The sequence below is a fragment of the Heptranchias perlo genome, chromosome 14 (assembly GCF_035084215.1).
Source record: "Heptranchias perlo isolate sHepPer1 chromosome 14, sHepPer1.hap1, whole genome shotgun sequence".
Lineage (NCBI taxonomy): Eukaryota > Metazoa > Chordata > Chondrichthyes > Hexanchiformes > Hexanchidae > Heptranchias > Heptranchias perlo.
The window spans coordinates 68,963,475-69,035,563 of NC_090338.1; positions in this window are offsets into that span (position 1 = coordinate 68,963,475).

Consider the following 72,089-nt stretch of genomic DNA (forward strand, 5'->3'; position numbering starts at 1 on the left):
CGCACTAGTCACCTCTCTTTATTTCTTCAGCCAGACTGTGTAACATAGTGTTCACAAGAGGGGGTAACAAAGGGCTAACTCTATTCATAATATAGAAACAACAGCCATAAAACTAAGGATTTGGATTTTTCAATTTAACATTACTTTCCAAACATGCGAGTTTGTGTGTGCGGGTTGAGTGTCTGTGGCGTGTGCGTGTCTGTGTGCGGGGTGCGTACGTGTGTGCGGGGTGCGTACGTGTGTGCGGGGTGCGTACGTGTGTGCGGGGTGCGTACGTGTGTGCGGGGTGCGTACGTGTGTGCGGGGTGCGTACGTGTGTGCGGGGTGCGTACGTGTGTGCGGGGTGCGTACGTGTGTGCGGGGTGCGTACGTGTGTGCGGGGTGCGCACGTGTGCGTGTGGGTGTGCGGGTGCGTGTCGGTATGCAGCATGTGCCTGCTTACCACCAATTCAAATAAGCTGTTTGCAGCAGGGACACCCAGACTTCTGCACCCACCAGAAATCCAGAAAATACTCAGCAAGTCAGGCAGCCATCTGCGGAGAAAGAAACAGTTAACATTTCAGGTCAAAGACCTTTCCTCAGAACTGGAAAATGTTAAAGAGTTAAAGTTTTTAAGCAAGTACAGAATCAGGGAAAGGCTGGGGGGGGGGAAGGGGAGGGGAGAAAAGAACAAAAGAAAAGGTCTATGGTAGGGTGGAGGGCAGGAGTGATTAAATGACAAAAGGGATGATGGTGCAAGGCAAGGAGGGTGGTAATGAGACAAGTAAAGAAACAAAAGATGGGTCTAGAGGAGCTGTAAATGGCAACAGCAGAACCACAACCAGCGCCTGCTGTCCGAAAAAATGGGAGCAGTGTTTGTGATCTGAAGTTATTGAAATCAATGTTGAGTCCAGAAGATTGTAAAGTGTCTAAACAAAAAGATGAGGTGCTGTTCCTCGAGCTTCCGTTGATCTTCAGTAGCACAGTGTAAGAGGCCGAGGATAGAGGGGTCAGAGTGGGAATGGGACAGAGAATTAAAATGGTAAGCGACCGGAAGGTTGGGGTCACACTTGAGGACAAAGCGGAGGTGTTCAGCAAAGCGATCGGCCATTCTGCATTTGGTCTCCCCAGTGCAGAGGAGACCGCGTCGTGAAGCAGTGAATACAGTATACTAAATTAAAAGAAGTACAAGTAAACCACTGTTTCACTTGGAAGGAGTGTTTGGGGCCCTGGACGGTGGGAAGGGAGGAGGTGAAGGAGCAGGTGTTGCATCTCCTGCGCTCGCAAGGGAAGGTGCTGTGGGGAGGAGAGCGGGTGTTGGAAGAGTGGACCAGGGAGTCGCAGAGGGAGCAATCCGTTCGGAATGCTCAAAGGGGAGGGGAAGGGAAGTTGTGTTTGGTGGTGGGATCGTGCTGGAGGTGGCGGAAATGGCAGAGGATGATACGTTGAATGTGGAGGCTGGTGGGGTGGAAGGTGAGGACAAGGGGGACCCTATCATGGTTCTGGGAAGGAGGGGAAGGGGTGAGGGCAGAAGTGCGGGAAATGGGACAGACACGGTCAAGGGCCCCGTCAACTACAGTGGAGGGGAATCATATCGGAAGCACTGGGGTGGAAGTTGGCAACCTTCTGGACTCAATATTGATTTCAATAACATCAGATCGTAACCATTGCTCCTATTTTTTCAGACAGCAGGTGCTGGTAATGGCTCTGTTCTTACCATTTACAGCCCCTCTCGACCCATCTTTTGTTTCTTCACTTGTCCCATTTCCACCCTCCTTGCCTTGCACCATCATCCCTTTTGTCATTTAATCACTCCTGCCCTCCACGCTATCACAGACCTTCCCTTTTTGTTCTTTTCTCCCCTCCCTCCTCCCCACCCTCTCTTTTCCCTGGCTCTGTATTTGCTGAAAAACTGTTAAATCTTCAACCTCTTCCAGTTCTGACGAAAGGTCATCGACCTGAAATGTTAACTCTCTTTCTTTCTCCACAGATGCTACCTCACTTGCTGAGCTTCTCCAGCATTTTCTGCTTTTATTTCAGATTTCCAGCATTCGTAGTGTTTTGCTTTTGATTTAGTGTTTAATTCACGGGCCTCTTCTCTTCCAGCAATGCCCACCTTGAAGAAGTTCTGCTCTTCTCTCCGACAGGATTTCCATTTGTCTCTTTTACTTTGTTCACCTTCATTGCTTTCTGGTTCCCTTCTCGTGTTTGATCAGGAATCTACTAAAACTTGCTTTCACAGCCACATCTCTTGCCTCAGCAAATGTCTCTGGCTACAACTTATTTCACGTGGATTCCAAACTTAAATTCCACCCGTGATTAAGGCATCAAGGGGTATGGGGAGAGAGCAGGAATATGGTATTGAGATAGAGGATCATCCATGATCATATTGAATGGCGGAGCAGGCTCGAAGTGCCGAATGGCCTACGCCTGCTCCTATTTTCTATTAGAGATATCTCCCTGATATTCAGCGTTCCTCGAACCACTACTCTCACTGCTTCCTGAGATCCACGCTCAACACCATGCGCCATTACATGCACACTGTAGTCGCCACATGCTCATTGAAGTCAATGGGAATCAGGGGGAAAATTCTCCATTGACTAGTCATAAATAGCACAAAGGAAGTTGGTAGTGGTTGTTGGAGGCCAATCATCTCAGCCCCAGGACATCGCTGCAGGGGTTCCTCAGGGCAGTGTTCTAGGCCCAAACATCTTCAGCTGCTTCATCAATGACCTTCCCTCCATCATAAGGTCAGAAATGGGGATGTTCGCTGATTGCACAGTGTTCAGCTCCATTCGTATCCCCTCAGATAATGAAGCAGTCCGTGCCCGCATGCAGCAAGACCTGGACAACATCCAGGCTTGGGCTGATAAGTGGCAAGTAAGATTCGTGCCACACAAGTGCCAGGCAATGACCATCTCCAATAAGAGAGAGTCTAACCAACTCCCCTTGACATTCAACGGCATTACCATCACCGAATCCCCCACCATCAACATCCTGGGGGTCACCACTGACCAGAAACTTAACTGGACCAGCCACATAAATATTGTGGCTACAAAAGCAAGTCAGAGGCTGGGTATTCTGTGGCAAGTGACTCACCTCCCGACTCCCCAAAGCCTTTCCACCATCTACAAGGCACAAGTCAGGAGTGTGATCTCCACTTGCTTGGATGAGTGCAGCTCCAGCAACACTCAAGAAGCTCGACACCATCCAGGACAAAGCAGCCCGCTTGATTGGCACCCCATCCACCACCCTAAACATTCACTCCCTTCAACACTGGCGCACAGTGGCTGCAGTGTGCACCATCCACAGGATGCACTGCAGCAACTTGCCAAGGCTTCTTCGACAGCACCTCCCAAACCCGCGACCTCTACCACCTAGAAGGACAAGAGCAGCAGGCACATGGGAATAACACCACCTGCACGTTCCCCTCCAAGTCACACACCATCCCGACTTGGAAATATATCGTCGTTCCTTCATCGTCGCTGGGTCAAAATCCTGGAACTCCCTTCCTAACAGCACTGTGGGAGAACCTTCACCACACAGACTGCAGCGGTTCAAGAAGGCGGCTCACCACCACCTTCTCAAGGGCAATTCGGAATGGGCAATAAATGCTGGCCTTGCCAGCGACGCCCACATCCCATGAATGAATAAAAAAAACACTCTCGACCTCTCTCTTCAGCAGCACCGACTCATTCTACTCAGGGTTGTCCTGGTCCAAAGTTCTATTTCATCCTTCGCCTCATCCGGCGCTTAATCAAAAAACTTTTCTTCTTCCTTTCAGGGGTCAAGGACCGCAAGCTTCAACAACTCTTAGATACCAACACCCCTCCTGATCCTTCTTCCCCTTCACTTTCCTCTGACCTAATCCCTCCCTCTCATCTCACCCTTTGTAGTGTTTTCACTATCCCCTCTGACCTTCCCCTCTCTAACCTTGAACAATCAGTCCTCAGCAAAGGCCTCAGCTTCATCCCTTTACGCCCCCACCTCATTGAATTTCGAGCTCAACACGATGCTGAGCTCTTCTTCCTTCGCCTTCGCACCCACTTCTTTGGCCACGAGTCATCCCCCCCTCCCACCCCCCGCACAGCGGACCCTTTCTCCCGCCTTCAGAATTCTCGTTCCACCTGGACCCCTCCCTCTGGCCTCTTACCCTCTCTCGATCTTTTCATTGCAGACTGCCGGCGTGACATCAGCCGTCTCAATTTCTCTGCTCCCCTCACTCACTGTAACCTCCCTCCCTCTGAACTCGCAGCACTCCGCTCTCTCAACCCTGACATTGTCATTAAACCTGCTGACAAGGGCGGTGCTGTTGTTGTGCGGCGAACAGAACTCTACCTTGCGGAGGCTGAACACCAACTCTCCGAAACTGGACCATGACCCCACCACCGAACATCCCCAGCCATAGTTTCCCAGACCATCATCTCCTCTGGAGATCTTTCCCTCCACGAACTCCAATCTCATGGTCCCCCAATCCCACACAGCCCACTTCTACCTCCTTCCCACGATCCATAAACAGGACTGCCCTGGGAAACTCATCGTTTCAGCCTGTTCTTGCCCCACGGAACTTATTTCCTCGTATCTCGACTCTTTTTTCTCCCCTTGTCCAGTCTCTTCCGACCTACATCTGCGACTTTTCCGATGCCCTCCGCCACTTTAACAGTTTCCAGTTCCCCGGCCCTAACTGTCTCCTTTTCACCACGGATGTCCAGTCTCTCTACACCACCATCCCCCACCAGGACGGCCTGTGGTCCCTCCGCTTCTTCCTTGAACGGAGGCCCAACCAATCCCCATCCACCACCACCCTCCTCCGCCTGGCTGAACTTGTTCTTACTTTGAACTTCTCCTTTGACTCCACTCACTTCCTCCAAAATAAAAGGTGTCGCTATGGGAACCCGTATGTTTCCTAGCTATGCTTGCCCTTTTGTGGGATACGTGGAACATTCTTTGTTCCAGTCCTACTCAGGTTTCCTCCCTCCATGCCTTTTTCCGGTACATTGATGACTGTATTGGTGCCGTTTCCTGCTCTCACCCCAAACTGGAAAATTTCATCAACTTTGCTTCCAATTTCCACCCTTCCCTCTCCTTCACATGGTCCATCTCCAATTCCTCCCTTCCCTTCCTCGACTTCTCTATCTCCATTTCTGGGGCTAGGCTGTCAACCAATATCGATTATAAGCCCACCAACTTCCACAGCTACCTTGATTACACTTCCTCCCACCCCACTTCCTGTAAGGACTCTTCCCTTCTCCCAGTTTCTCCGTCTCCGTCGCATCTGTTCTGACGACGCTACCTTCCGCACCAGTGCTTCCGATATGTCTTCCTTTTTCCTCAACCGAGGATTCCCCTCCACTGTAGTTGACAAGGCCCTCAACCGTGTCCGTCCTATTTCCCGTACTTCTGCTCTCACCCTTTCCCCTCCCTCCCGGAACCATGATAGGGTCCCCCTTGTCCTCACCTTCCACCCCACCAGCCTCCACATTCAACGTATCATCCTCTGCCATTTCCACCACCTCCAGCGCGATCCCACCACCAAACACAACTTCCCCTCACCTCCCCTTTCAGCATTCCGAACGGATTGCTCCCTCTGAGACTCCCTGGTCCACTCTTCCATCACCCCCAACACCCGCTCTCCTCCCCACAGCACCTTCCCATGCGAGCACAGGAGATGTAACACCTGCCCCTTCACCTCCTCCCTTCCCACCGTCCAGGGCCCCAAACACTCCTTCCAGGTGAAACAGTGGTTTACTTGAACTTCTTTTAATTTAGTATACTGTATCCGCTGCTCACAATGCGGTCTCCTCTACACTGGGGAGACCAAACGCAGATTGGGTGATCGCTTTGCTGAACACCTCTGCTCAGTCCGCCAGTCGCTTGCCATTTTAATTCCCCGTCCCACTCCCACTCTGACCTCGGCCTCTTACACTGTTCCAATGAAGCTCAGCGGAAGCTCAAGGAACAGCACCTCATCTTTCGATTAGACACTTTATAACCTTCCGGACTCAACATTGATTTCAATAACTTCAGATCATAACCACTGCTCCCATTTTTTCAGTCAGCAGGTGCTGGTAATGGTTCTGCTGTTGCCATTTACAGCTCCTCCAGACCCATCTTTTGTTTCTTTATTTGTCCCATTCCCACCCTCCTTGCCTTGCACCATCATCCCTTTTGTCATTTAATCACTCCTGCCCTCCACCCTTTCACAGACCTTCCCTTTTGTTCTTTCCTCCCCTCCCCTTCCTCTGGCTCTGTATTTGCTTAAAAATGTTTAATCTTCAACTTCTTCCAGTTCTGAGAAAAGGTCATCGACCTGAAACGTTAACTATTTCTTTCTCCGGAGATACTGTCTGACTTGCTGAGTATTTCCGGCATTTTACGTTTTTATTTCAAATTTCCAGCATCTGCAGCATTTTGCTTTTGACGAATTAATAAATGTAGCCCGGAGAGGGGGACAAGATGGAAGGAGGTCATCCCATTCAAATCTCTCCATGGCCTCGCCCCTCCCTATCTCTCTAACCTCCCCCAAACCTACAACCCTCCGAGATCTCTGCGCTCCTCCAATTCTGGTCTCTTGCCCATCCCCGATATTGATCGCACCACCTTTGTCGGCCGTGCCTTCAGCTGCCTCGGCCCCAAACTATGGAATTCCCTCCCTAAACCTCTTCGCCCCTCTACCTCTCTCCTCCTTTAAGATGCTCCTTAAGACCTACCCCTTTCCTGTCCTAATATCTCCTCATGTGGCTCGGTGTCAAATTTTGTTTGATAATCGCTCCTGTGAAGCGCGGTGGAACATTTTACGACGTAAAAGTTGTTTTAAGCAAAGGTCACGGCCTTCACTGCTTTTTGCACCTTGTCGCACGTCCGTTCCTTTCTCACTAATTCTATGGAAATACGGTATAGAAACGGCCTTATCTGTTGAACTAACAGAATACGGACAGAATGCAAACGGGTCACTGCAGGGACTGGGGCCATCACATTTGTGGGAAAAGCAATAGGAAACACCATCAGAAGATTTGGGAAAGGAATGAATGTCGTGTGCACAGTACACAGTATTCCACACAAATGTTTCTCCAGATTCTCTCTCTCAATCCTGCAGTGTTAAAAGTCTTCACTGAATGATGCGAGAAACATGAAATGAATATTCAGGTTGGGCAATTTCCTTTGGCCTCCCCAGGTGTCGGTGGCTAATTTTGATTTCCTCGCGCAGAAATTAAGTCAACATATCCTTCCCCTCGCAAGTTTTCTCCTCTCCCGAAGGTGGTGATGTCTCATGCTGGATACAGTTCAATGCCACCAATCTACCAGTTGTTAGGGTCAGGCTGTCTACGCAGAGAGACTGAATAGGAACGCAAGGCTGGAATTCCATACCTCAATCAGGCATGTGTTTGTGCGGACTCCATTCATTAACGAGGGCAGATATTAGGCAAATATTACACTGCTTCTAATAAGGCTTATAAATTCAAGTAGTAAAATCACGAGAGGAACAGAGAGAGACAGAAAGTAAGCACAAGGTGGGGGGGGGGGTGAAGAGATAGAAAGAGAAAGCAAAAGAGGGACAAAAAAAAGAGAAAGGGGGAACTTGTAGAAAGAGAGAGAAAGCGCACGCAGGGGAGAGAGAAAGAAAGAATATTAAAGCAAAAGAAAGACAGAAAGTAAGAGAGATAAAAGAAAAAGGAGAGAGAAAATGGGGGCATGTGGAGAAAAAGAGAGAGTGCACACACAAGTACAATAAATAATGAAAGAACGGCAGACGCAAATCATGCTAAACCATATTTTCCTAACAGGCGAGCAAGAGAGCCAACACTACGAGTTCTAGCTACAAGTTTTGGAAAGCTGTTTTAGTACTTTGTCTCATTTATTTTCAGGTGCCAAGAATGACTGATCTGGGAAAATGCTATTATACCCACAGGCACCAGACGCCGTATGTCTTTAAAGCCACAATGGTTCAGATTATTTTCTACCATTTTTCAAAAGTTTCAGGGGACCCGATCTTTTGCCCCTTTCACAACCTCTCTCATTCATCTGGCCACAGACAGAATTGCCCATTCTTCCATTGTTCCTCTCAAGTGCTCGCAATCTGTAAGCCCGTGACAGCTGGAGCTTGTACAGTTTAAAGGTCAGACATTGTGCTATTGTACCAGCAGTGGCTATCACACTTCAATTATCCGTGGTTTGACCTTGCTTTGATTTTACTATGCTGGTCCAATTTTCTACCCCCTTCTCCCGAAGGTGCTGACTCATGCTGTCATATGGTTCACGGGCGCAAGGGGCAATCCAATGGCCTTCCCTAGTGGCCATTCTCCATGTGTGAGCCGAGACAGTGACTGTCTGCAGCTGTATTACCATGGGGGGCATCACAGCTGAGCCTTATCCTGTCCTCACTCAATATTCTCACATATTCCAAAAGGCATCAGATAGTGACCAGCGATGGGAACCTTAAGCTGTTATTTCCCTTCCCTAGCTCAGGGGCACTGTGGGATTAACTAGCTCTGCACGGACTTGGGACTGAACCTGGCACCTCGAGATCAGGATTGGGTAGCGGAGGGCAGTGCCTTTACCTGCTGGGTCATGGAGTGGGGTGGGAATCGACCCTTTCGTTATTAAAACTATTGAAATGAGGAAAATCATTACTGCTCATTTTTTTTTAAAAAAGAAATCTCTTGCAAAAAAGGCACGGAAAAGAGGATTTTTGGGAATGATTTTTTTACCAGTGGCTCACACTCATGCTGCGAACACGGTAACAGACACCAGTTATGTCACCTTCTTATGAGCAAAAGGGCTGGAAAATAAACAGACCACTTAATCCCTCTTTTGAGTTAAATTTAGCTCCTACTCATACCAGGCCTTTAAGAAATATTCCGCGAGAGTTTCCATTCATGGATTCCAATTGAAGTGTGCTGCAGCCAATTTCTATCCTATCGACAGTGATTTAAAACGAGGCAGGGCGAGATTTATTTAGCTTATTAGTTTCCTGGTGTTACTGAGGGCAGCATGAAGGAATGTCAAGTTTGGAATTATTGTGTGTTAAAACCCAACCGCCCAGTGTGACAGTGAACCATGCGGAGCAGGAGGATCCCAAGGTCAATCTCTGACCTATGCTGAGTGACCTAACCTCAGCTAGGATGACAGAACGAATGCCCAACCGGCCCTTGGGTGAGAGTAGGGGATGGGGAGAGGGAGTTAAAAATGAATAAGCTAGCAGGGTTCCTGCTCCTGATCGCTACCTGGTGACCCAGGTGGAAAGCGAGTGCACGTATGAACACCAGGCGAGGACAGGATCAGCCTCGGTAGCAATGCCTCCACATTCAACATGCCAATACTGATCACTTAGGTTTGACAATTGGCAGGGTACTAGAGGCCACTTGTCGAACCTGAAAACTCAGTGCCTTCAGAAAAAAAACCAGGAGGAATTACAAAGATAAATCACCCCATTTAAAAAAAAAAGCTGCGATATATATATATCTTAGATGTTACAGTACACGGCACTTAATCTCCCTTGGCCTTCTCCTGAGATCAAGGCCACGACAGATGCCAGCATTCAGCCAATTTGGTTAACACCATGTGACATGAAGAAGCGGCCGAGTACACTGGATGCAGCAAAGTCTATGGGCGCAGCTAACGTGCTGGCTTAGCGCTGAAGAACGTGTAACAGAGCTAGCCGGCCCCCTGGCCAAACCATTCCAGTGCCGCTCCGATACGGATATCCAGCTCGACCATGTGGAGCATTGCGCACACGTGTCTGATCCACGAAGAAAAAGCAGGACAAATCCATCCCAGCCAATAAATACCCTATCGTGTTCAAGAAAGCCCACCACCGCCTTCTCAGGGCAACCAGAGATGGGCAATAAATGCAGCCTTACCAGCAACGCCCACACACCAAGAGTGAATAAAGTCCTCACCCAGTGAAAGAAAGTTGCCCAGGCTGACTGGCCCCCTTCCTGTCACATGAGCACAAAGAGTAAAGGACAACTATATTTTATACACTCATGCATAAACACTGTCCATGAAGGTCATAGTATTTTAAAAAAGGGGGAAATTTATACCACCAGCTAATCTGCAAACTTGTCTCCAATTAGCCTCCAATTGACAGGTGCCTAACTATATCAATTAGACTTTGTTGCTTCGAAGGAACAGGTCACAAATACAGCTCCACCATGGTATATGCTGTTTTATGACAGGAGTATTATGCCATGTAACGTGCTCCACATACTCTGACCTACTGTTACATAGAATGTATAGCACAGGAACAGGCCATTCGGCCCAACTAGTCCATGCCAGTGTTTATGCTGCACACGAGCCTCCTCCCATCATCTCACCCCATCAGCATAACCTGCTATTCCTTTCTCCCTCAAGCGCTTATCTAGCTTCCCCTTAAATGCATCGAATTATGAGCAACACCATGACAGATCCGTTAGCGTGGATACGTATATGTAATAAAATAGTTGAGCTGCATGGATAATGTTTTGTAATATAGCTTGGGGATTACGTATTACATACTATATTCTCTTGGAGCAGGACATCATTGGAGCAGTTTATAAATCTTCCCCAGACCAACTACAAAGCAGGTTGGGCTGAGATTTGTATTTAATTAGTGGCATTAATACACTGTGTTCATTTCATTTGAGTGAGGGAGAAGTCCGAAAGTGACTGAATATATTCATATTATCACAGGCTAAACAGACCACTAAATATTAATCAATCTGTCTGCGGCTGTGATATCAGCTCCTGATTCTATCACTAGCACTGGTGGTCCTCATTCAGTGACTTGATCCTCAATGTCCTCGAAGAAGAGCAGGGGATTTCTCCCCGGTGTCCTGGAAAATATTTATCCCTCAACCAACATGACTAAAACAGATTATCTGATTATTTATCTCACTGCTGTTTGTGGGACCTCGCTAATTAGCAGCCACGTTTCCTACGTTACAAAAATACTTCATTGGCTGCAAATGCTTTGGGACGTCGCGAGGTCGTGAAAGGCATTATATAAATGCAAGTCCTTTTTATCATGCCTTACACGCTCATGGCTTTCGCTATTTCTTAACTTTCCAGTTTGGCCAGTCCTCTAGAGGTCGAATGGGATCACAGCTCTGATGTAAATATCAAATTAATAATGACGCAAATTTGCTTTTGTTTGCAATTAGAAACTGTGAAATGTTTTATAATTAAGTTAACCCAGCTCCCCAATTACTCACCAGATAAATACCCCATATGGTGTGGTGCCAAGCCATGCAGACCAGGAACGTCCCAGGTTTGATCCATGGTCTGTGCTGATCTCAGTCCGTGTGGAAATGCAGACTAAGATTGGGCTTAATGCCCCGCTGTGGGCAGTGGCAGTATGGGGCAATAGTTGGGTTTCCAGTCCTGATCACTACTAACCCACCTGTGCTGGAAATAAAAGGGCCTTTGTGGGCACATTGGGTGCGGAGTGGACTTGGCGGAGTGTGTTGCCCCTCCAATCGAATAGCCTGCTGACACTCACTGTTTAGGTTCGCATATGGAGAATTCAGTGTCGCTGAAGTACTAGAGTGTATCTGTGAAACCAAATCCCTGCAAGTACTCAATGCCTTCATGAAGGGAAGGGAAAGAATTGGCAGAGAAAAACAGCAAAGGAGGGGAAATCAGTAATTCACAATTAAAAGTGCAAAGTAAATTTGAATAGAGGACGACAAAGGAGCAGTGGTGGAGGAACTATTAGTCAACAAGTGACGTCAGACTGTATAACTCCCAACCCCTCCCCCCCAAGCACTTCAACCTATGATTGGTACTGGATCCTTGATTTATGCAGCCTGTCATTTATTATTGTACAATTTAAATGTGCAAGCCAACAGCTTCAGGTCACAACTGGAAGCTTAAAGATAACAAAAAAAAAAAATTAAGTCCAGTCAGTCTGATCTGCAAAGTTTGGGTCAGCTTGTAATATAGGTGTTGGACAGTCAGAATCACCACCCGTACAGCTTGGAGCAGAACACGATGGGTCCAATACATAACTGACCTGCATCCTGCCAGTCCTGAGTGTGTCGCATTAAAATCAAACAGAGAGAAGCTTTCAACTCCTTCCAAGCATTTTAGAAACTGTACATCAATAATGTTGTCCACTTTTCTCGCTCTCTTCTCCCCTCCGCCATCTCCTCGTGCCCCCAACCACACCAGAGAAAACAAATTGCTTGGGTCAGATTTCTGAAGTATACAGACCTGATTCTAGGCAAGAGAGGTACTTTTTAACATCCAGTACGTTGGTTAAAATGCTCGTGTAATTTGTAAGATAAAGATTGCGGATTAATCGAGGTCTCAATAAAGTTTATTTTTTCAAAATCCAGTTTTCCAGAAGGTTCTGTGATTTGCCAAATTCATTACAAATTAGAACATAAGAATTTTCACCAAAGAAAAAAAAAGCTTAGGCCCAACTAGTATAGACCATAAGAGATAGGAGCAGGAGTAGGCCATTCGGCCCCTCGAGCCTGCTCCGCCATTTAGTGAGATCACGGCTGATCTGATTTGTAGTATGCCCCTTTTTGGCAGATGTCCCCACCCCTCCCACACTCCCCTCAACGGTTTCTCTCCTTAAAAACACATCTAAATTGCCTTTTGAAATCATTTACACTGTCATGACCTCTCTGGTAACTTATTTCACAACTCTATCGCTCTTCGAGTGGAAAATCTCAGCCGGGCTTCTTTCTTACCCCCAACTTCCTAATCGTTGACTTATCCGGCCTAAAACTGGAACTCTTTGCCTAAACGAGCAGTACCTGGATTGCCTTTGTTAAAACAGCAGCCAGTGGCAATTCATGCAACCATGTTGGTGTTAACATGTTGACTACTAAAGCCGTACAGCTCAATTTCAACCCCCAAGACCCAAAACCACAATTTCAACAACTGCCAAGCGCCCTATTGCCAGGACTCACCCAATGGTAGCCAAACACTACAAGCTGAGCAAGGGCATCGTGGGGCAACTTATCTGTCAATCATCCATCCCTCCCTCCACACTCACCCGCCACCCCCACTGTACCCAAAACCCACGCTGAAAAGTCAATGTGTAGTTACCAGAACTGAGAGGTTATACCTATCAGGAAAGATTGAACAGGCTGGGGCTCTTTTCTCTAGAAAAGAGAAGACTGAGGGGTGACCTGATAGAGGTCTTTAAGATTATGAAAGGGTTTGATAGGGTAGATGTAGAGAAAATGTTTCCACTTGCGGGGAGACCAGAACTAGGGGCCATAAATATAAGGCAGTCACTAATAAAACCAATAGGGAATTCAGGAGAAACTTTTTAGCCCAGAGAGTGATTAGAATGTGGAACTCGCTACCCCAAGGAGTAGTTGAGGCAAATAGATAGATGTATTTAAGGGGAAGCTGAATAAACTCATGAGGGAGAAAGGAATAGAAGGATATGATGATAGGGTTAGATGAAGAGAGATGTGAGGAGGCTCATGAGAAATGTAAATGCTACCGCATTGTAAACTCTTGGCTAAGGTGGAGTCAGGGGACAGGTAGCAGAATGGATAACAAGTTGGCTACAAAACAGAAAACAAGAGAGTGGGGGTTAAGGGTAGCTACTCAGATGGCAAAAAGTGAGAAGTGGCATTCCACAGGGATTGGTGCTGGGACCACGGTTGTTCACAATTTACATTAACTATTTGGATTCGGGAATCGAAAGTACAATTTCAAAATTTGCAGACACCACCAAATTGTGGGGGGGGGGGGGCGTAGTTAGTACAAAGGAAGAATGTGTCAAAATGCAAGAGGACATTAATAAACATGCAGAATGGGCGTGCAATTGGCAAATAAATTTCAATATAGACAAGTGTGAGGTGGTGCATTTTGGTAGGAAGACTAAGGAGGCCACATATTGCTTGGATAATAAGAGTCTAAATGGGATAGAGGATCAAAGGGATCTAGGGGTACAGATACACAAATCACTAAAAGTAGGGACGCAGGTTAATAAGGCCATAAAAAAGGCAAATCTAGCACTGGGGATCATTTCTAGAGGGATAGAATTGAAAAGCAGAGAAATGATGTTAAACCATAAACTTGCACAGTTCTGGTCTCCACATGATAGAAGGGATATAGAGGCATTGGAGAGGGTGCTAAGAAGATTCACAAAGATGATACCAGAACTGAGGATATACTTATCAGGAAAGACTGAACAGGATGGGGTTCTTTTCTCTAGAAAAGAGAAGACTGAGGGGTGACCCGATAGAGGTCTTTAAGATAATAAAAGGGTTTGATAGGGTAGACATAGAGAAAATGTTTTCATTTGTGGGGGAGTCCAAAACTAGAGGTCATAAATATAAAATCGTTGCTAGTAAATCCAATAGGGAATTCAGGAGAAACTTCTTTGTCCAGAGAGTGGTAAGAATGTGGAACTCGCTACCACAAGGAGTAGTTGAGGCGAATAGTATAGATGCATTTATGGGGAAGCTAGATAAACACATGAGGGAGAAAGGAATGGAAAGGTATGCTGATAGGGTGAGATGAAGTAGGGAGGGAGGAGGCTCTTGTGGAGCATAAACGTCGGCATAGACCAGTTGGGCCAAATGGTCTGTTTCCGTGCTGTACATTCTCTCATTTTTTTTAAAAAACTCTTTCATGAAACAATATTGGCTTGCAAAGTTTAAACTACCAAGTGATGAAAGTGACAGAAAATGTTTTGAAACACACGGCAGGTCCCTCAGCACTCGAAGAGAGACAGGTGAACATCTCGTGCGGAGTCCCTTCGACAGAACTCCACCCAAAATGCTCGTCCTTGCTTCTCTCTTGCAGATGCTGACTGACCTGATGTGTATTTCCAGCGTTTCACGATTTTTATTTCAGATATCCAGCGTTCCCGTTTCTCTCTAATGAAAGCAGCATCTCTGCTAATCAATACAGAAGTCTGGGCCCCATCGATCACCCGCTGTGGTAGCACAGTTTTTTTTTTGCAATCAAGTGTAGCTTCTCCTCCCCCTCTCCCTAAATCAGCAAACCATTAATATGACCTTTCTGGACATGGTTACTGATGTTGATGTTTTTTTTTTTTAACCCTTCCTCTCTCCCCTCTATCTCGCCCACATTGATTTATCACAGGAGATAACCCTGTATCAACACTTCATTTCAAACCTATGAGAAAAGGTTTCGATTGCTGGAATTATAACCACCAGCAGAGCTGCAACTGAAGTAAATGGCAAAATCAATTCAAAGCTATTGGCCTCTATCCTTTGACAGTCGAGTTAATTGGAACATGAAATGTTCCTGCGTTATCATCCTATCAATTAAAGTTAGTATCTCTCTCTCCACACTTCAAAATTACAGGGAGACGACAATACCGCTGTGGCTGATATCTCCCCCTGCTGACTGACCCAGGTTTTAACCACGGCACCTATCTTTTAAGAAAAGGTGTGCTTCGTTTCCCCGCTATCTCAGCTGAACCATGCAGAAGCTCCCAATCTCCAGTCCGCGCTGAGTTGGCCGATATCAGCTGGAGCAGCGGTTCAGGGGGGGGCCACAATTGGCCTCAGTGCCCCAAGGTGGCGGGGGGGGAGAGAAAAGAGAGGAAATGGGGAAAATCATCCAGGATTCCCACCTCTGATCATTATGAAATGACTGCATGAATGTGGTCATTATAAAGACAGGCTTAGACTTCCTCCCAGGGCAATATATTGAAAGAAAGACTTGCATTTCTATAGCCCCCTATCACAACCTCAGCATGTCCCAAAGCGCTTTACAGCCAATTAAATATTTTTGATGTGCAGTCACTGTTGTAATGTAGGGAACGTAGCAGCCAATTTGCGCACAGCAAGGTCCCTCAAACAGCAATGTGATAATGACCAGATAATCTGTTTTAGTGATGTTGGTTGAGGGATAAATACTGGCCAGTACACCAATGAGAGCTTCCCTGCTCTTCTTTGAAATAGTTCCATGGGATCTTTTACGTCCACCTGAGAGGGTAGACGGGGCCCTCGGTTTATCAATTAATTCGAGAAACGGCACCTCCGACAGTCCAGCACTCCCTCAGTACCGCACTGGAGTGTCACAATTGTGCCAACACTCTTTTGTTCAGGCTCATTTATAAAGGATGGGGGGGGAGTTGGGTGAGGTATTGAAAGATATCTGTGGAGCCGGATCTCATCGTAAAGCAGCGCTTTTTTAGGAAGAGAGAAGAAATGGAGCAAGGGGAGAAAAAAAAAAGCAGGTGTAAGTCAGGTAATATCAGTCTTGTAAATAGCAAGAATCATCTCACTTTAGCAAAAATGTAAAAAAAAAACATGAAAAGAAACATTCACAGAATGGACACATTGGATGTCTGTCTTCCCCCTTCAATTTCGCAAGTAAATCTCACACAGGATCTTACTCAAATTGTGGAAGAACCAGGTATGCCAGCAGAAACAGACTAACCTCTCCCTAAATACTTAGTGGAGTGTGTGTAAAAGCAGCAGGTGGCGAGCAGCCTGCAGGCAGCTCACTCAGGCGTGCCAATAATAGTCATTACATGGCAACTGGGCTACATGTAAATACACGGTGGAGAAAACTTGGTTTCCGGGCTACTGGGTCAGATAATTGTGCTGCATTTTAAATTTAGCACATCCAGGACATGGTGCTGAAACTATGCCAGTCGATTTCTAAGTCTGCAGCTAGCGTTGGCTTCGCAATTGCACATTAGAGTTGCCAACTCTGGTTGGATGTATTCCTGTAGGTTTCATCACGTGACCTCCTGTGTCCAACCATCCAGCAGTCTTTTTTTTTCCGATCTCCAGTAATTTTATAACTAATAAACAAAAGGTGTCCAAAGAAAATGAAAAAAAAACACAATTTGTGTTCAACGCCTCTATGATTTTTCTCTTGGGATTGCTCGCAGCAGTGCCCAGGAGACTAATCTTTAAATCCTTAATGGGGAGGGTGCGGGGGACATCATCGGACCCTATCTGCACATTTAAAACAGTATCCTGCTTCCTTCCTGCGGGGGTCCTGCGCGCCTGCTCAAAAGAGCAGATTAATATGTGGACGCAGAGGGAAGGACAGGGGATCGGCGGGGGGTAAGTGACTCCCGTTATTTTAACTGCCCCCCACCCCCGGCCGCCCGCCCAGTTTCTGCCAGGTGGGGGCAGTTAAAATCGGGGCCATTATATTGTGTAGAACTCTTCTGCTAAAGAATTGTGTGTCCCTGTAAGGTTATAATTGATGTTAAGTAAATACTGGGTAAGTTCATTCACATGTCAATTAAGAGGGTGCAGACATTGTGGCTCCAGGAGGTGTGCGGCTGGAGGTTTGGAACATCCCAAATGACTATCTTAGTTTCTTTATACCTTCTCTCAAATGCAACACAGAAATTTGCATTAGAGGGTATGAGACATCTGAAGTGTGATGGCTAGGAAGTACTTACATACGAAAATCTCTATATTGACTCACCTCATCATCTTCCACGAAAAGTATATCTAGTACGTGAAGGGAGATGGAAGGAGCTGGAAAGAGCGAGAGAGAGAGAAAGGAAAGAATGAGAGAGAGAGAGAGAGAGAGAGAGAGAGAGAGAATGAGAGAGAGAGAATGAGAATGAGAGAGCGAGCCATCACCATAGCTCTCTTTTGCAGGAAGAGATGAGACTTCCATTCAAGTACTACGTAGCTGAGCAACATAGACCAAGAAACTCTCATGTTCAATGCTTGATGTGTAATAAATTTGCCCAGCCAAGACAGCAGTAGGGATGGTGCAATCACCCTCAGCATTCCTAGATTAGTAAAGGGGAGGAAAAAAAGATTGGATTGCTATTTAATGATCCTTGCTGGCATTGCACATGTGTGTACATTGGGTGAGGATAAGGCAGTCTGGATAACCCCACAGTCAACAGCTTGCTAACACAGGCTATCTCGGCTCACACAGGAGAGACACCAGAGAGTCGCATGAAACCATACCCCAGCAATGGAGTCAGCACCTTCTGGAGAGATGTAGAAGGAGGGCAGAAAATCAAGAGAAAAACAACTATAGCCTTATTCCTGGAGATAAATTGTTTTGGGACAGGAAAAGGTGAGATCAACTGAAAAATAATGCAGTGTTACCTCAGGATATCCATTCTTCACTTAAAGTACATTCCAAAAATGATTCTAATAAAAGTCATGCAACACTTTACATCACACACAAGTGATGCAGTGTCATCTATTTAACTATTTTCTATATCTGATAATAACAGTATGTCCTAGAATGCATTCCCTGTCACTAACACTTAAGAACATAAGCACATAAGAAATAGGAGCAGGAGTAGGCCAATCGGCCCCTCAAGCCTGCTCCGCCATTTAATAAGATCATGGCTGATCTGATCCTAACCTCAAATCTAAATTCATGTCCAATTTCCTGCCCGCTCCCCGTAACCCCTAATTCCCTTTACTTCTAGGAAACTGTCTATTTCTGTTTTAAATTTATTCAATGATGTAGCTTCCACAGCTTCCTGGGGCAGCAAATTCCACAGACCTACCACCCTCTGAGTGAAGAAGTTTCCCCTCATCTCAGTTTTGAAGGAGCAGCCCCTTATTCTAAGATTATGCCCCCTAGTTCTATTTTCACCCATCCTTGGGAACATCCTCACCGCATCCACCCGATCAAGCCCATTCACAATCTTATATGTTTCAATAAGATCGCCTCTCATTCTTCTGAACTCCAATGAGTAGAGTCCCAATCTACTCAACCTCTCCTCATATGTCCGCCCCCTCCTCCCCGGGATTAACCGAGTGAACCTTCTTTGTACTGCCTAGAGAGCAAGTATGTCTTAAGTATGGAGACCAAAACTGTATGCAGTATTCCAGGTGCGGTCTCACCAATACCTTATATAACTGCAGCAATACCTCCTTGTTTTTATATTCTATCCCCCTAGCAATAAACGCCAACATTCCGTTGGCCTTCTTGATCACCTGCTGCACCTGCATACTAACTTTTTGATTTTCTTGCACTAGGACCCCCAGATCCCTTTGTACTGTAGTACTTTCCAGTCTCTTGCCATCAAGATAATAACTTGCTCTCTGATTTTTTCCTGCCAAAGTGCATAACCTCACATTTTCCAATATTGTATTGCATCTGCCAAATCTCCACCCACTCACCCAGCCTGTCTATATCCCCTTGTAGGTTTTTTATGTCCTCCTCACTCTCCACTTTCCCTCCCATCTTTGTGTCATCTGCAAACTTTGATATGTTACACTCAGTCCCCTCCTCCAAATCGTTAATATAGATCGTAAAGAATTGGGGACCCAGCACCGACCCCTGCGGAACACCACTGGCTACTGGTTGCCAGTCCGAGAATGAGCCATTTATCCCAACTCTCTGCTTCCTGTTAGATAACCAATCCTCCACCCATGCCAGAATATTACCCCCAATCCAGTGATTCTTTATCTTGAGCAATAATCTTTTATGTGGCACCTTGTCGAATGCCTTCTGGAAGTCTAAATACACTACGTCCACTGGTTCCCCTTTATCTACCCTGTACGTTATGTCCTCAAAGAACTCAAGCAAATTTGTCAGACATGACTTCCCCTTCGTAAAGCCATGCTGACTTTGTCCTATTAAATTATGTTTATCCAAATGTTCTGCTACTGTCTCCTTAATAATAGACTCCAAAATTTTACCCACCACAGATGTTAGGCTAACTGGTCTATAATTTCCAGCCTTCTGCCTACTACCCTTTTTAAATAAGGGTGTTACATTAGCAGTTTTCCAATCTTCCGGGACCTTTGCCGAGTCCAGAGAATTTTGGAAAATTATTACCAAAGCATCCACAATCCCCACTGCCACTTCCCTCAAGACCCTAGGATGGAAGCCATCAGGTCCAGGGGATTTATCCGCCTTGAGTCCCATTAATTTACTAAGTACCAATTCCTTAGTGATTTTAATCGTATTTAGCTCCTCCCTCCCCCCCCTCAGAGCCCCCTGTTTGTCCAGTGTTGGGATATTCTTAGTGTCCTCTATCGTAAAGACTGAAACAAAATATTTGTTCAGCATTTTTGCCATCTCCATGTTTCCCACCATTAATTTCCCGGTCTCATCCTCTAAGGGACCTACGTTTGCCTTAGCCACCCTTTTTCTTTTTATATAACTATAGAATCTCTTGCTATCTTTTTATATATTTTGCTAATTTATTTTCATAATCTATCTTCCCTTTCTTAATCAATCCTTTAGTTACTTTTTGCTGTCTTTTGAAGACTTCCCAATCTTCTATCCTCCCACTAAGTTTGGCTACCTTATATGTCCTTGGTTTTTAATCGGATACTATCCTTAATTTCTTTACTTAGCCACGGATGGCTGTCATTTCTTTTACACCCTTTTTTCCTCAGTGGAATATATATTTTTTGAAAGTTGTAAAATAACTCCTTAAATGAACACTACTGCTCATGTACCGTCTTACCCTTTAATCTATTTTCCCAGTCCACGTTAATCAATTCCACTTTCATACCATCATAGTCTCCTTTATTCAAGCTCAGTACGCTTGTTTGAGAACCAACCTTCTCACCCTCTAATTGGATATGGAATGTAACCATGTTATGGTCACTCATTCCAAGGGGATCCTTAACTAGGACCTTATTAATTAATCCTGGCTCATTACACAGGACCAGGTCCAAGGTTACTTGCCCCCTTGTAGGATCAGTTACATACTGCTCAAGAAATCCATCCCTAATACACTCAATAAACTCTTCCTCAAGGCTGCCCTGCCCAATTTGATTTGTCCAGTTAATATGATGGTTAAAATCCCCCATAATTATAGCTGTTCCCTTATTACATGCCCCGACTATTTCCTGATTAATGCTTCTTCCAGCAGAGTTGCAACTATTAGGAGGCCTATATACTACGCCCACTAGTGTTTTTTTCCCCTTATTATTCCTTATCTCTACCCAAACTGTTTCATTATCCTGATCCTTTGTCCCAATATCATTTCTCTGTATTACAGTGATTCCTTCCTTTATTAACATAGCCACCCCACCCCACCTCCCCTTCCTTCCTGCCTGTCCTTCCTGATTGTTAAATACCCTGGCATATTTAATTCCCAGTCGTTGTCACCCTGCAGCCATGTTTCTGTAATGGCCACGAGATCATACCCATACGTAGTTATTTGTGCCGTTGTTGTGCCCATAACATTGTTGCTCTTGTCCTTCTCGGTGTAAGAGGTCACAGATAGGGAGGTCCTGTTGGGAGTAAGCTTGGAGAGTTGATGCAGTGTATCCTGTACATAGTACACATTGCAGCTACAGAGTGCTGATGATGGAGGGAATCGATATTGAGTCCAGTGGAAGGGGTACAGATCAATCAAACTGCTCCATCCTGGATGCATAAACCTGTGTCCTCTCGTTACCGACCCTCCTGCCAGTGAAAACAGTTTCTCCTTATTTACTCTATCAAAACCCCTCATAATTTTGAACACCTATTAAATCTCCTCTTAACCTTCTCTGCTGTAAGGAGAACAATCCCAGCTTCTCTCGTCTCTCCACATAACTGAAGTCCCTCATCCTTGTCGTGAGCTCGGTGGATGGTGGATAAGTTTGAGGGTTCAGGAGATGACCCACTCGTCACAAAGCACCCAATCTCTGTCCTGTTCTTGTAGCCACAGTGTTGATATAGCTGATCCAGTAATGCTTCTGGTCAATGGTGACCTCTTAACATGTTGACCGTGGGGGCACTCAGCAGTAGTGGTGTTGTTGAAGGTCTGGAGGAGATGACTGGGCTTTCTCTTGTTTGAAATGGTCGTGACACAGCACTTAGTTGGCAGGTAACATTCGCGCCGCATATCAGCCCAAGCCTGGATATTGTCCTGGTCCTGCTGTACAGAGGTACAAAGAGAGTCGGCCATTCAGCCGCTCGAGCCTGTTCTGCCATTCGACTCCATTTACTCGCCTTTGATCCTGTAGGCTGGCGTGGGCCGCTTCATTATCGGAGGAGTCGTGAATGCGGCTGAATGTTGTGGCATTGTCTGGAATTGTTAGCTAGTTTTTTTCCCTATCCACGGGTTCTTCATGTGGGGAGGCTCAGATCAAAACACGCATCACACAGAAATGGCTTCCCCTCGCCCTCTCAGCTGGTGAGCATGTCCATTACATTACTTGCTGTAACAGCCTCCAAACACTGGACAGTAACAACAGGCATATGCAAATTTTAGGCTGTTTTAACACCAATTGTAAAAGGTGCAAGAAGAGGACAGAGCAAGAATTGGGAATCAGAGATTAAAATCCAAATGCTGGAACGGTAGACAGAGTGCACTGGACATGCACCTCATGCTGACCAGCATTACGGACAGAACAGGGTTAACGTTTCTGGTGGAATTAAATGTCACACCAGAACTACTAACCTCACTTTGAGATGCATCTAGAGCATTCTCTGCTTTGATTTCATAAGTAGAAATCATTCAGGTCTTCCCCTAGCCCATCAGCAACAGGGCAAGTGATTTTTCATTCAGAAACCGCTGTTTTATTGCCTTCAGGATTTTTTTTTTTAATTCAAAAATTGGCATATTCTTGTTGCCAAACTTCACTGTCGAAATTCAGGGGCTGTCGTGCTGTGCAAAAATCACTTGCCGGAATGATCAGGTGGAATCTATTTCAGCACCATGAACAGCTCCATTAACTAAATATTCATAAGTAACATGACTACCATCACCCACACTCTGAGCTCAGCAAATATTAACCCAGCCTTAAACTTACATTTTTTTTAAAACTGAACAAAAGAGACTACTTGAGGAGGTGTACGAGTCCTTGAATGACAAAGATCAATCTAACAAAGCAATTGTCGACTTTCGTTTTGGATCAAGATTCTTTTGCTTTCAAAAAAGGTACCGCTGGAGGGTTTAACTCTTTCGTGGCATTTTCCAGCAAGAATATAATTTTTTTTTAAAACATAATAAAATTATAATTTGAGGCATTCCTGGCTTAGTTGGCAATGCCACAATCCGATGTGATACAGGGCCATTGATCAGAAGGTCCCAGTTTCCATTCCCAGTTTGTTGTCAGAGCAGACGACCATCTAGGCTCACACAAAAAGAAAGGACCTGCATTTATATAGCACCTTTCACATCCACAGGATGCCCCAAAGCGCTTCACAGCCATGTAATTACCTTCCAAGTGTAGTCACTGCTAAGTGGGCAAAACACGGCAGCCAATTTACACAAATTGCAATGAGATAGATGACCAATTAAACTGTTGTAGTGATGCTGATTGAGGGATAAATATTGGCAGGAACATCAGGGCAAACTCCCCCCCCCACTGCTCTTCTTCCAATAGTGCCACGGGATTTAACATTTTTTTTAATAAAACATCCCTGTGAACCATCAGACGGGACCTCGGTTTAACATCTCAGATGGAAGACGGCACCTCCAACAGCGCAGCACTCCCTCAGTACTGCACTGACGGGTCAGTCTAGATGCTGTGCTAAAGTCCTGGAGTAGGGCTTGAACCCACGACCTTCTGGCTCAGAGGTGAGAATGAGCCAAGTTGACACAAAGAATCGTTTGTCGACCGAGGTGACAGAGGGCTGTAGCACCCTAGAACCACACCATACATATATATACTGTATATAACTAACACACACACACACACACACACACACAAACACACACACACACACCCCCATCCCCCCTTTAGGAACTTGATATCCAGACCTGCCGGAACATATAACTGAAGTTTTAGTGATTCAGTTATGTTATGGAGTTTCTTCAGAATTGGCACTGTGAGGAAATGGTTAATTATGTGAACTTTAGCTTTAAGTGAGTTTCTGTTCGAAGGCTGAATATATCAGTTTTGTGTCCAGTGAAATGTACAGTGGGAATTAAAAGTTGCCAGACATAGACTTCAGCTGATAAGCATTCAGCTACAAGCTTTCATTGTCTGAGCAGTTGTCCTCCTAGGGATTAACTCCTCCAAGGACACATCTGCCAAGGCAAGTGATAGCTCGCCTGTAGGAGTGTCTTGGGCCCCTGTAACTGTCTCCAGTTGAATGACTTGATTGACAGTTCATGGGGAGTTATTCTTGTTAAAACTGAAGTCCAGCTAATTGGATGAGGTAATACTTTGAAACATGCGGATTCTCACGTAGTCAGAGTGAAAGAAAGGTATAAAAAGAGGGCTGTTAGAATAGATACTTCAGAATTCGACGAGGCTTGGCCAGCCGATCCCCTCGAGCTCAAAACCATGACACGGTGAATTCTCCGGTAACTTGTACCGTAACTGTGACTCTAAGTAAATGTGTAATTATTATTAAGTTATCATTGTATATGTGCAATTATTGGTAATAATAGTTATCATTGTCTATGTGTGATTATTGGTGATAATAATCATCATTTTATGCTTAATTCCTATGAAAGCCAATAAATGCCTTTGAACCCTCTTATCTTGCGGAATAACTTATAAACTTAAAAGAAAGAACATCCATTCCCTAACAGCACCATGAAGAGTTACAGCAGCACTACACCAGTACTGGGCACATCAATTTAAAACACTTTACATCTCGGCAAGTGAACAAAATAGATTTTTTTTTAAATTGATGTACAGTTTCTTGCTTTTTAAAAAAAAAGTATTAACAATACTGTGTTTGTCAAACCTTCCTAAACTAGTTTCTTATATCCCTAAACAACCCAGGATTTATATTTTCCGACAATTTTTTCAACAACTCTACGTCCAAACACGCCGACTCTTCCTGGTATCTTGTCCATTTGCCTATTGTGAGCCTAGCCAGCGAGAGCTCGAGAGCCAATGGTTTACCAATCCGTAGCCCGCAGCACTGAGGCCAATTCAAACACCTGAACTACCCGCCCTGACAGACACGAGCTAATTCATCACAGACTCCAAGTCAAACCTGGGGCCCTCCTTCTCTGCGTGACAGGCTTCACTTTTGATTAGACACTCATTTATTCATGATTAGTTGTCATCATCTCTTCAAGAGCTCAACATTTCTTTATGATTTTGTCCTTTGATGCGGAAAACATACGAGAGAATTATCATATTCAGCAGAAGTGCGAAGAGGTTTTCTGATCCCAGGCAGGGCTAAAGTGCCACTTGTCCTTCATATCACTGTGTGCATCTGTTCAGCACTGGTTATAGAGCAGTGCTGATGTTGTCAGCTTTGATAAACACATTTGCATTGAGTTAGCGTTTGTAATTTGTGAGGGAAAAAAAAGTAACTTTCATCAGTGAATATTAAGTGATACTGTGGACCCCCCCACCCCCCTCACATATTTGAATATCAAAGGAAACTGCTTCAGCCGACTGCATAGTTAACCGTATGCCTGCAAAATATATTAAACTGAAAGCCTCGGACTATTTGACTTTTGTCGGGTGCTGCACATTAACAGTAAAATCAATCGCGCCCACCCACTGATGTTGTATCATTTTGTAAACTCTCCCTTGCCCCACTTCCCGAAAGCGCAGACTGTTGCTGGCGTGCAGTTCCGCAGGTGTCAGCACCCACCCCGGTACCTCAAGTCGAGTGACCATATTCTGTGCGTGCGCAGCTGCGGGCCATTCGACCGTGGGAGGCAGGGGCATCGCAGTCGAGCCTAAACCGGTTCTTGCCAGCTGCCGTGCCGCTCTCCAGAAGGAGTTGCCGGATAGTGATCAGGAGCAGTAAACCCTAACTGATCATTTTTCTTCCAAACCCTTTCTCTAGGTCAGTAACACTAAAGCTAACCGCAGGTCACAGCATGGGCCAGGAATGGAACCAGAGATCTTTCCTGGCCTGAATGGCTCACTAACACATTAGGCGGCGTGTTTAATAACTGAGCCGCCACTTAAAGGGGGAAGGTGGATGATGCATCACGTCAAGGTAGCAGGAATACTCTGAAATGTATCTGCTTACTATCGCCAGTGATAGTAAGCAGATAAATGCACATTTAATGTGTTTGTAATTATCATTCAATACTAATTTAACAGAATCACTCATCATCACGTTAAAGTTTAATGATTACAGCAATTTAAAATCTTTGCAGTACTGGTTACATTTTTCTTCCCCCAAGAAATTTGAACAACAGCCAATTTCATTGACTTCTTTGAAATACTCCCCTGCAGCTCAAACATTTGTACAGTGACCTCCTGCTGCACTTTGCACCCACCAAATCTAGTTGCATAAAGTTTACTCTTACACCAACTCCTTTAGTGTCCGTCTTTACTGTTCAGCTGCAACAGAGTCAAACGTTGGAAATTAGTATCGACCCCTCACCCTATGTAGGAAGTGAGTCACTGTATTTATGTAAAGAGACACTGTAAGTCACTTTTATGGGGATTGTTGTACACACAGCTCGTTCAAAGAGACATACATTACCATGTGCACCATTTGTTTTTGCTGGAGACTAGTACCTGACGATTCTCATTCTCACCAGCAGGGGCCACTGCTGTTCACATCTTCAGTCTGGGCTACCCGTCTATTAGCTGCAGCTGAGCATCCAGATTAGAAACATCACTTACCTGCGAGGAAGAAAGAGGGAGAGAAAAAAGAAAAACACACATTTTAAAACATTCACAGTTACACGGAATCATCACTAACCACCTTTGGATTGCCTGTTGAGAGCAGCGATATCTTAAAAGAAGGAATCGAGCATGTGATCCCCATCACCAATTTTCTCCCTGCTCGGTCTGCTTCTTGCTGGCCTGCTCTCTTGATACCTCGTCCACTGACCTCAGTTGCCCTTTGATACATTAACCAAGGGGCCATCTTTCATCAGTGAGACAGTAAATGCTCGCAAGCTGTTTGACTGCAAGGGGCATCACAGCCTATCCCAACGCTGCCCTCCGCACACTTCCACTTGCAGAAGGGGGGATCACTGGAAAGTGATTGAGACTGGGGACCCGGCTGGTTTTCCTTCATCTAATCCAGAGGCAATGGGGGCAATTTTAACCTAACCCTAACCTTGTCGGGAAACTGACAGAATCGTGCACAATGGTGGTTTTAACACCCCACCTGATTTTACTCTCTGTTGAGATTAATGTCACGATCTGCAACGCGCTGCCTGAAAGGGCGGTGGAAGCAGATTCAATAGTAACTTTCGAAAGGGAATCGGATATTTACTTGGAGGGAAAAATATTGTAGGGGTACGGGGAAAGGGCAGGGGAGTGGGGCTAATTGGATAGCTCTTTCAAAGAGCCGGTACGATGGGCCAAATGGACACCTTCTGTGCCGTACGATTCTATTCTATGATTCGATGGAGAGCAATATCAGGCGGGATGTAAAACTGGTGTTCCATCCGACCCTGTGGGTTTTTCGCCCAGTAAGTTAGGTTAAAATGACCCCCCCCCCCCCCGTGAGGCGGATTGTCACGTCCCAGCACAGATAGGGGATCAAACTCGAGACTGTTGGTGCAACTGCTCACCAAATAACCCCGCTGAGACATCGGGGAGCTCTCTCAAGGAGCAATCGGCTTCTTGGTCATCTATTACTCACCGCAGACTAGCGCCATTTCTAAAGCGGAGTCCATTAGCAGCCCCTCCCCTTCACCTCTGCCGCTGCGTCTCAACAAACGAGCTGATCCGTGAGCCTCCAGGCCCCCCATCCGTAGTCTGCCCGGCTGAGGAACGTAGGATCTGGTGCATTGCTCTCAGATTCCTTGCTCCTCAGCAAAAGCAGGGAATCGTGATGGGAGGCAGTGTTATCCCAACTTCCTTGCAGCAAGCGAACGGGATCTATTAAATAGGACAATTGGTCCTATAGCTTTCTTTCCCTGCCCATGGGAAGCGACTTTCCCTCACTTAGCGACTGCCCACAGTGGCTTGATTAAAATCCCATCGCTCCACAGCCTTTGAGCAAGAGATTGGTTAGATCTTTAAATCATTAATAAAAAGGTAGTGAATAACTCCACTACAGACAGGTGGCCGTGAAAACTGGTTTCTCTTCGTAAAACAGAAGACAATTTATGTACGCTATGATCTTGATAATCCGATATTTTACTTCCGAAATTGCCTCGTGAATCGTGTTACATTGCAGATAGATCACAATAGGTGATGGTAGTCTTTACTCAATTTCGGCTTTCTGTTGAATTGTTAGGCTGGTGCTGCGAGGTGCTATTATGGGGCTCAGCATCTCTGGGCCAGATACTGGGATAAAAATAAAATCAGTCAGTGCACCCAATCCTATGCAAATTACATATATAGATAATTGCAACTGGCAATTGTGCATTGCTGCCATAATACAATCCTGAACAAATTTGTATCATCATTTACAGGAGCTCACTGAATGGGTAATAGTGACAGCTCATCAAGCAGCATACAAGTGAATTGAACTGCAATCAGGCTATGTGCAAGTGAATCTGTATAGTAGACAATAGCACTGAGTCTTTTGTTTAACAATATCTCCTATTTTTTTTTTGAGATTCTCAGCCTCTCTTCTTCCTACCAACTCTCGCCTCTTTCGGATGGGACGTTGAACCGAGGCCCCGTCCGCCCGCTCAGGTGGACGTAAAAGATCCCATGGCACTATTTCGAAGAGGAGCAGGGGAGTTTTCCCCCATTGTCCTGACCAATATTTATCCTTTACCCAACATCACTAAAAACAAATTATCTGGTCATGATCACATTGCTGTTTGTGGGACCTTGCTGTGCATAAATTGGCTGTCATGTTTCCTACATTACAACAATGACTACACTTCAAAAGTACTTAATTGGCTGTAAAGCTCTTTGGGACGTCCTGAGGTTGTGAAAGGTGCTGTATAAATGCAAGTCATTTTTTCTCTTCTCTCCTGAGGACTGACTCCTGCTGGGCTACAATTCGACTGGTGCTGGCAGTTCTTCCAGTGCCTTGGCCAAGTGGCAATTTTTTATGCCTGCAGACTATTCAACCCAGTCCTGTGCTCACCTGATGTTCACGGGTGTGCCCTTTCCAGCAGCGATCAGTTCCCAATAGCAATCAGAGGTGGGAGTCCTGTTTAATTTTCCCTCTTACCTAGCCCGGGGCAGCAAGGCTAATTGTCATGCCTTTACCATCACCTTAGCTAAGATCAGCTAGCTCTGCACTGGGGCAAAATTGAACCTGGGACCTTCCTGGTCTGAGTGGCTCACAGTGGCACTGAAGACCCCGCATGGCAAAACTAGCCGTTCCCCGAGATAGCTGTTCCCTAGCCAGCTATGACAATGGCATCTACCCAACAATGTGGAAGATTGTCCAGGTATGACCTGTCCACAAAAATACAGGGTAAATCTTCAGACTATCAGCCTCCTTCCGATCAGTGAAATGCTGGAAGGAGTCATCAATATTGCCATCAAGCGAAAGCTACTCGCCAATATCCTGCTCAGCGATACTCTGTTCGGGTTCTGCCGGAACCAGTCTGCTCCAGACCTCAGCACAGCCTTGATCCAGACAAGGTCACAAGGGTAAATTGTAAACAATTTTACAACACCAAGTTATAGTCCAACGATTTTTATTTGAAATCTACAAGCTTTCGGAGGCTTCCTCCTTCCTCAGGTAAATGTTCAGGAGCTCCTTGAAGCCTACGCATTTATACATCACAGAACAATACATGGTGTTTACAGACTGCCCCTGCAACTGCCCTGAAGGAGCTCCTGAACATTTACCTGAGGAAGGAGGAAGCCTCCGAAAGCTTGTAGATTTCAAATAAAAATCGTTGGACGAGAACTTGGTGTTGTAAAATTGTTTACAATTGTCAACCCCAGTCCATCACCGGCATCTCCACAACAAGGGTAAATGACAGACAAGAGGTGAAAGTAGCTGTTCTCGACATCAAGGCAATATTCGACAGTGTGCGTCACCAGGGAGCTCGAGCAAAACCAAGGCCAATGGGAGTCAAAGGGAAAACCCTCTATGGGCCAGAGTCACACCTAACACAAAGGAAGATGCTCGTGTTGATGGAGGCCAGTAGCGCAGTCCCAAGGCATGCCTCAGGAGTCCCTCAGGGCAGTGTCGTTGGCCCAAATATTTTCAGCTGCTTCATCAATGGTCGACTTTCCATCATAAGATCAGGAGTGGGGCTGCTCCCTGACAATGCCACAACATTCAGCCGCATTCACGACTCCTCCGATAATGAAGCGGCCCACGCCAGCCTACAGGATCAAAGGCGAGTAAATGGAGTCGAATGGCAGAACAGGCTCGAGCGGCTGAATGGCCTACTCTCTTTGTACCTCTGTACAGCAGGACCAGGACAATATCCAGGCTTGGGCTGATATGCGGCGCGAATGTTACCTGCCAACTAAGTGCTGTGTCACGACCATTTCAAACAAGAGAAAGCCCAGTCATCTCCTCCAGACCTTCAACAACACCACTACTGCTGAGTGCCCCCACGGTCAACATGTTAAGAGGTCACCATTGACCAGAAACATTACTGGATCAGCTAGATCAACACTGTGGCTACAAGAACAGGACAGAGATTGGGTGCTTTGTGACGAGTGGGTCATCTCCTGAACCCTCAAACTTATCCACCATCCACCGAGCTCACGACAAGGATGAGGGACTTCAGTTATGTGGAGAGACGAGAGAAGCTGGGATTGTTCTCCTTACAGCAGAGAAGGTTAAGAGGAGATTTAATAGGTGTTCCAAATTATGAGGGGTTTTGATAGAGTAAATAAGGAGAAACTGTTTTCACTGGCAGGAGGGTCGGTAACGAGAGGACACAGGTTTATGCATCCAGGATGGAGCAGTTTGATTGATCTGTACCCCTTCCACTGGACTCAATATCGATTCCCTCCATCATCAGCACTCTGTAGCTGCAATGTGTACTATGTACAGGATACACTGCATCAACTCTCCAAGCTTACTCCCAACAGGACCTCCCTATCTATGACCTCTTACACCGAGAAGGACAAGAGCAACAATGTTATGGGCACAACAACGGCACAAATAACTACGTATGGGTATGATCTCGTGGCCATTACAGAAACATGGCTGCAGGGTGACAACGACTGGGAATTAAATATGCCAGGGTATTTAACAATCAGGAAGGACAGGCAGGAAGGAAGGGGAGGTGGGGTGGCTATGTTAATAAAGGAAGGAATCACTGTAATACAGAGAAATGATATTGGGACAAAGGATCAGGATAATGAAACAGTTTGGGTAGAGATAAGGAATAATAAGGGGAAAAAAACACTAGTGGGCGTAGTATATAGGCCTCCTAATAGTTGCAACTCTGCTGGAAGAAGCATTAATCAGGAAATAGTCGGGGCATGTAATAAGGGAACAGCTATAATTATGGGGGATTTTAACCATCATATTAACTGGACAAATCAAATTGGGCAGGGCAGCCTTGAGGAAGAGTTTATTGAGTGTATTAGGGATGGATTTCTTGAGCAGTATGTAACTGATCCTACAAGGGGGCAAGTAACCTTGGACCTGGTCCTGTGTAATGAGCCAGGATTAATTAATAAGGTCCTAGTTAAGGATCCCCTTGGAATGAGTGACCATAACATGGTTACATTCCATATCCAATTAGAGGGTGAGAAGGTTGGTTCTCAAACAAGCGTACTGAGCTTGAATAAAGGAGACTATGATGGTATGAAAGTGGAATTGATTAACGTGGACTGGGAAAATAGATTAAAGGGTAAGACGGTACATGAGCAGTAGTGTTCATTTAAGGAGTTATTTTACAACTTTCAAAAAATATATATTCCACTGAGGAAAAAAGGGTGTAAAAGAAATGACAGCCATCCATGGCTAAGTAAAGAAATTAAGGATAGTATCCGATTAAAAACCAAGGACATATAAGGTAGCCAAACTTAGTGGGAGGATAGAAGATTGGGAAGTCTTCAAAAGACAGCAAAAAGTAACTAAAGGATTGATTAAGAAAGGGAAGATAGATTATGAAAATAAATTAGCAAAATATATAAAAAGATAGCAAGAGATTCTATAGTTATATAAAAAGAAAAAGGGTGGCTAAGGCAAACGTAGGTCCCTTAGAGGATGAGACCGGGAAATTAATGGTGGGAAACATGGAGATGGCAAAAATGCTGAACAAATATTTTGTTTCAGTCTTTACGATAGAGGACACTAAGAATATCCCAACACTGGACAAACAGGGGGCTCTGAGGGGGGGGAGGGAGGAGCTAAATACGATTAAAATCACTAAGGAATTGGTACTTAGTAAATTAATGGGACTCAAGGCGGATAAATCCCCTGGACCTGATGGCTTCCATCCCAGGGTCTTGAGGGAAGTGGCAGTGGGGATTGTGGATGCTTTGGTAATAATTTTCCAAAATTCTCTGGACTCGGCAAAGGTCCCGGAAGATTGGAAAACTGCTAATGTAACACCCTTATTTAAAAAGGGTAGTAGGCAGAAGGCTGGAAATTATAGACCAGTTAGCCTAACATCTGTGGTGGGTAAAATTTTGGAGTCTATTATTAAGGAGACAGTAGCAGAACATTTGGATAAACATAATTTAATAGGACAAAGTCAGCATGGCTTTACGAAGGGGAAGTCATGTCTGACAAATTTGCTTGAGTTCTTTGAGGACATAACGTACAGGGTAGATAAAGGGGAACCAGTGGACGTAGTGTATTTAGACTTCCAGAAGGCATTCGACAAGGTGCCACATAAAAGATTATTGCTCAAGATAAAGAATCACTGGATTGGGGGTAATATTCTGGCATGGGTGGAGGATTGGTTATCTAACAGGAAGCAGAGAGTTGGGATAAATGGCTCATTCTCGGACTGGCAACCAGTAGCCAGTGGTGTTCCGCAGGGGTCGGTGCTGGGTCCCCAATTCTTTACGATCTATATTAACGATTTGGAGGAGGGGACTGAGTGTAACATATCAAAGTTTGCAGATGACACAAAGATGGGAGGGAAAGTGGAGAGTGAGGAGGACATAAAAAACCTACAAGGGGATATAGACAGGCTGGGTGAGTGGGTGGAGATTTGGCAGATGCAATACAATATTGGAAAATGTGAGGTTATGCACTTTGGCAGGAAAAAATCAGAGAGCAAGTTATTATCTTGATGGCAAGAGACTGGAAAGTACTACAGTACAAAGGGATCTGGGGGTCCTAGTGCAAGAAAATCAAAAAGTTAGTATGCAGGTGCAGCAGGTGATCAAGAAGGCCAACGGAATGTTGGCGTTTATTGCTAGGGGGATAGAATATAAAAACAGGGAGGTATTGCTGCAGTTATATAAGGTATTGGTGAGACCGCACCTGGAATACTGCATACAGTTTTGGTCTCCATACTTAAGACATACTTGCTCTCTAGGCAGTACAAAGAAGGTTCACTCGGTTAATCCCGGGGATGAGGGGGCGGACATATGAGGAGAGGTTGAGTAGATTGGGACTCTACTCATTGGAGTTCAGAAGAATGAGAGGCGATCTTATTGAAACACATAAGATTGTGAAGGGGCTTGATCGGGTGGATGCGGTGAGGATGTTCCCAAGGATGGGTGAAACTAGAACTAGGGGGCATAATCTTAGAATAAGGGGCTGCTCTTTCAAAACTGAGATGAGGGGAAACTTCTTCACTCAGAGGGTAGTAGGTCTGTGGAATTTGCTGCCCCAGGAAGCTGTGGAAGCTACATCATTGAATAAATTTAAAACAGAAATAGACAGTTTCCTAGAAGTAAAGGGAATTAGGGGTTACGGGGAGCGGGCAGGAAATTGGACATAGATTTGAGGTTAGGATCAGATCAGCCATGATCTTATTAAATGGCGGAGCAGGCTCGAAGGGCCGATTGGCCTACTCCTGCTCCTATTTCTTATGTTCTTATGTTTTAACATTACCTCAGAGTTCTTCGCCAAGTCATACTTTGTTCAAACGGAAATAAAAGTTGTGCGGTTTCTATAACGGGTGGCCGATTTGCCACGGCTGGTTTACACCCGGGTGGGGAGTTGAAAATGTCCCCCAATGAATAATGCTTAACGTAGAAAAGCTGAACAGAAGCAAAGCTACTCAATGGCCTTCAGCATGCTGACCCAGCATCTGCTTACCATCAATTACCTTTCCCACCTCTGAAAGGCAGAAAAATATTGCAATAAAAGTAGCTGTTCACAAGGGGCTGCTTCACTACTGATAGAAAACAAAAGGCACATACGAACAAGATTCTCAATCAAACAACAATCCTCTGTGGCATACTGGTGCTCATTACTTTCAGGGAACATTTAGAACTTTAATCACTGCAAGCAACCAAAACAAGGTCTCGGTTTCATTTTAACACCTTCAGGGCATAAGCCGTAATATTTCTGCAGCTTTAGTCAAGCTGCAGGTGAAAAGATCGAGAGTTTCTTTCATGGCAACAACCGGTATCTCCGAAGAGGCAGGGCTTTCATTGCGTTCCTCCAATTCTGGCCTCTTGTGCATCCCCGGCATCCATCACCCCACCATTGGCGGCCATGTCTTCAGCTCTCGACGTCTGAGCTCTGGAATTCCCTCCCTAAACCTCTCCACCTCGCTCTCCTCCTTTAAGACGCTCCTTAAAACCTACCGCTTTGACCAAGCCTTTGGTCACCTGTCCTAATATCTCTTTCTTTGGCTCGGTGTCAATTTTTTAAAAATTCGTTCATGGGATGTGGGCGTCGCTGGTGAGGCCGGCATTTATTGCCCATCTCCAATTACCTGATAACGCTCCTATGGATACTAGTCTGAAAACGCCTGATCTTGGAAGCTAAGTAGAGTCAGGCCTGGTTAGTACTTGGATGGGAGACCGCCTGGGAATACCAGGTGCAGTAGGTTTAAAACTGAGATGAGGAGAAACTTCTTCACTCAGAGGGTAGTATGTCTGTGGAATTTGCTGCCCGTGGAAGCTACGTCATTAAATAAATTTAAAACAGAAATAGACAGTTTCCTAGAAGTAAAGGGAATTAGGGGTTATGGGGAGCAGGCAGGAAATTGGACATGAATTTAAATTTGAGGTTAGGATCAGATCAGCCATGATCTTATTGAATGGCGGAGCAGGCTCGAGGGGCCGATTGGCCTACTCCTGCTCCTATTTCTTATGTTCTATGAAGCGCCCGGGGATGTTCCACTACGTTAAAGGCACTTTATAAATCCAAGTTGTTATTTTGAAGGAGGTCTCAGAATAGTAAGAGGCCTGTCACACTCGTAACAAATGGCAGCTGGGCAGTAATAGCAGAGGTTTGAACCCATCTCCAACCTATCCACTGGGGGAGTGGGAGAAAAATATATCAATTAAAAAAAAATGGAACAAAAGCCTCCCAAATCCAACAAACCTTCTCATATTTCTCCTCCCTTGATCCTAGCTGTATTGAAATCTAGAGTTGGCTCATGTTTCCTACTTAAGCCATTCTTTCCCAGGACCTCAGAACTGTAGAGCTCCTCGCCATTCTCAAGTCCTTCCTTTCTCCTACAGTCGACGGTATTTTAAAACCCAAACCTGGCATCGCTCAGCCTGTTTCCTGATTTATTTTGTCTTCTCTTTTGCTCTTTACAGTCTTGGGGGGTGGAATGCCTGGGCCCTTCAGCTGCATCTCGAAGCCCAGTGGCCGTTCTTCATGTGTCAGCCTAGACAGCGTGCATCAGCAGGCTATTCTAGCATGGCAGCCTACAGTTCCAGCGCAACTGACTACAATGCCCACCTCCTCCAATGTCCAAACATAGAATGTACAGCTCAGAATCAGGGCATTCGGCCCAACTGGTCCATGCCGGGGTTTATGCTCTACACGAGCCTCCTCCGACCCCTCTTCATCTCACCCTATCAGCATATCCTGCTATTCCTTTCTCTCTCTCATGTGTTTATCTAATTTCCCCTTAAATGCATCAACTACTTCTTGTGATAGTGAGTTCTACATTCTCACCACTCTTTGGGTAAAGAAGTTTCTCCTAAATTCCCTATTGAATTTATTAATGACTATCTTATATTTAGGGCCACTAGTTTTGGTCTCCCCGCAAGAGGAAACTCTACCCTATCAAAGCCTTTCACAATCTTAAAGACCCCTATCAGGTCACCCCTCAGTCTTCACTTTTCTAGAGAAAAGAGCCCCAGCCTGTTCAATCTTTCCTGCTAGTTATAACCATCCTTGTAAATCTTTTTTGCACCATCTTCTGTGCCTCCATCACCTTTTTATAATATGGAGTCCAGAACTGTGCACAGCGCTCTAAGTGCACTTCCAGAATGATTTGCTGGATGAACAAGAGTGGAAAACCCTGGGCATCTTCTTCATGCCTCACCTGAAGGCACTGAGGTTAACTGTGGAACTGCTACTGCCATCGCCACCATGCGACTGAGTCTGGCTAACTCAGCACAGACGTGGCAGAATCCATACCGCCCTAATTGTGGTTGAGAGTTACACCTTAAACATCTAACCTTTAGTTTAACCACATTACTACAGTTACATATCCAACTTTATACTTTTCCCAAATGCATAGCCAGATGGGGGCATAAAGACTAGGCGAGGCAGGATGAGATTGCCACTCAAGCTCTGATGTCTGCTTTGGTGCTGATCAAAATTCACTGAAACCCCTAATATCGCCACATCGTCGTAAGAAGGAAGTGGAAAAAACAAATTCTATTTTCTTTTTTTTTTAAAAAAAAGAGATTTTTCGTCTCCCGTTTAAATATTAGGACATTTCTGGATAGCTCACTCTGTCGATTTCACAAAGTCAGGCGATGGCCAACCATGCTTCAAGCTGAAAGTCAAGGCTGTAACTGGAGGTTCATTGACCAACAAACCTTAGTCAGTCCAATTTTCTCCCTTCCACTCCTGAAGATGCTGATTCAATAACAACAACAACAACTTGCATTTATATAGCGCCTTCTTGCTGAAGTCCAGGTCCACAGACACAGGTTATACTCTGGTACCACACCCAAGTGGTCATTCTTCAGGCATCGAGTGAAAAGGGATGTTCAACCCTGGGGAACATCACAGCTGAGCCCAATCCCGTCCTCACTAGATATATCCACATGTGCACAGTGAGAGAATGTGAAAAAAAGCTACAGGTGGGGTTAGCCCGTTATGGGGCGGTGAACCGACAATTGGGAGATGCAGCTTACTGTAGCAAAGTGCAAAGTCACGTACCTAGAGATGCAGCGTTAGCCGTGGCTCAGTCAGTAACACACTCATCTCAGTCAGAAGGTTGTGGGTTCGACTGCCACTCCAGGGACTTGAGCACAAAATCTGAGTTGACACTCCAGTGCAGTACAGGGGGAGTCCTGCACTGTTGGAGTTGCCATCTTTTGGAAGAGACGGAGACCCCCATCTGCCCTCTTAGGTGGACGTAAAAGATCCCATGGCACTATTTCAAAGAGCAGGGTGCGCTCTCCCCAGTGTCCTGGCCAATATTCATCCCTCAACCAACTTCACTAAATCAGATTAACGTTGCAGGTCGATGAAACTTCATCAACCTGAACCATTATCTGTTTCTCTCTCCACAGATGCTGCCTGACCTGGAGTGTTATCCAGCATTTTCAGTTTTTATTTCAGATTTCCAGCATCCGTAGTATTTCGCTTCTGTTTCACCAAAACAGATTACCTCGTCTTTAATCTCATTGCTGTTTGTGTGCAAATTGGCTCATCCAAAACAGACTCTGCTAAACGTCTCTAACTCAGAGGCGAGAGTGCTACCAACTGAACCACGGCTGACACTGCATTCCCTGGGTACATGACTTTGCATATTGCTACAGTAGGCTGCACCTTCAACAGTGCAGCCCTCCCTCAGTACTGCACTGAAGGTCAGGCCTAGATTATATGTTCAAGTTGCTGGAGTGGGATTTGAACCCACAACCTTCCAACTCAGAGAAGGTTACCAACTGAGCCACAGTTAATACACACAAGGGCTACGGGGAGAGTGCAGGGCAGTGGGATTAATTTTGGATTGGTACAGGGCTCTGGGGAAGATAGCGGGGCAGTGGGATTAGTATTGGATTGAAACAAGGCTGTGGAGAGAGAGCGGGGCCGTGGGTTTAGTTTTGGATTGATACAGGACTATGGGGAGAGAGAGGGGCATTGGGATTAGTTTTGGATTGATACAGGACTATGGGGAGAGAGCGGGGCAGTGGGATTAGTTTCGGATTGATACAGGACTATGGGGAGAGAGAGCGGGGCCGTGGGTTTAGTTTTGGATTGATACAGGACTATGGGGAGAGAGTGGGGCAGTGGGATTAGTTTCGGATTGATACAGGACTATGGGGAGAGAGTGGGGCAGTGGGATTAGTTTCGGATTGATACAAGGCTGTGGAGAGAGAGCGGGGCAGTGGGATTAGTTTCGGATTGATACAGGACTATGGGGAGAGACAGCGGGGCAGTGTGATTAGTTTCGGATTGATACAGGACTATGGGGAGAGAGTGGGGCAGTGGGATTAGTTTGAGATTGATACAGGACTATGGGGAGAGAGTGGGGCAGTGGGATTAGTTTGAGATTGATACAGGACTATGGGGAGAGAGTGGGGCAGTGGGATTAGTTTGAGATTGATACAGGACTATGGGGAGAGAGTGGGGCAGTGGGATTAGTTTGAGATTGATACAGGACCGTGGGGAGAGAGTGGGGCAGTGGGATTAGTTTGAGATTGATACAGGACTATGGGGAGAGAGTAGGGGCAGTGGGATTAGTTTTGGATTGAAACAAGGCTGTGGAGAGAGAGCGGGGCAGTGGGATTAGTTTCGGATTGATACAGGACTATGGGGAGAGACAGCGGGGCAGTGGGATTAGTTTCGGATTGATACAGGACTATGGGGAGAGACAGCGGGGCAGTGTGATTAGTTTCGGATTGATACAGGACTATGGGGAGAGAGTGGGGCAGTGGGATTAGTTTGAGATTGATACAGGACTATGGGGAGAGAGTGGGGCAGTGGGATTAGTTTGAGATTGATACAGGACTATGGGGAGAGAGTGGGGCAGTGGGATTAGTTTGAGATTGATACAGGACTATGGGGAGAGAGTGGGGCAGTGGGATTAGTTTGAGATTGATACAGGACCGTGGGGAGAGAGTGGGGCAGTGGGATTAGTTTGAGATTGATACAGGGCTATGGGGAGAGAGTGGGGCAGTGGGATTAGTTTGAGATTGATACAGGACTATGGGGAGAGAGTGGGGCAGTGGGATTAGTTTGAGATTGATACAGGACTATGGGGAGAGAGTGGGGCAGTGGGATTAGTTTGAGATTGATACAGGACTATGGGGAGAGAGAGCAGGGCAGTGGGATTAGTTTGAGATTGATACAGGACTATGGGGAGAGAGAGCAGGGCAGTGGGATTAGTTTCGGATTGATACAGGACTATGGGGGGAGAGAGCAGGGCAGTGGGATTAGTTTCGGATTGATACAGGACTATGGGGAGAGAGAGCAGGGCAGTGGGATTAGTTTCGGATTGATACAGGACTATGGGGAGAGAGAGCGGGGCAGTGGGATTAGTTTGAGATTGCTCTACCAACAAGCCAGCACAGACACAACGGACCAAAATGCTTCATTCTGTGCTGTAAATTTCTATGCTTCCATCGTTTCTAAACCCGAGGAGTATTATTAGAGTGATATGCGAGGAGGTGCTGCTACAAGGATTAAACCACCTTTGTCTTTAAACTAAACAGGAGCTGTGCCGCAGAGTGGGCTTTGATTGCTGATTGGAAAAGGTTGCTCGAGGTTAACGAGGCACATCAACACCTTTCTCTTTTCATCGGAGCAAAGAATTTTTGAAAAACACAATCGCTCTGTTGCTAAGGAAAGGTCAGAGAGTTGTCTTGGCGCAGGGCATTGACAGATGCTGTTGCTAAGGGTGGGAGCTGAGATTAGTCATGTGCACAAGTAAAACTTCCAATCCACTGGGCTTTCAGTGTCTCCAAAGTATTCTCGGCCATCACCAGCTCAGACGGAAGACACAGAGCTTCTGGCCTCCCACTCAGAGAAACTGTGACGAGTCTGCAAAATGTAAATTTTAATATAGCCAGTGTTAGTGTTCTCAGGAATATCTGCCCTTCACATGACATGCTGATGTGTAAGGTGAAGTTCAATCTGCCCAACAGTACCCCACCTATGGCTGCCCCCAGTTTAGGCAATTCAGGTACTGATGGCAGCTGCTCCTCTCCCACCCCAGACACTCTCTCAGGCAACTATTGCAAATGCCCATTTGTTTCTTCGCACAGAATTGTCCTCCTCAGCCCTGAATACTCGTTCTGGTTGAACACTCCTTGCATGTACTTCTTCCGATATACTGCATTCCTCCATAGTGCAGCCCTCTCAATATTGGGGGTGACCAATCGTAGATTGGATGGCTGCTTTGCCAAACACCCTCGATCCTATCCACATGCATGATTCTGACCTCCCTGTGACTTTCTATCTTTAGCCTCCTACCTTGTTCCAACCAAGCTGAACTGAACTGTACATCATCTTCCTCCTGGATACCCTGCAGACCTCTGGACTTATGGCCAACAGCTTCAGACCACAATGGCCTCCTCCATTTTCCTGCCAGTTTCTACCATTTACATTCCACTTTATTCCCATCTGCTTTGAAGCCATTAACTCACCTTTTGTCTTTCCAATGAGTTTTCACAGGCAGAATTATCTCAGGCTATCAAACTGCACTTCTCACCTCTTCCCAGGTTTTAAAAAAAATCCATTCCCAGATTATTAAACCAACTCACTGCTTCTTTGTGCCAGTATTTAAAGAAAGACTTGCATTTATAAGAACATAAGAACATAAGAAATAGGAGCAGGAGTAGGCCAATCGGCCCCTCGAGCCTGCTCCGCCATTCAATAAGATCATGGCTGATCTGATCCTAACCTCAAATCTAAATTCATGTCCAATTTCCTGCCCGCTCTCCGTAACCCCTAATTCCCTTTACTTCTAGGAAACTGTCTATTTCTGTTTTAAATTTATTTAATGATGTAGCTTCCACAGCTTCCTGGGGCAGCAAATTCCACAGACCTACTACCCTCTGAGTGAAGAAGTTTCTCCTCATCTCAGTTTTGAAAGAGCAGCTCCTTATTCTAAGATTATGCCCCCTAGTTCTAGTTTCACCCATCCTTGGGAACATCCTTACCGCATCCACCCGATCAAGCCCCTTCACAATCTTATATGTTTCAATAAGATCGCCTCTCATTCTTCTGAACTCCAATGAGTAGAGTCCCAATCTACTCAACCTCTCCTCATATGTCCGCCCCCTCATCCCCGGGATTAACCGAGTGAACCTTCTTTGTACTGCCTCGAGAGCAAGTATGTCTTTTCTTAAGTATGTATTTATATAAACGCCATTCATGAGCTCAGGACATCCCAAAGCTCCTTACAGTTAATGAAGTAATTTTGAAGTGTAGTCATTGTTTAGTGTAGGAAATAAGGCAGCCAATTTGTGCACAGCAAGATTCCACAAACAGCAATGAGATAAATCACCAGATAATCTGCTTTTGGTGATATTGCTTGAGGGATAAATATTGGCTAAGGCAAGGGGGAAAACTTCCCTGCTTCCTAGAAATAGTCCACAGGATCTTATAGATCCATCTGAGAGGGCAGACTTGGCCACCGTTTAATGTTTCATCCAAAAGTAGGCACCTCTGACAGTGTAGCACTCCTTCAGTACTGCACTGGAGTGTCAGCCTAGATCTTTGTGCTCAAGTCTCTGGAGTGGGACTTGAACCCATGACTTTCTGACTCACTCAGAGGAGAGAATACTACCACATTAGCCAAGGCTGACACTTTTAGCATATGCGACCCATGACTTTTACCTGTTGGCCTTGCTCTCCTCTTTCTTTTGGTCAGTCCTATAAAGAGGGTCAGTCGCTCTTCTTCAGTTCTGACAAAGAATGTCGACCCAAAACGTTAATATGTTTTTCTCTATTTTCAGACACTGATGAATTTGCTGTTTAGTCCAGCATTTTCTGCTTCCATATCAGGAAGGCTGCTGACACAGGCATCATGAGAAACAGAATTATTACGGTGCCATTTCATTGGGCACAGCCTTAACCCCCCCCAATGCTCTGCCCTGCTACTATGTCCTAGGTCTCAGCCATGCCACCACAGGGCAGCAGCAGAGGCCCTATCTGGCAGAGGGTGGAAAGAAAGACTTGCGCTTATATAGCACCTTTCACAACCTCAGGATGTCCCAAAGCGCTTTACAGCCAATGAAGTACTTCTAAATTGTTGTAATGTAGGAAACACGGCATTCAATTTGCACACAGCAAGTTCCCACAAACAGCAATGAAATAATGACCAAGTAATCTGTTTCAGTGATGTTGGTTGAGGAATGCCCCTGCTTTTCTTTGAAATAGTGCCATGGGATCTTTTACTTCCACTTAAACTGAGGCACTGTCTGCCCCCTCAACATCTTATCTGAAAGAAGGCACCTCCGACAGAGCAGCACTCCCTCATGTGCTGCACTGGAGTGTCAGCCTAGGTATTGTACTGAAGTTTACGGAGTGGGATCTGAACCCACAACCTTTTGACTCAGAGGCAAGAGTGCTGCCCACTGAGCCACGGCTGACGAGGATTGATACCAGAGCAGTGGGATTAGTTATAGATTGCTCTAGCAAAGAGCCAACACAGACATTGAGCCAAATGGCCTCCTTCTATCCTGCAAACATCTATAATTCTACGGACTAACCCTCAAGAGCTCTCCAATGCCCTGATAACTGGAGCGTTTCTATCAGGACAAGCAATGGGAATCTTAGTGGGTCTCTTGCTGGTAAGCCATGCTGTTTTACCTGATTAAACTCCAGAAGTCCCCCTGTGCACACTTGGAGGACCATAAGCTAATAGGGTTAGATGAAGTAGGGAGAGAGGAGGCTCGTGTGGAGTATAAATGCCGACCAGTTGGGCCGAATGGCCGGTTTCTGTGCTGCACAGTCTGTAATTTTATGTAAAGCCGTAGCTCTTTCCAACCTTTACTCAAGTTCCATGCACTTGAGTAAATGGGGCCTTTCACTACCGGGGTGGGGGGGGGGGGGGGGTTGGGGTGGGGGGGGGGGGGGGGGGGGGGAGAGAAGAGAAAGAGGGGGTGGTGGGGGGGTGTAAAACAGTCTTCATTTCTCAGGCACAATGGAAACTTTTGTTGATTGGAGATTCTAATGTGTTTGTGTGTCAACACCTGACTTAATCAAAAAAAAAACCTGATCTTCTTGGTCAAAGTTGGTACAAAGCCTGAGGAGATCAGAACAGAAAAATAGAAGAGTTTACCCTACAACGAGAAAAAAAATGTGGGAAGATTACAAGAGAAAGAAATCATCTGCAGTGCATAAAAAAAAATTCCAAGGACACAGGCTTACAGGAAAACAAGAGGAACGAGAGAACATATTTAGATTCAGAGAATGTGTTGGCCTTCGGATCCGTAAAATTCGGTTCGTCCCAATCTAAGGCCAAACACTGGGAAAGGAGGCCCCTTCGAAGTACGTGACACCAGAATCCAGGCAATGACCAACGCCAAAGCCCCAAATACTACCCTCCAAAACCTTTAGAAGGTGGGTCATCAGGTAGTGACCAGGAGCAGGAACCCCGGCTTCACTCATACCTCACTCGAAGGCGTACCTGGTGCTGTTCCTGGCATGCCCGACTACATTTTGCATTGAACCAGGGTTGATGTCCCTGTTTCCTGGTGATGGAGGAGTGAGTGACATAGTTGGGGCTACCTGCATACTCATTTATAATATATTTTTTTGCCCTCCTCCTTAGCCCAGGAGCACTGAAAGCAACTTCAGCATCCCGTTTACTGCCTCAACTGTGATCGGCAAACTCAGTATACATCAGGCGTCAAGAGTGGAACCTCTCTGATGTGTATGTCTCGATGGCACACCAGGTGGTACACTTACCCACTGAGCCATCAGGGTAAAATTGGCTTGTTTCGTGTTCATTGATCATTAGTAGGGCATCTGGGTGACAGGTGTAGAAACTGTGGCACATGGTTGGAATATTGTCCAACCTTACAGTGCCATCTCCTGGCTGGCTGAAGTCAGAGCACAGAACGTCAAACGGTTAACTCCCTGCAAGAAGCTGAGCTGGAACCTATTTTAAATAAGCCAGTAAAGGGTGAAGCACAGGATGCCCCAGTGTCACTAACAGAAAAGCAACAGCACAAGTGCACTGTTAATATAATTAAACATAACCAGTGTCAGCTTTAGAGGAAGCGCTGCATTCTGTTGTTGGAACAGTTACTAAGGTGACAAAATTACTTCTGGATGCCCCAGGTTGTGATAACCTATAACAGGCTCACTCAGTACCGGATTGTCCTGGAGTCTCCAGGAATTGAAGATTAATCTCCTGGACACTGTTGCGAGCAACCCAGGAAGAAAAATCATAGGAGCATTAAAAAGAACTGTGTGTTTTGATTTTCTTTGAAGACTTTAATTTATTTGTTACAAGAAATATTGGAGATGGGGAAGAAAGGCTGTTTGACTGAAAGTCAAGAATCATCCAGTCAGATAACGAAGAGTCTGTCCGCCTTCCGATTGGTGCAGGAAGGCGGTGCAGGCAACCAGCAACAGCAGAATTGTACACCACCACAATCTGTAGCTTCGCGGCCCAGCATATCACTCACTCCTCCATCACCAGGAAACAGGGACATCAACCCTGGCTCAATGCAAAATGTGGACGGGCATGCCAGGGAACAGCACCAGATACGCCTTAGGTTGAGGCATGAACCTAGTGATGCTATCACTTGGGGATACCTGCATACTTAACACCAAAATCAGCAGGCTACGGACACAGCTAAATGGTGCCACAACCAATGAATCAGAGCAAGGCTATGCAGCCCTACCATATCCAGTGGGAAAAGGTGGTGGACAATCAGGCAATTCCCAAGAGGAGGAGATTCCGTGAACATCCCCACCTCAAGCATGGTGGAGCCCAGCAGGTGAGTGAAAAAGACTAGGCAGAAGTATTTACAAGTGTCTTCAGGCCAAAAGTACCGATTGGATGTTCCTCCTTGACCTCCTTCCAAGCTCCCCATTATCCGACAGGTCGGTGCCCAGTCAACTTGGTTCACTCCACATGACATTAAGATGTGGCTGAGTGCAATGAACACAGTAAGGGCTATGGACCCAGACAACATTCCGCCTGTTGAGTTGAAGACCTGTGCGCCAGAGTTAGTCACTCCCCAAGCCAAGCTGTTTTACTACAACTACGACATTGCCATTGACCCAGCAATGTGGAAGATTGCCCAGGTAAGTCCTGTCCACAAAAAACAGGATAAATCTAACCTGGACAATTATACCACCCTATCATTCTCCTCCCATCAGTAAAGCAACATCAATAGCACCATCAAGTGACGCCTACTCACTAAAGATACGTTTATATTGTGCACGACAAAAAGCAGTCAAGCAACTTCTACTCTGGATTCTTCCACTGTGTTCCTGGATGGGCACATCAGTCTCCCCCCCAACCCCCCTCATCCCGACCAGGAAGCACCAGGCTTGTGCTCGGTACTAAAACCTCCCCCTTTTCTCCCCCTGCCCCCTAACCCACTAAGTTTGAGAATTTACTGAATAGGAAGTGCTGGAATGTACTTAACTCAGTATGTGGGCATTACGGAATTGTGAAAAATTACTGACAGACAGAATTAGAAACAGAAAGTGAGCCTGCATGTTTGACAGACTCCTAATCTTAGAGTCAGTGGACAGGAAGACTTTTTAAGTGCAGGGATAAAATAAAGCACCATTTATATTCCTCATCATCCCTCTCCCTCCCTCAGCCAGTTACTGAGTTACCGTAAGAGGGAATGCAGGGGTATATTTGGCCTCTAGCCAAGCTTCTCCAGTACAGCTACAACACTGGCATCTACCTGACAATGTGGAAAATTGCCCAGGTATGTCCTGTCCACAAAAAGCAGGACAAATCCAATCCGGCCAATTACCGACCCATCAGTCTACTTTCAATCATCAGCAAGGTGATGGAAGGTGTCGTCAACAATGCTATCAAGTGATACTTACTCATCAATAATCTGCTCACCGATGCTCAGTTTGGGTTCCGCCAGGACCACTCAACTCCAGACCTCATTATAGCCTTGGACCAAACATGGACAAAAGAGCTGAATTCCAGAGGCGAGGTGAGAGTGACTGCCCTTGACATCAAGGCAGCATTTGACTGAGTGTGGCACCAAGGAGCCCTAGTAAAATTGAAGTCAATGGGAATCAAGGGGAAAACTTTCCAGTGGCTGGAGTCATACCTAACAAAGGAAGATGGTAGTGGTTGTTGGAGGCCAATCATCTCAGGCCCGGGACATTGCTGCAAGAGTTCCTCAAGGCTGTGTCCTAGGCCCAACCATCTTCAGCTGCTTCAACAATGACCTTCCCTCCATAAGGTCAGCAATGGGGATGTTCGCTGATTGCACAGTGTTCAGTTCCATTCGCAAACCCTCACATAATGAAGCAGTCCGTGACTGCATGCAGCAAGACCTGGACAACATTCAGGCTTGGGCTGATAAGTGGCAAGTAACATTCGCGCCAGATAAGTGCCAGTCAATGACCATCTCCAACAAGAGAGAGAGTCTAACCACCTCCCCTTGACATTCAACAGCATTACCATCGCCGAATCCCCCACCATCAACATCCTGGGGGTCATCGTTGACCAGAAACTTAACTGGACCAGCCACATAAATACTGTGGCTACAACAGCAGGTCAGAGGCTGGGTATTCTGCAGCCTTTCCACCATCTACAAGGCACAAGTCAGGAGTGTGATGGAATACTCTCCACTTGCCTGGATGAGTGCAGCTCCAACAACACTCAAGAAGCTCGACATCATCCAGGACAAAGCAGCCCGCTTGATTGGCACCTCATCCACCACCCTAAACATTCACTCCCTTCACCACTGGCGCACAGTGGCTGCAGCGTGTACCATCCACAGGATGCACTGCAGCAACTCGCCAAGGCTTCTTCGACAGCACCTCCCGAACCTGCGATCTCTGCCATCTAGAAGGACAAGGGCAGCAGGCACATGGGAACACCACCTGCACGTTCCCCTCCAAGTCACACACCATCCCAACTTGGAAATATATCGCCGTTCCTTCATCGTCGCTGGGTCAAAATCCTGGAACTCCCTTCCTAACAGCACTGTGGGAGAACCTTCACCACACGAACTGCAGCGGTTCAAGAAGACGGCTCACCACCACCATCTTCTCAAGGGCAATTAGGCAATAAATGCTGGCCTCGCCACGACACCCACATCCCATGAACGAATTTTTAAAAAAATCTGAATGGATATTGGGATTTTGACATCAAACTCGTCAAGTTGATGTTGAGCTAGGTTCCTACTGTTACAACTTCAAACTACAAAAAAAAAAGTTTTATCTGAAATAAATATGTGTTAAATACCTTAAAATCGCTGTACAGCAAGGTTTCCTAAAACTCTCCTGTCATTTACGAATCTCCTCGCATTGTGTAAATGGTTGGACACTCGGCAGTTGTCAAATGTGCTGACTCATTGCTAAACAGCGCAGCTTCAACACTGCCTGAGGCTCAAGGGTAATGGAGTTATTCTGGCGGAAATTAATCCTTCCTCAAAGCTGCAAGTACTTGTTCCCAATCCCCTACCTCAGCTGGTTGAGGCAGTGCGCAGCTGAGCCACAGTCATGAGGAATGTCTCAGTTTATATATATATATAAATATACCGCCCGGTGGTTATTGTGACCATCCCTTCATACCGGGCAGCCAACGTTGGCCATTTGCACAGGTGTCAATGACGAAGGCCCAGCTTGTACGGTATTAAATGCTCCGGCTACGTGGGGCTGTTCAATTAGCTGTTCACACCTCATTAAGGTACGATTACATTGGCCACTCAATCCGCTGTCATTAGTGTCGGGTTACAGTGGGCAACAACAGCGCTGACTGCAGCAGCAAACATGGCTGGAAAGAGAAAGGCGATGATGAGCTTCAGCACTAAAGTGACCTCCGAAACAAGATGGATGGGATGCCGAAGAGGAGGCAGGACTGCTGTGGTGCAAACTGTGACGTATGGCACAATTACCTGCTCTATAATTTAGTGGGAAGTCACAGGTTTTTTTTTAAAAACACTTTTTTTTTAAAAAACCAGTGTGGCTTAAATAAAGTTTGTGAATTTGCATACAGGACGATTTACTTTGTTTACTGGTGATTTGGGGAAATTTTGAATGTCAGGTTAATGTTTGAGCAGCACTACTCCTTTTGTACCGTCCACCTCACACAGCAGGCAAACCCTATTAACAACGTGCACGCTCACTCGACCACACACGCACAGTTCCAGATTGCAATCTGGTGACCATGCTGGAATTGACATGTATCGTTGGGATTGAGCTCTGCTGAGATGCCCCTTCACGGTCAAATAGTCTGCCAACACCAGTGGTATATCGCACAACAAAAGGGTCATTTTGGGCCAAGGAATAAAGTGTGACTGATGCACGGAGAAGAGGCGATGCCTACAGGAGGAAGGGGGGGGGGGGTGGACGGAGGAAGGGGAGAAAGTTGGCTTGGCAGAAAAGAAACACAAGTACCTGGATCCAACTTCACACACAGGCCTTTCACTTCTACCTCTCTTTGGTTACCCGCCCTGGCCAGAGTTTCCACGTGAAAGAATTAATGAATCACCTCAGCTAACTAAAATACCAGAAAGACCGTAGAGCGGAGCCGGGTGAAACAGCAGCTCCTACAGGCACGGCCTCCTCATGCAGGTTCTGATCATTTTCCCCAGTAACAAGCAGCTTTTACCAAGGATATCACTTTGGGTCCTGCTCTGCTTAGGTGAGCACTTCCCACACATTAAAATTAATTTATTAGCAGCTATCCCGCTGAACAAAATTCGACAAGTCACAGTTGCACAAGTGTTACGATTGGTACTGTAAGTAGACAGCAAGGGGAGTTTTACAAGCCTGTACTCAATGACTGTATAAGCACTAAATGCAGTGTCAGCTGTGGCTCAATGGGTAGAACTCTCGCCTCTGGGTCAGAAAGTAGTACGGTCAAGTCCCACTCCAGAGACTTGAGCACATAATCCAGGCTGACACTCCCAGTGCCAGTACTGAGGGAGTGCTGCACTGGCGGAGGTGCTGTCTTTCGGATGAGACGTTAAGCCAAGGCCCCGTCTGCCCTCAGATGGACTAAAAGATCCCAAGGCACTATTCAAAGGGAGTGGCAAGGGAGTTCTCCCCGGTATCCTGGTCAATATTTATCCCTCAACAAAAACAGATTATCTGGTCATTGCCACATTGCTGCTTATGAGATCTTGCTGTGTGCAAATTGCCTGCCGAGTTTCCTACATTACAACAGTGACAACACTTCAAAAGTACTTCACTGGCTGTAAAGTGTTTTGAAATGTTCTGAGTTCGTCATTTATGAACACCTGAAGCCCAAGATATTAGGCCTTGGGTTTTTTGGAAAAGAGGAGACTGAGGTGATCTGATTAGAATTTTAGATTCAGGCATAGAATTGACAAGATTTAAAAGGATGCAGAATCGTCACTAGTATACAGAGTCATAAAGATATTGTACCCAATACACTATCAACATCGCAGATTGCCCAATGTGCTTCAGCGGTGATGCAGTGGGTTATCCATCAGTCTCCCGGTATTTAACTGGAAGTGGTTTGTGCAATTCTATACTACCGACGGATTCATCAAACATGGAGAATGAAGTGTTGCTCATTGAGAGCACTTCACTTCAGAGTCAATTCAAGTTTGCACGAGGACTTGTAAAAAGTAAGAAAACATTACAGCACAAATTGTCTGCAATACTGCATGTAAAGAAATATATCTAAAGGCAGATGAGACACACACTCCTATCTGCACAATGTCCTCCTGAAGTCACTTACAGTCTCAAGGTTAACCACATGTTTGTGTCATCAGTAAATTTTGATATTGTGCCCCCAAATGCAAATCCAGAGGGTGTATATTTACCCTAATTGCTTCCTATTCTATCCATGTTGCTACATTTCCTTTTATACCATACACCTTTTTTAACTAGGCTCTCGTGAGATGCCATATCCAACGCCTTCTGAAAATCCATGTACGCTATATAGACTCCAAATTCCCTCTATCTATCCAATTGATCATTCGTTCAAAATACTCATAGAATTCATCAAACACATCTCGCCGTTTTGGGATTAACCCATGCATTTCTGAAGGCTCAGAATCCATAATTTGAGAGAAAGTTGCTAAGAGTTTGCCCGCAACTGATGTTAGTGTAACTGGTCTGCAGTTAATTCTCTCCTTCCTTGAACCAAGGTTTTACAATGTCCTCACAGCACAATTTGCATATTTAAGGAGGTTTGAAAGCTTTTGGTAAGAGCCTACACTATCTCCTCTCTGACTTCCCTCAACAGCCGAAGGTGCAGGCCATCAGGGCCTGATGACTTATTCAACTTGAGTTGTACTAATTTTTTCAGACCCAATTCCAAGCCACGGAAGGCAGGTCCTACATGACTCCAGTGTTAAGGAGCAGAGTGACATGGCAGAATGTACCACATTAAGCTGGCACTCCTTAGCCCAGCTCAGCTCAACCACCTGCAAATAAATTCAAACTTCAAAAGGCTGAAAGAACAAAAAGCTGTCAAGTCTCATTACTTCCTGTGAACATTTGTGAAAATCAGCTTCTTCTTGCGTAAAAACCTAGTTCTTCCCATTTAAAGCAGTTAACAGGAGCGTACACGGATACAGTGAGCCTATTGCTTAGAATTTAAAAACAAAATCAGCATCTTTTACACTTGAAAAGGTTTGTCCGATTTATCAATTTGTATCTGTGGTGTTACTGTCAAAAGAACAACAAAGATTGAACTGAATTTAGATCAGAATTAAAGATATGCATTGACAAGATGACAGCAGCAGCCTGATGATCCGACACACACCGTGTAGATGTTTGATGTGGGGTGGGGAGATGGCAGATCCCCTCCCCGGCGCTGCTGGTCATGCTCGAATTGTTTTTCCACCTCGCGTTTAGCTTTTCCTTCAAAAGCTGTTGTTTTTTTTAAATTAGGTGGTCTACGTTCAGCAGACGAGTGCCATACCTTTCAATAGTCCCATCTTAATTAGACCACACTGTGCACAGTTCTGGTCTCCATATTATAAAAAGGATGTAGAGGCACTGGAGAAGGTGCAAAAAAGATTTACTAGGATGATACCAGAACTGAGAGGTTTTTAAAAAAAAATTCGTTCATGGGATGTGGGCGTCACTGACTAGGCCGGCATTTATTGCCCATCCCTAATTGCCCTTGAGAAGGTGGTGGTGAGCCGCCTTCTTGAACCGCTGCAGTCCGTGTGGTGACGGTTCTCCCACAGTGCTGTTAGGAAGGGAGTTCCAGGATTTTGACCCAGTGACGATGAAGGAACGGCAATATATTTCCAAGTCGGGATGGTGTGTGACTTGGAGGGGAACGTGAAGGTGGTGTTGTTCCCATGTGCCTGCTGCCCTTGTCCTTCTAGGTGGTAGAGGTCGCGGGTTTGGGAGGTGCTGTCGAAGAAGCCTTGGTGAGTTGCTGCAGTGCACCCTGTAGATGAAACACACTGCAGCCACGGTGCACCGGTGGTGAAGGGAGTGAATGTTCAGGGTGGTGGATGGGGTGCCAATCAAGTGGGCTGCTTGTCCTGGATGGTGTCGAGCTTCTTGAGTATTGTTGGAGCTGCACTCATCCAGGCAAGTGGACAGTATTCCATCACACTCCTGATTTGTGCCTTGTAGATGGTGGAAAGGATTTGGGGAGTCAGGAGGCGAGTCACCCGCCGCAGAATACCCAGCCTCTGACCTGCTCTTGTAGCCACAGTATTTATGTGGCTGGTCCAGTTAAGTTTCGGGTCAATGGTGACCCCCAGGATGTTAATGGTGGGCGATTCGGCGATGGTAATGCCGTTGAATGTCAAGGGGAGGTGGTTAGACTCTCTCTTGTTGGAGATGGTCATTGTCTGGCACTTGTCTGGCGCGAATGTTACTTGCCACTTATCAGCCCAAGCCTGGATGTTGTCCAGGTCTTGCTGCATGCGGGCACGGACTGCTTCATTATCTGAGGGGTTGCGAATGGAACTGAACACTCTTCAATCGTCAGCGAACATACCCATTTCTGACCTTATGATGGAGGGAAGGTCATTGATGAAGCAGCTGAAGATGGTTGGGCCTAGGACACTACCCCGAGGAACTCCTGCAGCAATGTCCTGGGGCTGAGATGATTGGCCTCCAACAACCACTACCATCTTACTTTCTGTTAGGTATGACACCAGGTTGTAACCATCAGGAAAGGTTGAACAGGCTGGGGCTCTTTTCTCTAGAAAAGAGAAGATTGAGGGGTGACCTTATCGAGGTCTTTAAAATTATGAAAGGGTTTGATAGGGTAAACGTAGAGATGATGTTTCCACTTGTGGGGGAGACCAGATCTAGGGGTCATAAATATAAGATAGTCGCTAATAAATCCAATAGGGAATGCAGGAGAAACGTCTTCACCCAGAGTGTGGTTAGAATGTGGAACTTGCTACCAGGTGGAGTAGTTGAGGCAATTAGCATAGATGCACTTAAGGGGAAGTTGGATAAACACGAGGGAGAAAGGCATGGAAGGATATGTTGATAGGGTTAGATAAGTAGGATGGGAGGAGGCTCGTGTGGAGCATTATCACCAGCATGGACCAGTTGGGCCGAATGGCCTGTTTCTGTGCTGTACATTCTATGTAATTCTATATAATAGTATGTCCCCCCGTTAAAGCACACCACTGAAATAGAAACACAGCGGCATGCAAGACCGTTAAAACCAGTATCAGCTGATGTGTGGTCCTCCAAAAAAAGACACATTTGCTCCCCAAGGGACTGGGGTGTTCAGCACCTGCAATGAGGGGGAAAAAAAAGAATTTTTACTTTGGCCTTACCTGCATTCTCTCTCCTTCCCCTCCAACACCACCACCAACACTCCCCCCTAACCACCACCACCCCCCCAAACAACAAGGCAGGAGCGCTCAGCACCACTGAAGACCAAAAAGATCTTCATGTCTGTGACCCTTCGACAGAACCAGTCAGAAGGGTCCTAGACCATAAACGTTTCTTTCCCCACAGATGCGACCTGATCTGCTGAGTATTTCCAGCATTATCTGTTTTTATTTCAGATTTCCAAACTCTGCACTTTCTCCCTATCCACTACCAAAACCCTTCATGATTTTGAACACCTCTATTAAATTTCCTCTTAACCTTGGGAAGAATCCCAACTTCTCCAGTATCTCCACAAAACTGAAGTCCATAAGACCATAAGAGATAGAAGCAGAAGTAGGCCATTCAACCCCTCGAGCCTGCTCCGCCATTTAATGAGATCATGGCTGATCTGATTTTTACCTCAACTCCACTTTCCCATCTTTTCCCCATATTCTTTGACTCCCTTGCTGATCAAAAATTTGACTAACTCAGCCTTGAATGTATTCAGTGACTCAGCCTCCACAGCTTTGTGGAGTAAAGAATTCCAAAGATTCATGACCCTCTGCGAGAAGAAATTCCTCCTCATTTCCGTCTTAAACGGGCAACCCCTTATTCTGAGACTATGCCCCCTGGTTTTAGATCCCCCATGAGGAATAACATCCTCTCAGCATCCACCCTATAGAGTCCCCTCAGATTCTTGTATGTTTCAATAAGATCTCCTCTCATTCTTCAAAACTCCAATGAGTATAGACCCAACCTGTTCAATCTTACCTCATAGGACAACCCTTCCATACCCGGAATCAACCTAGTGAACCTTCTCTGAATTGCCTTCAATTCAAGTATGTCCTTCCTTAAATAAGGGCATCAGAACTGTACGCAGTACTCCAGGTGTGGTCTCACCAGCACCCTGTACAGTTGTAGCATGACTTCCCTGCTTTTATACTCCATCCTCCTAGAAATAAAGGCCAATATTCCGTTTGCCTTCCAGATTACATGCTGCACCTGTATGTTGACTTTTTGTGTTTCATGTACAAGGACACCCAGATCCCTCTGTACCGCAGCATTTAGTAATATTTCTCCATTCAAATAATATTTTGCTTTATTATTTTTCTTCCCAAAGTGGATGATTCACATTTTCCCACATTATATTCCATCTGCCAAATTTTTGCCCATTCGCTTAACCTGTCAATATCCCTTTGCAGACACTTTGTGTCCTCATCGCAATTTACTTTTCCACCTATCTTTGCATCATCAGCAAATTTGGCCACAAGACACTCTGTTCCTACATCCAAGTCATTGATACATATTGTAAATAGTTGAGGCCCCAGCACTGATCCCTGCGGCACCCCACTAGTTACAGATTGCCATTTTGAAAATGACCCTTTTATCCCGACTCTTTGTTTTCTGTTAGTTAGCCAATCCTCTATCCATGCCAGTATATTACCCCCAATACCACGAGCTCTTATCTTGTGTAGTCATCTTTTATGTGGCACCTTATCGAATGCCTTTTAGAAATCCAAATATACTCCATCCATTGGTTCCACTTTATCCACCCTGCCCGTTACTTCCTCAAAGAACTCTCATAAATTTGTCAGACATGATTTCCCCTTCATAAAACCATGTTGACTCTCCTTGATTGTACTGAGTCTCCAAATGTCCTGCTACTACTTCCTTAATAATGAATTCTAGCATTTTCCCAATGACAGATGTTAGGCTAACTGGTCTATAGTTACCTGCTTTCCATCTCACTCCCTTCTTGAATAGGGGTGTTATGTTTGCAGTTTTCCAATCCGCTGGGACCTTTCTAGAATCTAGTGAATTCTGAACGATTACAACCAATGCATCCACTATCTCTACAGCCACTTCCTTTAAGACCCTCAGATGCAAGCCATCAGTTCCAGGGGACTTGTCAGCCTTTAGACCCATTAGTTTACCTAGTACTTTTTCTCTAGTGATAGTGATTGTTTTTCATTCCTCCCTCCCCTTTGCCCCTTGATTTTCCACTATTATTGGTATGTTATTAGTGTCTTCTATTGTGAAGACGGATACAAAATATCTGTTTAATTCCTCTGCTGTTTCCTTGTTTTCCATTATTATTTCCCCAGTCTCATCCTCTAAGGGATCAATGTTTACTTTAGCTACCCTCTTCCTTTTTATATACTTGTAGAAGCTTTCACTGTCCGTTTTTATATTTCTTGCTAGTTCACTCTCATCATTTATTTTCTCCCTCTATTATTCTTTTAGTCATCCTTTGCTGCTTTTTAAAGTTTTTCCAATCTTCAGGCTTGCCAGTAATCTTTGCCATGTTGTATGCTTTTTCTTTTAACCTGATACCATCCTTGACTTCCATAGTTAGCCATGGTTGGTTCACCCTTTTCGTGGAGTCTTTTTTCCTCACAGGAATATATTTTTGTTGCGAGTCATAAAATATCTTTTTAAATGTTTGCCACTGCTGATCCACCATCATACCATCTAATCTGTTTACCCAGTCCACTTTAGCCAATTCCACCCTCATTCCTTTATAATTAAGTTTAATTCAGCAGTTTCAGACCCAAGATCCTCACTCTCAAAATGGATGTGAAATTCTATCATGTTATGATCACTGCTTCCCAAGGGATCCTTTACTTTGAGATCATTAATTAATCCTGTTTCATTACCTATTACCAGATCCAAAATGGCCTGTTCCCTGGTTGGTTCTCCGACATATTGGTCTAAGAAACAGTCCCTAATACACTCTATCAACTCCTCCTCAGGGCTATTTTTGCCAATTTGATTTGTCCAATTTTTGTGAAAGTTAAAATCGCCCATGATTATTGCATTACCTTTTTTTTTTACAAGCCTCCCTTATTTCCTGATTTATATTTTGCTCTACAGTGGAGCTACTGTTAGGGGGCCTATATACTACTCCCACCAATGATTTCTTTCCCTTGCTATTTCTGACCTCCACCCAAATTGATTCGACATCTTGATCTTCTGAGCCAAGATCATATCTCACCACTTTACCAATTTAATCCTTTATTAACAGAGCTACCCCACCACCTTTACCGTTTTTCCTATCCTTCTGAAATGGTACCATTCTGGTAAAACATCCTGATGTACACCCAAACTCCAGAAGACTGGAGTTACACTGTTGGCCGCAAGATACCTGACATGGCTTGACCTTAACAGTACGTGCCAAATATTGAGAAATGTTCTATTCCCCAGTAACAAACAGTCTTTTTTGGGGGATGTGGGCGACAGTTAGGGCATTAAAAGTCATCCACGTGGTGTAGGGGCTGGAGTCACATGTAGACCAGACCAGATACGTACAAAACGTACTCTGGGTGGGGGACTTCAATGTCCATCACCAAGAGTGGCTCGGTAGTACCACTACTGACCGAGCTCTGAAGGACATAGCTGCCAGACTGGGCCTGCAGCAGGTGGTGAGCAAACCAACACGAGGGAAAAACTTACTTGACCTCGTCCTCACCAATCTACCTGTCACAAATGCATCTGTCCATGACTGTATTGGTAGGAGTGACCACTGCACAGTCCTCATGGAGATGAAGTCCCGTCTTCGCACTGAGGACACCATCCAACGTGTTGTGTGGCACTATCACCGTGCTAAATGGGATAGATTCAGAACAGATCTAGCAGCTCAAAACTGGGCATCCATGAGGCATTGTGGGCCATCAGCAGCAGCAGAATTGTATTCCAGCACAATCTGTAACCTCATGGCCCGGCATATTCCTCACTCTACCATTACCAACAAGCCAGGAGATCAACCCTGGTTCAATGAGGAGTGTAGAAGAGCATGCCAGGAGCAGCACCAGGAGCACCTAAAAATGAGGTGCCAACCTGGTGAAGCTACAACTCAGGACTACATGCATGCTAAACAGCGGAAGCAACATGCTACAGACAGAGCTAAGCGATTCCACAACCAATGGATCAGATCAAAGCTCTGCAGTCCTGCCACATCCAGTCGTGAATGGTGGTTGACAATTAAACAACTAACGGGAGGAGGAGGCTCTGCAAACATCCCCATCCTCAGTGATGGCGGAGTCCAGCACGTGAGTACAAAAGACAAGGCTGAAGCGTTTGCAACCATCTTCAGCCAGAAATGCCGAGTGGATGATCCATCTCGGCCTGCTCCCGATATCCCCACCATCACGGAAGCCAGTCTTCAGCCAATTCGATTCACTCCACGTGATATCAAGAAATGGCTGAGTGCACTGGATGCAGCAAAGGCTATGGGCCCCGACAACATCCCAGTTGTAGTGCTGAAGACTTGTGCTCCAGAACTAGCTGCGCCTCTAGCCAAGCTGTTCCAGTGCAGCTACAACACTGGCACCTACCCGACAATGTGGAAAATTGCCCAGGTATATCCTGTCCACAAAAAGCAGCACTAATCCAATCTGGCCAATTACCTCCCCATCAGTCTACTCTCAATCATCAGCAAAGTGATGGAAGGTGTCGTCGACAGTGTTATCAAACGGCACTTACTCACCAATAACCTGCTCACCAATGCTCAGTTTGGGTTCCGCCAGGACCACTCGGCTCCGGACCTCATTACAGCCTTGGTCCAAACATGGACAAAAGAGCTGAAGTCCAGAGGTGAGGTGAGAGTGACTGCCCTTGACATCAAGGCAGCATTTGACTGAGTGTGGCCCCAAGCAGCACTAGTAAAAAATTGAAGTCAATGGGAATCAGGGGGAAAACTCTCCAGTGGCTGGAGTCATACCTAGCACAAAGGAAGATGGTAGAGGTTGCTGGAGGCCAATCATCTCAGCCCCAGGTCATTGCTGCAGGAGTTCCTCAAGGCAGTGTCCTAGGCCCAACCATCTTCAGCAGCTTCATCAATGACCTTCCCTCCATCATAAAGGTCAGAAATGGGGATGTTCACTGATGATTGCACAGTGTTCAGTTCCATTCGCAACCCCTCAAATAATGAAGCAGTCCGAGCCCGCATGCAGCAAGACCTGGACAACATCCAGGCTTGGGCTCATAAGTGGCAAGTAACATTCGCGCCAGACAAGTGCCAGGCAATGACTATCTCCAACAAGAGAGAGAGTCTAACCACCTCCCCTTGACATTCAACGGCATTACCATCGCCAAAACTCCCACCATCAACATCCTGGGGGTCACCATTGACCAGAAACTTAACTGGACCAGCCATATAAATACTGTGGCTACAAGAGCAGGTCAGAGGCTGGGTATTCTGCGGCGAGTGACTCACCTCCTGACTCCCCAAAGCCTTTCCACCATCTACAAGACACAAGTCAGGAGTGTGATGGAATACTCTCCACTTGCTTGGATGAGTGCAGCTCCAACAACACTCAAGAAGCTCGACACCATCCAAGATAAAGCAGCCCGCTTGATTGGCACCCCTTCCACCACCCTAAACATTCACTCCCTTCACCACCGGCACACTGTGGCTGCAGTGTGTACCATCCACAGGATGCACTGCAGCAACTCGCCAAGGCTTCTTCGACAGCACCTCCCAAACCCGCGACCTCCACCACCTAGAAGGACAAGAGCAGCAGGCACATGGGAACAACACCACCTGTGCGTTCCCCTCCATGTCACACACCGTCCCAACTTGGAAATATATCGCCGTTCCTTCATCGTCGCTGGGTCAAAATCCTGGAACTCCCTTCCTAACAGCACTGTGGGAGAACCTTCACCACATGGACTGCAGCGGTTCAAGGCGGCGGCTCACCACCACCTTCTCAAGGGCAATTAGGGATGGGCAATAAATGCCGGCCTCGCCAGCGACGCCCACATCCCATGAACAAATAAAAAAGATAGGGATGGCAGGTGTGCTTCTCTGATGCTAATGAAAACTGGCAAGCCAGTTAGTATTTTACAACAATCCAGCAATTTTTAAAACAATCATCTTCTGGTGCTGGCCTACAAATGGCCAGGCTTCTTGGAACTCAAATTCACAACTCGCCACAGTGGGATTTGAACTTGTGACGTCTAGTTTTCTAGTGCAGTATTATAACCACTAGCCTACCATACCCATAAAGCTTTCACCAAAACGAGCACAAAAATGTTCCAAGAAAAAATGGTGGTCTGGGGAGGGGGAGGCAGAGTGATTGAAAACCCACACGTACAAGTAGAACAGAGAGCTGGGTGGAATCGCATGACAGTAACTTCTTGTTGGATAAATGCTGAGGTACCATTTTATTAGGTCAATTTTGCTAATGGAGATACACGTTCACGATCAAGACCAGCGCAACTAACTGGTCAGATCAGCATCTCCGTGCATGCACTGCAACTTAAGTCAGATGTAAACACCCAACGTGTAGTCTAGTTTGTGCTTACTTGATGCTAATTTAAACAATTTGTCATTTTGTTATTCCTGTGGTGGCTATTTTTAGGTGAGATTACTTCAGCAGAAAACATGTTGCCTCACAAATCATGCTGACAAACAGCCTGCAACTTTTGTACAAACACAGGCATATGCAGAACAGGCACAAGGACGTTGTCCACGCAAACGTGGTTGAAATATAGATGATTATTTTTCACTGTATACATAAAAAAATTTTGCCATCTAACCTAAACTATTTCTTCTTCTCCTTCCTCCCCCTAACCTGTTACAACATAGAATCATAGAATCATAGAAGTTACAACATGGAAACAGGCCCTTCGGCCCAACATGTCCATGTCGCCCAGTTTATACCACTAAGCTAGTCCCAATTGCCTGCACTTGGCCCATATCCCTCTGTACCCATCTTACCCATGTAACTGTCCAAATGCTTTTTAAAAGACAAAATTGTACCCGCCTCTACTACTGCCTCTGGCAGCTCGTTCCAGACACTCACCACCCTTTGAGTGAAAAAATTGCCCCTCTGGACCCTTTTGTATCTCTCCCCTCTCACCTTAAATCTATGCCCCCTCGTTATAGACTCCCCTACCTTTGGGAAAAGATTTTGACTATCTACCTTATCTATGCCCCTCATTATTTTATAGACTTCTATAAGATCACCCCTTAACCTCCTACTCTCCAGGGAAAAAAGTCTCAGTCTATCCAACCTCTCCCTGTAAGTCAAACCATCAAGTCCCGGTAGCATCCTAGTAAATCTTTTCTGCACTCTTTCTAGTTTAATAATATCCTTTCTATAATAGGGTGACCAGAACTGTACACAGTACTCCAAGTGTGGCCTCACCAATGCCCTGTACAACTTCAACAAGACATCCCAACTCCTGCATTCAATGTTCTGACCAATGAAACCAAGCATGCCGAATGCCTTCTTCACCACCCTATCCACCTGTGACTCCACTTTCAAGGAGCTATGAATCTGTACTCCTAGATCTCTTTGTTCTATAACTCTCCCCAACGCCCTACTATTAACGGAGTAGGTCCTGGCCCGATTTGATCTACCAAAATGCATCACCTCACATTTATCTAAATTAAACTCCATCTGCAATTCATCGGCCCACTGGCCCAATTGATCAAGATCCCGTTGCAATCCTATATAACCTTCTTCACTGTCCACAATGCCACCAATCTTGGTGTCATCTGCAAACTTACTAACCATGCCTCCTAAATTCTCATCCAAATCATTAATATAAATAACAAATAAAAGCGGACCCAGCACCGATCCCTGAGGCACACCGCTGGACACAGGCATCCAGTTTGAAAAACAACCCTCTACAACCACCCTCTGTCTTCTGTCGTCAAGCCAATTTTGTATCCAATTGGCTACCTCACCTTGGATCCCATGAGATTTAACCTTATGTAACAACCTACCATGCGGTACCTTGTCAAATGCTTTGCTGAAGTCCATGTAGACCACGTCGACTGCACAGCCCTCATCTATCTTCTTGGTTACCCCTTCAAAAAACTCAATCAAATTCGTGAGACATGATTTTCCTCTCACAAAACCATGCTGACTGTTCCTAATTAGTCCCTGCCTCTCCAAATGCCTGTAGATCCTGTCCCTCAGAATACCCTCTAACAACTTACCCACTACAGATGTCAGGCTCACTGGTCTGTAGTTCCCAGGCTTTTCCCTGCCGCCCTTCTTAAACAAAGGCACAACATTTGCTACCCTCCAATCTTCAGGCACCTCACCTGTAGCGGTGGATGATTCAAATATCTCTGCTAGGGGACCCGCAATTTCCTCCCTAACCTCCCATAACGTCCTGGGATACATTTCATCAGGTCCCGGAGATTTATCTACCTTGATGCGCGTTAAGACTTCCAGCACCTCCCTCTCTGTAATATGTACACTCCTCAAGACATCACTATTTATTTCCCCAAGTTCCCTAACATCCATGCCTTTCTCAACCGTAAATACCGATGTGAAATATTCATTCAGGAACTCACACATTTCTTGTGGTTCCGCACATAGATGACCTTGTTGATCCTTAAGAGGCCCTACTCTCTCCCTAGTTACCCTTTTGCCCTTTATGTATTTGTAGAAGCTCTTTGGATTCACCTTTGCCTGATCTGCCAAAGCAATCTCATATCCCCTTTTTGCCCTCCTGATTTCTCTCTTAACACTAGTCTTCTTACAAAGAATTACAAAGAATGTACAGCACAGAAACAGGCCATTTGGCCCAACAGGTCCATGCTGGTGTTCATGCTCTACGTGAGCCTCCAGCCACCCTACTTCATCTAACCCTATCATATCCTTCTATTCCCTTCTCCCTCATATGTTTATCTAGCTTCCCCTTAAATGCATCTATGCTAGTCTCCTCAACCACTCCTTGTGATAGCAAGTTCCACATTTTTACCACTCTCTGGGTGAAGAAGTTTCTCCTTAATACTCTATTGGATGTGTTAGTGACTATCTTATATTTATTGTCCCTAGTTCTGGTCTCCCCCATAAGTGGAAATATCTTCTCTACGTCTACCCTATCAAACCCTTTCATAATCTTACAGACCTCTATCAGGTCATCCCCTCAGTCTTCTCTTTTATAGAGAAAAGAGCTCCTGTCTATTCATTCTTTCCTGATAGGCATAACCTCTCATTTCTGGTATCATCCAAGTGCAAAAAAGATTTACCTTCTCCAGTGCCTCTATATCCTTTTTATAGTGTGGAGACCAGAACTGTTCACAGTACTCCAAGTGCAGTCTAACCAAAGTTAAGATAACTTCACTGCTTTTCAATCCTTTTCCTCTAGGAATGAACTCCAGTGCTTGGTTTGCTTTTTTTAAAAAAAATGTCTTATTAACCATGCGTCACTACTTTTAGTGATGTGTATCTGTACCCCGAAATCCCCCTGCTCCTCTACCCCATTTAGACTCTTATTTTCTAAAGAGAGTGTGTCGCCTTTATTATTTCTACCAAATGTATCACCTCACACTTATTGAAATTGAAATTCATTTACAAGACCATAAGGGATAGGAGCAGGAGAAGTCCATTCGGCCCCTCGAGCCTGCTCCGCCATTTAATGAGATCATGGCTGATCTGATTTTTACCTCAACTCCACTTTCCCACCTTTTCCCCATATTCTTTGACTCCCTTGCTGATCAAAAATTTGTCTAACTCAGCCTTGAATGTATTCAATGACTCAGCCTCCACAGCTATTTGGGGTAAAGAATTCCAAAAGATTCACGACCCGCTGGGAGAAGAAATTCCTCCTCATTTCCGTCTTAGACGGATGACCCCTTATTCTGAGACTATGCCCCCTAGTTTTAGATTCCCCCATGAGGGGTAACATCCTCTCAGCATCTACCCTATCGAGTCCCCTCAGAATCTTATAGATTTCAATAAGATCTCCTCTCATTCTTCTAAACTTCAATGAGTATAGACCCAACCTGTTCAATCTTCCCTCATAAGACAACCCTTCCATACCGAGAATCAACCTAGTAAACCTCCTCTGAACTGCCTCCTTCCTTAAATAAGGGCACCAGAACTGTACGCAGTATTCCAGATGTGGTCTCACCAGCACCCTGTACAGTTGTAGCATTACTTCTCTGCTTTTATACTCCATCTCCCTAGAAATAAAGGCCAATATTCCGTTTGCCTTCCGGATTACATGCTGCACCTGAATATTGACTTTATGTGTTTCATGTACGAGGACCCCAGGTCCCTCTGTGCCACAGCATTTTGTAGTATTTCTCCATTCAAATAATATTTTGCTTTATTATTTTTCTTCCCAAAGTGGATGATTCACATTTTCCCACATTATATTCCATCTGCCAAATTTTTGCCCATTCGCTTAACCTGTCAATATCCCTTTGCAGACACTTTGTGTCCTCATCGCAACTTGCTTTTCCACTTATCTTTGTATCATCAGCAAATTTGGCCACAAGACACTCTGTTCCTTCATCCAAGTCATTGATATATATTGTAAATAGTTGAGGCCCCAGCACTGATCCCTGCGGCACCCCACTAGTTACAGATTGCCATTTTGAAAAATGACCCTTTTATCCCGACTCTTTGTTTTCTGTTAGTTAGCCAATCCTCTATCCATATTATCCCCAATGCCATGAGCTCTTATCTTGTGCAGTTAACTTTTATGTGGCATTTTATCGAATGCCTTTTGGAAATCCAAATATACTGCATCCATTGGTTCCCCTTTATCCACCCTGCCCGTTCCTTCCTCAAAGAACTCTAATAAATTTGTCAGACATGATTTCCCCTTCATAAAACCATGTTGACTCTCCTTGATTATATTATGAGTCTCCAAATGTCCTGCTAATACTTCCTTAATAATGGATTCTACCATTTTCCCAATGACAGATGTTAGGCTAACTGGTCTATAGTTACCTGCTTTCCGTCTCACTCCCTTCTTGAATAGGGGTGTTACGTTTGCGGTTTTCCAATCCGCTGGGAGCTTTCCAGAATCTAGTGAATTCTGGAAGATTACAACTAATGCATCCACTATCTCTGTAGCCACTTCCTTTAAGACCCTCGGATGCAAGCCATCAGGTCCAGGGGAACTGGTCAGCCTTCAGACCCATTTGCCAATCGACATCCATTCTGCAAGTTTATTAATGTCTTCCTGGTTCCTAATGGTTCCTCTTAGCTGACCGAAGCATCTCAGCGAAACATCTCGAGTATCGTTGCAATATTTAATTTGGCTCCATTTCGAGCCAAACAGCAGAGACCAGGCCTGGGTTGGGGGGAGGTGAGGGAGAAGATAGAAGGAAAGGAGGATGAGGCATAGAGGGAAAGGAAGAGGGCCAGGGTACGGAGTTGGAAAATTGAAACTGTTGCACCTCAGAAGTGGAGGCTTGTTGTGGTTTCATTTCTGGTGACTATTAACTTTAAAACAAACTCATAACTCACCAGTGCAGCGAAAAACATCTAGCTTATTCAGTGCAGTTACATACTTAGTTCCACACAATATCCAGCACAGTTATTACCCAAAATTCTCTAAAAGACCAAAGGAAAAGCCATTTTAGTAGGGTAATCACCACCTCTCTGGAAGCATAACACTGGCAGCTAGGCTGCCCTCTAACAGAACCTGTATAATAACTGCAGAGAACGGTTTTTCTGGGAGAATTGGTTTCACTGGATCGGATTTCCAATCAGAAGCCAGTGGATGGGAGAAAAAAAAATTGTATTTGCCCAATCTGAAAATTGGCATCTCCAATATAATTAGAAGTCTTTTCTTGCAGTAAAAAAAAAATTGAAATATACAATAATTGGAATTATGCCGCAAAATGGGAATTTTGTGCTAAAAGAAAATTGACTGTTCAGATTATTTCAATGATGCAATTTTTTTTTTTAAATGATTAACGGCAAGATTGGCCAAAGAAAGTGTTCATTTTCTGTTCAAACTCCCCTACCCCCTCAGTTTGGGCAGAAGGTAGAGCGACACTGGTATATTTTAGGAGTTGTAATCTGCTTCCAGGCTGAGCCTCCATGTCAAGAGGGGAGAAGCCACCTTCCTTGGGAACACGGCAGGACTCGAGCCCCTGCTCCTAGGGGAGGGTGAGGTAGGCCATTGGAGGGAAATGTTCCTGAAGATTTCAAACACCGAAAAGGTCATTCTGTGGGTACGTTTAATAGCTTTTGTGTTAGAAATTTTATGTTTTGTTCTACATCCTTCAGGTACTGAGATCCCCTTGCATCCAAAAGCACCTCCAAATAATATTTTGATCAATTTCATTTGTTTCTTTTCTCCTCTTTGCTAGTTGTTCTTTGCATGTTTGACACTTTTTAAAGTGTGATGCATGCAAAGGAATTTTTTTTGTCGTTGTTAATAAGCCCACAGCACCAAAGCTACACTAGGCTATCTGATCTGTGCCATCACTCGTAAACTTTCAGTTTAACATTACATTAAAAGGGCAATTCAGTATTTTTCCTCTTTCTTTTGAATTCTCCCTCGGTAAAAGGCACTAGGCATTAGAGAACTGATCCGCACAGACCAAGAAATTCCTACGTTCAATCCTGGTCTGTGCCGAGTTAGCTTATCTCAGCCAAGATGTGGAGATGCCGGTGATGGACTGGGGTTGACAATTGTAAACAATTTTACAACACCAAGTTATAGTCCAGCAATTTTATTTTAAATTCACAAGCTTTCGGAGGCTACCTCCTTCGTCAGGTGAACGATGTGAAAAAGTTGTTAATAAGCCCACAGCACCAAAGCTACACTAGGCTATCTGATCTGTGCCATCACTCGTAAACTTTCAGTTTAACATTACATTAAAAGGGCAATTCAGTATTTTTCCTCTTTCTTTTGAATTCTCCCTCGGTAAAAGGCACTAGGCATTAGAGAACTGATCCACACAGACCAAGAAATTCCTACGTTCAATCCTGACGAAGGAGGTAGCCTCCGTCACATCGTTCACCTGACGAAGGAGGTAGCCTCCGAAAGCTTGTGAATTTAAAATAAAATTGCTGGACTATAACTTGGTGTTGTAAAATTGTTTACAATTATCTCAGCCAAGGTGGAGGCGAGTGTGCTAAAATTGGCCTCAAGCCAAGGAATCCCTGTGAAGGGAAAGAGAATGGAGAGAAAGAGAGAGCTAAAGATAGAGAGAGACAGAGAGAAAGGGAAAAAGAGAGGGGGACACAGAGAGAGAAACATGAGAGACAGAGAGAGAAAAAGAGTGAGTGAAAGAGATAGAGAGAGAGATGGAAAGAGAAAGAAAGAAGAAAGAAAAACACACATACAGGTAAATGAAGGCATGATCGGGCTTAGTTGTGACTCCCGCTTATTTAATAGCCTGTTGATGTTCTAGGTTCACAAGTGACGAAAGATTACTTCTGTGAGGTTTTAAAGGGCAGTCAGCAGCAGTAGATCCATACCCTAGGAAGAGTTACTGTTTTCAGCAGGGAGAAAGCTGGGAACGGAAACATATTCTTCCCAGCCACCTCAAAAAACACAATTTCAATGAACAGTTCAGCCTGAAAGAAAAAGCCCTCACCCTGTCCTGCAAGGCTGCAGCCACTCCAAATGCCCAACACAAGGCCAGTGACAATCACTCCCCCAACTCTGTTATATACAGCCAACCCATGAGGTTCAATATTTCAGTCTGTTTAGCCCAGTCGTCCAGGGACATGACTGTCTTGCAGATTATGGGGTCAAGCTATGGATCTGGTGAAGATGTGCCTTAGCAGGATCACATCACACAACAGGAGGGGATGGGCAGGCGAGCTGAGAGTAAGAGTTTCACTGGACGATACTGCAAGACGACAGGCTCAATCTTAACCGCAAAATGTTACCCAGTTTCCACTTTCTTCAAACGCGTTAACTCTCTGATGCTCTGAATGGAATTGCATTGCTAAGTCTGAGGTTTTCATTCTCTTACCAAGGTATTCAATTGCTGCACTTGCTTTAGGACAACAACATTTATAACAATGCCCTGTCCAATACACTACCAAACTGCACTGAATTGGCAGGTGCTTTAAAAAGCATAGTGCATTGTTTTGTGGTATTCAAGCAAACCAAGGAAAGGCATGTCACAAGGCAAATAAAGCTACACAATGGCAGAACAAAAAGGACTAAACCTGTACAAAAATGCCTCCTAATTCCCCCTTCCCATCTGTTCTCTTCCCCCTCCCTTCAAAGGCAACAGTGAATACTAGCACAAATTGCCAGTTACCTGCACACCATAAACAGTTGTACATCAGGTGCTACACTAACACTTATCCACATTGTAAGGTGTAACTGATACATAATCACGACACCAACTGCAGAACAAATTACAAAAATGAAGGTTCAGTGAACACTGAAAGAACACGTTCCAACTCTCCAGCAGTTACTATTTCACAGATAGCAATCTTTTCTTGGATTCACTCCAGGGGAACCGACAAGTTATCGCAATTTTGCTGATATTCTGACAAGAGACGTTATACACCGTCAATTCATACCCTGTACTTGTCCACCTGTCAGGCAGGTGTTAGAGCGGGAGCTGACGGCCATTACCAGCACTAGCAATTGCAGCCATACATCAGAGGAACGGAGGTTCAGTACCATCCATTTTTAGAATAGCATCTACCAAAACTCTTACAATTCATTCGAAGAGCTAACAGACGGCTTTTGGCATTGAAAACAGAAAATTATTGAAGTCTTTTAATCAAATCCCTTCAGCCAGGGTGACGCCCCTGGAAGTCTTGTTCTGCACACCTGTACCTTGATATGATGCTATTCAAGAAGTTTACTATATCGTGGCACATAAAACACTTCAAAGAATATTCAACACATACTTGAGGAATACATCTGATAGTTTCTTATGGCCTGACATGGTCTTTCACACGCACACATCCCCAGCGAGCCAACTAGAAGACATACCCACAATCTAACCACATACGACCAACACGAACCAGTGCACGAGAAGTGCAAAACCACCCTGAGCTGTGCGCACAAGCAGTGGAGGCAGGGCTGACCTTACACCATGACAGCCTTGTATCTCCACCCAATAGCGATTGGCTTTGGAATTAAAGGGCACTCCCTTGATGCTGATTATAGAATCATAGAAGTTACAACATGGAAACAGGCCCTTCGGCCCAACATGTCCATGTCGCCCAGTTTATACCACTAAGCTAGTCCCAATTGCCTGCACTTGGCCCATATCCCTCTATACCCATCTTACCCATGTAACTGTCCAAATGCTTTTTAAAAGACAAAATTGTACCCGCCTCTACTACTGCCTCTGGCAGCTCGTTCCAGACACTCACCACCCTTTGAGTGAAAAAATTGCCCCTCTGGACCCTTTTGTATCTCTCCCCTCTCACCTTAAATCTATGTCCCCTCGTTATAGACTCCCCTACCTTTGGGAAAAGATTTTGACTATCGACCTTATCTATGCCCCTCATTATTTTATAGACTTCGATAAGATCACCCCTTAACCTCCTGCTCTCCAGGGAAAAAAGTCCCAGTCTGTCCAACCTCTCCCTGTAAGTCAAACCATCAAGTCCCGGTAGCATCCTAGTAAATCTTTTCTGCACTCTTTCTAGTTTAATAATATCCTTTCTATAATAGGGTGACCAGAACTGTACACAGTACTCCAAGTGTGGCCTCACCAATGCCCTGTACAACTTCAACAAGACATCCCAACTCCTGCATTCAATGTTCTGACCAATGAAACCAAGCATGCCGAATGCCTTCTTCACCACCCTATCCACCTGTGACTCCACTTTCAAGGAGCTATGAATCTGTACTCCTAGATCTCTTTGTTCTATAACTCTCCCCAACGCCCTACCATTAACGGAGTAGGTCCTGGCCCGATTCGATCTACCAAAATGCATCACCTCACATTTATCTAAATTAAACTCCATCTGCCATTCATCGGCCCACTGGCCCAATTGATCAAGATCCCGTTGCAATCCTAGATAACCTTCTTCACTGTCCACAATGCCACCAATCTTGGTGTCATCTGCAAACTTACTAACCATGCCTCCTAAATTCTCATCCAAATCATTAATATAAATAACAAATAACAGCGGACCCAGCACCGATCCCTGAGGCACACCGCTGGACACAGGCATCCAGTTTGAAAAACAACCCTCGACAACCACCCTCTGTCTTCTGTCGTCAAGCCAATTTTGTATCCAATTGGCTACCTCACCTTGGATCCCATGAGATTTAACCTTATGTAACAACCTACCATGCGGTACCTTGTCAAATGCTTTGCTGAAGTCCATGTAGACCACGTCTACTGCACAGCCCTCATCTATCTTCTTGGTTACCCCTTCAAAAAACTCAATCAAATTCGTGAGACATGATTTTCCTCTCACAAAACCATGCTGACTGTTCCTAATTAGTCCCTGCCTCTCCAAATGCCTGTAGATCCTGTCCCTCAGAATACCCTCTAACAACTTACCCACTACAGATGTCAGGCTCACTGGTCTGTAGTTCCCAGGCTTTTCCCTGCCGCCCTTCTTAAACAAAGGCACAACATTTGCTACCCTCCAATCTTCAGGCACCTCACCTGTAGCGGTGGATGATTCAAATATCTCTGCTAGGGGACCCGCAATTTCCTCCCTAACCTCCCATAACGTCCTGGGATACATTTCATCAGGTCCCGGAGATTTATCTACCTTGATGCGCGTTAAGACTTCCAGCACCTCCCTCTCTGTAATATGTACACTCCTCAAGACATCACTATTTATTTCCCCAAGTTCCCTAACATCCATGCCTTTCTCAACCGTAAATACCGATGTGAAATATTCGTTCAGGATCTCACCCATATCTTGTGGTTCCGCACATAGATGACCTTGTTGATCCTTAAGAGGCCCTACTCTCTCCCTAGTTACCCTTTTGCCCTTTATGTATTTGTAGAAGCTCTTTGGATTCACCTTTGCCTGATCTGCCAAAGCAATCTCATATCCCCTTTTTGCCCTCCTGATTTCTCTCTTAACTCTACTCCGGCAATCTCTATACTCTTCAAGGGATCCACTTGATCCCAGCTGCCTATGCATGTCATATGCCGCCTTCTTATTTTTGACGAGTGCCTCAATCTCCCGAGTCATCCAAGGTTCCCTACTTCTACCAGCCTTGCCCTTCACTTTATAAGGAATGTGCTTACCCTGAACCCTGGTTAACACACTTTTGAAAGCCTCCCACTTACCAGACGTCCCTTTGCCTGCCAACAGACTCTCCCAATCAACTTCTGAAAGTTCCTGTCTAATACCATCAAAATTGGCCTTTCCCCAATTTAGAATTTTAACTTTTGGGCCAGACCTATCCTTCTCCATAGCTATCTTAAAACTAATGGAATTATGATCACTGGTCCCAAAGTGATCCCTCACTAACACTTCTGTCACCTGCCCTTCCTTATTTCCCAAGAGGAGGTCAAGTTTTGCCCCCTCTCTAGTCGGGCCATCCACATACTGAATGAGAAATTCCTCCTGAATACACTCAACAAATTTCTCTCCATCCAAGCCCCTAATGCTATGGCTGTCCCAGTCAATGTTGGGAAAGTTAAAGTCCCCTACTATTACCACCCTATTTTTCTTGCAGCTGTCTGTAATCTCCTTACATATTTGCTCCTCAATTTCCCGTTGACTATTTGGGGGTCTGTAGTACAATCCTATCAAAGTGATCTCTCCCTTCTTATTTTTCAGTTCTACCCATATGGACTCAGTGGGCGAACCCTCGGATATATCCCCTCTCACTACTGCCGTGATGTTCTCCCTAATCAAGAACGCAACTCCCCCTCCTCTCTTACCTCCTGCTCTATCTTTCCTATAGCATCTGTACCCTGGAACATTGAGCTGCCAGTCCTGCCCCTCCCTTAGCCATGTTTCAGTAATAGCTATAACATCCCAGTCCCATGTACCCATCCATGCCCTGAGTTCATCTGCCTTGCCCATCAGACTTCTTGCATTGAAATAAATGCAGTTTAATCTAGACTTCCCTTGGTCTTTGCCCTGCTTTCTCAGACCATCTGTCCGGTCATGTTCTGTACACTCTCCCTTACTGCGTTTTGTTTCTGTCACCACTTTATTTCCCACTGACTTCCTGCATCGGTTCCCATCCCCCTGCCACATTAGTTTAAACCCTCCCCAACAATTCCTGGGAATTGTAGTTCAATTATAATTTTGTTCTGGTGGGTCAAATCCAGGCTTGGAAATGAATCACAACCCTCACGCTGGAGTGCACTTTCAAGGTCATGGTGTATGAATGTCTGCTAGTCTCTTAATTCCCAATGCAATTGCTAGTGAACGAAGGCAAGATCCTGTCTCAGTTAATGTAAGCCCTATCTACATTGGCTCTATGCGTTGGTCGATTCCTCAGGGAAACTGGACAGAAAGGTGTTCAGAACACTACAGGTGCATGGGTTGCGCTGTACAGGTTCCACGCTAAAGAGGAAATAAGTAAAAATAACACTTGCATTTAGGTGGCATTTTTTGCATCAGAATACATTAAAGTGCTTACACACAGGTAATTTTAACCCACCTTGCCCAGAGTGGGAAAGCCACGGGATCGGGTGGAACGCCAGTTTTACACCCCGCCCTTATTTTGCTCTCCACCGAAATCGAGCGGGCTGCAAAACCAGTGTTGCACCCGATCCTGTCAGTTTCCCGACAGGCGGGTTAAGTTAAAATTGCCCGACGCCTCGATTTTAAAATTCTCATCCTTGTTTTCAAATCCCTCCATGGCCTCGCCCCCTCCCTATCTCTCTGTAATCTCCTCCAGCCCCACAGCCCTCCGACATCTCTGTGCTCCTCCAATTCTGGCCTCTTTCACATCCCCGATTTTCATCGCCCCGCCATTGGCACCTAGGTCCTAAGCTCTGGAATTCCCTCCCTAAACCTCTCCCCCTCTTAAAGGAAGAGAGAGTGGTTAAGACGCTCCTTAAAACCTACCTCTTTGACCTGTCCTAATATCGCTTTATGTGATTGAGTCAAATTTTGTTTGATAACGTTCCTGTGAAGCACCTTGGGATGTTTAACTATGTTAAAGGCGCTATATAAATGCAAGTTGTTGTTGTTGATGTTGCCAATGGGAAGAAAGAAAGATGTCAACAGGTAATTGGTTTCTATTAAATTAAAAACTGGTAATTAGAGTTTCTACTATGTTTTTCCCACTGAATGACATTGTTAAAAGTGATCTATATGACTGATTCATCATGTCACATGAAGCAGGATTTCCTTTGTGATGCTTTATGGTATTTGAGGTCAGACTTCCCTCACACACTCTCGATCAGAAAGTTGTGGAAGGCTTTTGAAGGAGCTTAGGCAGTTTCAGCCGATCTTCAAAAGTCGAGAGAGTGTTTAAGGGTAATAGAAGAAAAGTTAAGGCGGTTAAATTGGATAGGTCCGGAAACCAAGCGCGGGTATTGCGATCCGCGATTAACCCGCGCCCGGGTGCTTCCTGCTCAGGCCGGACGAGACATTTGTCCGGCCTGAGGACTTACCTGACAGCAGCGTTAAAAAACAGGCCTGACATGACGCTTCAAGGAAATGTGCACTTTGCACCAGCAGGGGCAGCCCCAATCTCTTAAAGGGAGGATGTCTCTTAAAATCTCTTAAAGGGAGCAGGTACCTGCTATTTGCTAAAAAAAATAAAACAGTCTGCTGTCTGCACGGAGGCCTATGTTTACAAAACTGTTAAAACATTGAATAAAGATTGTGCACAACTAAATCCCACATCCTCCAACC